This window comes from Physcomitrium patens, chromosome 4, assembly GCF_059467195.1.
Source record: "Physcomitrium patens ecotype Gransden chromosome 4, ASM5946719v1, whole genome shotgun sequence".
Taxonomy (NCBI): domain Eukaryota; kingdom Viridiplantae; phylum Streptophyta; class Bryopsida; order Funariales; family Funariaceae; genus Physcomitrium; species Physcomitrium patens.
The window spans coordinates 17140037-17211798 of NC_143413.1; the positions used below are offsets into that span (position 1 = coordinate 17140037).

Below are 71762 nucleotides of genomic sequence, written 5' to 3' on the forward strand. Positions count from 1 at the left end.
TTTATAAAGTTTAAAAAACTTTGATTTTAAGACAACTTATTCTTTATTCTAAAAAACAAGTAGATATTCTTAAATCTAATAAGATATTTGTTTAAAGTTTTTGTGGGCCAAAAAAGGTATTATAAAATAATAAGTAAATTGGATAGAGAAAGAGGGAACTTGATGAATATGATGTGTTGAAATGTTCAATCATAAAATTCTTACTATAATTGGGCCTCTTTGTTTTTATGAATGATTATACTTTTAATCCTAGTTGTATGTTGTTTCTTTAGAAAATTTTTAGATTTATGGCCTTCTTTACTACAATATAAGGATAGGCCTTGTTTAAATTGATGCTTCTTCTCCTTTATTATAAGAGGTTTGAACTATACTACATAAATTTGCATATCCTTTATATAGAATATGATCTTTAATGTAATGAGCAAATCTTTGTTCTTGCTTATTGGACCTTCTCATATTTTTCAAATGCCTTTATAAATGCTTCTAAAAAAGCTCTAAAATTGCTGAAGATTGAAGATCTCTTTTCAAATAAAAGAAAAAACCAAAATAAGGCTTATCTTGTAAAAAAAGGTTCTAATTAAATAAACTTGTATGCCTATGTTGGATAGCACTTATGTTGTAAAAAAATTACTAATCAAATTTGGTTAATAAAATTTCAAAACTTAAAGCACATGCCATCAAATTTTTCTAAAGGATTAATCTAAGGCTCCTTAAGTTGTATAATAGATAGATTTTTTTATTTAGGTAGAGATGCCATTGCTTCTTTAGATATAAAAACTTGAGAAAGTAATTGCATCATAGGTTGAATTGCTCTAAGTCTTGCATTACCATAAAATCTTGCAAAAAATCTCTCAATTTTAGTAATTCTTCAAGATAAAGTATTTAGCATATTCATAATAATATCTAATTTGGAGTCAAAAGATTCAACCATATTAATATCTTTATTTCTAGCCATCTTGAAGGAAAAAAAGAAAGATTTTAAATAATATTAATTTAGAGGAGAGTATTCTGTAACCTCTAAAGTACTTAAATGATTTTGAAAAGAAAGGTAATCCACTCTCTATTAAGAAGAATCAACCTCTAATATTGATAAGAAAGTAGTCTTGAAAAACTATCATGGATACACTATACAAGAGACTAAACAAGAAGTTGAATAGAAGAATTTCAACAAGAAAGTTAATACAAATTTAATTAAACTAGATGAGTATAAGATCAATATTAAGAAAAGTGAACTAAAACTCCAAAAAATATATTATCAAGACTAAGAATCCCCTTAATCTTGAATCCAATATATACTAGGTATTAAAAAGCTTCACAAGAAATCTTCATGTTGCTTGAAAAGAAAAAAAATTTAAGAAGTTTCTATTTTGCTTGAAAATAAAGCAATCCTAAAAAGCTTCTCAGATAACTTCTTTAATCCTTCTAGAACCTCCTAAAACACTTTAGAATCTTCTAGAATCTTTTAAAATATTCTAAAAACTTTCTAGAATCTTCTATTAATATATTCTAAAAATCTTTTAAAACCTCCTATTAAAATATTCTAATACTTTGATTGAGAAGTCTTTACATTTAGATTTTTAGTGTCAATGTCACAACTTAAAATTCCAAAATATATATATAATTAAAATAAAAAAATAAAAAAATAAAAAATAAAAAACTAAGATGTATAAAGAAGATATATTTAAAAAAGAATACCATAACTAAGTAGTTATTATTAAGAAACAAGATGGCTTTGAAGCCTCAAAAAGAACTAATTCAAGAGATAAATTTACAAGATTAAAGAGGCTTCACTTTTCTTTCTACTTATACTAATTACAAGGCCAAAGACTTATTGCTTAAGACCTCAATACCTCTCCACATAATCTATTTAGAAGACTTATTGAATAAGCTTCTAACAACAATTGTTTTCTAAGATTTTACAGAAATTTTTTAACAAAGTCACCAAATGTAGCTTAATTTCTAAATTAGATTAAAAATAAAAAGAAAAATAACTTCTTTAATGAATCATTTAATATTGTTTGTTTTCTTAATTCTTTGGTAGTTGCTTCTTTGAAGCTTCTAAAAAAATCTTTTCAAATGTAAAAGATTTTTAGAAGGTTTTTAAATCTTTTTTTGATTTTTACATTTGTGACTATTTACTCAATTAATAAGTCAAGTAACAAAACTTTTGTAAGAAGTCTTGTCAATAATTTTGATAGCAATATAATAAAAGCGATTTTAATAAAAAATCAACATTAAAAGAAATCTCATAAAAATAAGATTATTATTAATTTCATTAATATTATGTAGAAATTTTTAAAATATATAAAAGTAAAAATATTACTACTAATTAAATTCTATTATTAAAAAAATGTTAAAATAAAAATATTATTTTTGATTAAAGATAAATTATATCAAACAATAAAAACTAATATATTAGCATAATTATGATAACAATTGCATGTAAAAACAAACTTGTGCACCATAAAAATTTAGAAACACAACTAAGAAAAGTTATCAAATTTAATTATCAATTATTGATGACATATTTAATTTCCAAACATAAAAAGAAAAAAGAAAAAATCTTTAGTAACATTTTAAATTTATATTTTATATTTGTATGCAATAGTTGTTAAGTTAACATGGACTTTAATTTATTAATTAACAACCAATAAATACCATAAAAGCCGTTCTTAACTTTTCATAAGTTTTATTATAATGTTTATTATAACTTTCAATTTATAAACACACAAGCTTAATTTAAATAACTTCTAAAAATAACAATTGATATTAGAATCAAATCTTTAAAAATTAGTACCTTAGTTCATTTATACATTAATTAATTAATGTAATTAACATAGGTATTATATTATAAAACGTGAAAAATAATAAAGCATCCCAATTTTTTATCAAATCGACCCACATGCCCCATTCCTAGCCGCTCCCATGTTCTTAGCTATTACTCCCATTTCCAATGTTCCTAGCTTCCATCCTTTTCCCTAGCAATGGTTGGAAACAAGGAATGACTAAGAATAGGAATGGAGACTTTAAGGGTGCATTGATGCTTAAGATAGAGTAGATTGCTTTAGTAAAAATTTCGATCACTTTATCATTTTTCTAAATTATATATATTTATAAAGATAGTTATAAAGGTAATATTACAATTATATTTATAGATGGTGATTTTCTACAAACATTGTCTACCATTAATAGCTCAAGAAATTCATATACTAACTACAAAACCATAAATTATATATATAAATATATATATATATATGTATATCTATACATTTTTACATGTAATGTATTTTTAAAACATCCATTTTATTTCTTAGAGTATGATTTTGTATTTGACAATTGTAAAGCTTATTATGAAAAGAAGAAACAATGTTACAAACACAACCTTCATAAGCTTTTTTAAGATTTTTTAAGTAATTTTATATTTTTACAATCATTTACAAGTTTTCCAAAAAAAATTAATGACATAATTATGGAGAAAGTTTTCTTCAGAAAATTTTCCAAATACATTGATACATAAATCTAACTGAAAACCTCCTAATAATTCTTATTGTTATAGCTGCCATTTTAGTATTTTCTAAATTAAAACCAATGCTCTAATAATTACAAGTACTATGTAGAAATCAGGTTCTAATTGTACTTGATTTAATTGAGTTGATTCTTAAAATTTGTATTTTCTGTTATTTGTTATCCTTATTAAACACTATCATGACTACATAATTGTTACTCATTTCTCACATAATTATTTATTGATGTATCTTCATGCTATTTTCTATGTGCAATACTGAATGTATGACTTGAGTATTAAGTTTAACATTAATATTTCTTGGCTAAAATACAACAAAAACGCAAATGATCAGTATTCTACAAATCTGAAAATGATAACACATCTACCATAAAGATGTTTTAACTTCCTTGTTTGTATACAAAATACAAATACAATACAATGTTGCAACTAAAACTCTTTGATTTTTCAACAATTAGTGATAAAGTTAAAATTAAAAAATGAGAAATAACAAGGTATACATATATTTCTTGATGCATCTCTATATATAAATGCATATGTAAAGAAAGTTAAATATCAATAAAAGAAACGTGTCAGAGAATACACTCAATGCAGTTGTTAAATTATCACCTCCGTGGTATAGCCTTAAATCTTAATAACAAACTGAGCATCAAAAGTTTCTATGAACCAATTATCAAAGCTGAATATACAATGAATCAGGGAATTCAAGACTGAATGAATATGTTAAATAAACAGTACGGTGACTATAATTTAGTATAAAAACTTAGTTGCTACTTCCATTCTCACTGAGCGAATAGAACAAATAAAACAAAATATATACCACGCAAAAGGACTGTTTCGTTGACATTGGCGGACTATCTATAACGATTCGTATGTGAACCTTAATTCTTATACAAATTCACCCTCGCATCAAATGAAACTAGACTTCCACAAATCTGAACAAAGCCCACCGCAAACGACGACGCAGGCAGTTGTCATTTCTGCAACATGCGTCGACCCAATGGAATGTCCATTATTACAGCAAATCCAAAACCAAATATTACAAACGCAAAACGTACCTGAATCAGAAAGTTGGGATTTCTCAGCGATGACGATTTCTTGCAACATATAGATTCTTTTTGAACTATGGGTGCCATTGTATCCATCTGAAACCTAGTAAGGTGGCACTTAAAACAGTTGGCCAACTTCAAAAGTGACCATGAAGATGGTTATTCCAGAACATCAACCCACAACCACTAAAAGATTGACAAAGCAACCAAGGAGCTCAGATAATACATTTATTTTCAATCAGAAATGCTTGAAGGTGAGGTTCAAAGATATTCAACGCCTCAATGAACAAACAGACGATGAGTGATAAGTATTCAATTAGAATAAAGCCTACCAAAGCCCTCAAGAACTGAATGACTAAAATACCAAAGCCAGAAAAACAGATTTATCTGTACAGAAACGGTGGAATCGAATTCTATGAAGACACAGTATTACCATACTACCCACTACTACTGAATTACGAAACCTCTACCGTGGACCTCGACCTAAACCCTGATTTTTAAAGAACTGAGATGCTAATCAGTGTTTTTAAGACAAACTGAGCCTCAGCACATCGAAATCTGGACATCCAAAAATTGTCGTATTATTCGAATATAGGATACTGGTGCTAAACTAATGAATTCCCGTTTACGACCTACAATAAACTCATTCCAGGAGAATTGTTGGTCCGAGTTTGAATAGCAACTACTAATCAAGCAAAGCCCCGCATGAATTAAGACTTCCGTGTACACAACCATAGGTAAATGCTCATGAGAAATTCAAAATGTGATAAGAACAACCATACAGTACAACCACAGTGTCCATCACTAAACCTCCCCTAAAGACCTCGGCACTGTCACGTAAAAACCCAAAAATGCTGGAATCACAAATATTGCAAATTTCCATGCTTAACGTTTGCCACCGGCACTGGTCTTCGCAGCCTTGGGCTGAGCTGCCCGTGTCGCCTGCTTCCCGACCCCCTTCGTCGTCTTCACCATCTCGGCCTTCTTCGCCTTCTTCTCATCCTTCGTCTTCTTGATCCTCTCCTTGATCTCTCGCAACGCCGCCTCCCGAGCTGCGGCGCGGACCTCGGTCTTCTCGGTCCTCTTCTTCTGGATCACCTCCAACGACGCGCCCACGATGGACCTGGAGTAGGGTTTGTTGGTGGTTCTACGCTTCTTCTTTACGGCGGTGTCGTGCAAATCTTTCTTGTGTTGCTTCCGGAACAAAGCCGTCCACGAAAGCTTCGCGGGCTTCAGCCGGTTGTGGAAGTACCGCTTGCACTTGCTATTCAGGAACAGGAACACCTGACTGTCGCTGCGGATGAACCTGATGCCCCGGCCGGGGTAGATCTTGGCGCCGGAGAACCTGCAGACCTCGGTCTTGAGCACCATGGTGGCCGACTTCGCACTGCCAGACGACGACGCTGCTGCTGGCGTTGTAGTGGACGGAGCACACGGCGAGCGAGAGAGGGCTATCCCGAGGCCACCCGAGCAGTTCAAGACAGAGCAACAAGTGCACAGTCCCCGAAACCCTAATTCCTGCGCTTGCTCCCCTGCTTCTGTTCCCAACCATGTTCACCACAATGTTCCTGAAAGCATGAGGGAGGGGAATTGTTGCTACACTTTGTTCAATGTTTCACCAAACTCACGAAATCGTTACAATGGTTATTTGTAAAAGATAGGTATTAATCTATAATATAATTTAAATAAATCAATGGCATTTTTTTTTTTTTAAATTATGGCATTACAATGTACAAAATCTTCTTGGCTTTATGGTGACATTGGTCCTTGCATTGCATCCAAAATATAAAGAGGTGTAATTTTGTATACTCATCAAAATAACAAAACAAGATAACTATGTAAAAACCAACATCACCAATGTGACGGTTCAAAGAAATGTCCAATTTTTAATTATCTTGAATATATATATATATATATATATATATATTTCACTAATCTCTTTGAAATGTATTTCAAATAATAAAAAATTAAAATAAAATTTATAGCTATTCTAGTTAAATTATATTTATTAAATTTAAAATTATAATTATAATTTTATTTTAGAAAATATTAACTTAAATTAAAATGAAAATTTATTTTTTATTTTATCAGGTTTTGATAGATTTTATTTCTTTATATTCAAAATATGTATTATTAAAATTTCAAAGCAAAAAGTATATTATTCTCAAAAAATATTAAATAAAAAGAAATAATAATTTTATAATATTATTATTAATATTAAGATGTTAATTTTAATCAAAAAAATTCAACCTACTTAATATTTAAAATCAAAACAAGACAATAAGATAGGACTAATGTAAAAGAAATTAAAATAAAACTTCTACAATAAACTTGTAAAGTTGGAAAAAAAAAATAGTTTATTTGACAATCTTTGAGATTGTATTGTCTATTATCAAAAATAAATTAATCAATTATCTTATTCATATATTATAGGGATTAAAATATATTACCAAAATAAATATCTTGACTATCATTTGTATTATTAATAGATTCAAAAATCAAAGATAATTTAAACAATAAAATAGAATGAGATAAAAATAAAATAAATAATTTTTATGACAAATTTTGGTTGCATAAATAAAATTTATCATACACAATAAATCAAGTACAAGAGATCAACATGAAGTATGTAATCTAAACCAAATACAAATACATAAGCAACAAACTTTCAAGGAAAGATAGAAGATTTAAACACCACCAAGTCGAGCTATCTTTCATACTACAAAGAAGGAATTTAAGAATACAAGTTTGTTTATAAAAATTCTGAAAAATTTAGTAAAAGATTAATAACTATAGCCAAGCAAAATCTAATGACAAAAGCTTTATTTCCCTCAAAATCACTCACAAGACTTAACTTGATAAGAATGTCATGTCAAGGGAGTTTTTCCACTTAAGTCTTAAAATCCTAATTGGCACTAATAAGCTCAACTAATGGAAAAAACCAAGTGGATGAAAATCTATTAAATTAAACTAAATTAGATTATATATATCCGATAAGATTTAGCACCTAATATCACATCACATGATAATTATTGTATAAATAAAGATTTTTGTACACAACAAATTGAATGCAAAAAATCAACATAAAATATGAAATCTAAACCACACACATTTAATACACAAATAATACACTTTCAAATAATACACTTTCAAATGCATAAATAATACACTTTCAAGTACTTCTTCTTAATTGATTGGAAGTCCCTCTATTGAGCTAGGACAATAATATAAACATAATTGAAGATGAATGTTACAATGATATTGTTATAAAATTATACACATTAAAGCTAATGTTGTAGAAGTTAAATCATTAAAACATGTTATAAACATGAAAGAAAAAATCTTCAATTCTTGTTAATAGATGAAGTATGGTATCAAAGATATGAATCTCAAAGAATTAAAATGTCAATATATTCTTGTATCACTCGAAAAGACTAGAGAATCATTTAAAGATGATATGATATTAAACTAGAATGGCTATTGTCAAAGATAAGAAGACTTAGAAAGTCTTGAGATAAGACTAAGGACTAGAAAAATATTGATAAGAGTGAAGAAGACTTCACTCTAGCCTCCATATATACTCTTAATTAGGAGCTATGTAATGATGTCTTATAAGACCTCCAAAACATGTTGACTTTATAAGACACATATCTTAACTTGTAAGCCAAGTTTTTGATATGTGCACCACATAATTAGTTTGTTTTGCAAGCTATCAATACGATGTTAATTTGTTGACCAAGTTTCTAAACTACCAATCAATTATAAACACAAGTAAACTCAAAGTAGTATCTATGAAGTTTCTAAGAAGCATTTCTATAAAATATTATAAAATAAATTTATTTTTATCTACTTCTATTTAGTCATATAGATAAATATTAGAGTATATCTATATATATATATATATATATATATATATATATATATATGACATTACCTTCTCTTTTAAGAAGAAGTTCTACAAAGAGTAGTCATCATATGTTGAGAAAATCCAAGATAAGGCAAATTGTATTTGCCACAAATTCTGATCTTTATTCTCTTTGAAGATGGTTGATAGGTCCACTTAGCTATCAATAGTGTTCCATACCAAGGCAAGAAGACAACCTTATTATTTGATCATTGTTGAAGCCTTTGTAATTCCCTTCAAATAAAATATTTGAAACATTGTCAAGAATCATTCATACTTTTAATAAAACCACCAAACATTAAAATTCTCTTTCAAAGTTGTGATATCAAATACAATATATCTTTCCATCTATTTAAGAAAAGACATGTTGTCCTTGAAGATCTTCATCTTGATTATGTTGTCTTGAAGATTGTGACAAATACAATGTCTTATTTAATAAATCAGTAAGTAATAGCTTTTAAATTAAATCTATTAATAGTTAATTTTTTTTATCTCTTTAGCATTATAAATATACAAAAATTATAAATAAAAGTAGAAAGTAGAATATTTTCTTTTTTAGATCTTATTTCTTTTATAGAAAAAATTTATCATTCTTTATCTTAGTTTTCACGGATGTCATCAATAAAAAAGCCTCAACCTTCTTTGTTGCTTTTGCAAGATTTTTTGTTGACTCCCATATGCATTCAATAATATCATATCTGCACCAATGAATAAGTTATTCTATTCTATATTAGCATCCCCTTGAATCTAAGACTTCTTCTACTTCAAACTCTTGATTATTATCCACTTCTATAGGATGAAGTAGCATTTGTCTTTTTTTGAGATATTCATTGTCTTATATGGCTTAAAAAGAGACACATAGAATATAGAATGGATCTTTATAGACTCTAGTAGATGTATTCAATAAGCAACAAAATTGACTTGTTCACAAATAAGAAAAATTTTAAGCCTACAATAGTCCAACTTGTCATAAGGACAAGAAGGCTTGATATTGTGACAAAAAAGATATATCTTGTCATTTACAATAAATTGTGGTTGTTCTTTGCAATAAACATCCGAATTCATCTTTTTTCATTCTTGAACTTCTTTAATTATACCTTCATTATTGCATATAGCTTTGAAAAATAATTTGTTAAATCTTTTGTCATTAGATTATCAATTTTTAAAAAGTCAAAAATATCAAGTTATGGATGATAATTGTAATTGATAAAGTGTTTGTTGAATGAAGAAACATTATCGTATGGCATGATTTGCTATCTAAGAATACACTAGGTATCTAGATGTAGAGAGTTTAGCTTAAACCTTTATATGAATCTTATGTTAGCCTCCCAAAACTCCTTTATTTTGCATAAAACTCAAAATATATCAAAACCTCTTCAAAATATATTTTTCCGGCAAAGGATTTTCTTGTCTTGAACTTTAGAAATTCATAACTCTTCATCTAGCCGTTCAGTTTGTCTCAAATTTATAGAATAAGTAGAATTCACCCTTAAATTTTATCTCAAAAAAAACCAACTGCAAATTCACTTCCAATCTTTTGGCATCTAAGAAATCGTAGTAGATCCTCTAAACCCTAATTTGCAAGCATTTGAGCACTATTTTCTTAATATCTTAAGAATCCAATACCCAAATATCATCAAACTTAAGCACAAAGTTTACTAACATAAAATTACATATTTTCTGAAATTTTGAACCAAAATCTTGTCAAATTGCTTAAGATATAGCTCAAGACACAACCACTAGTAAATCGGATCACTTACTACCCTTAGATTGTATGCATTGACTTCAAAATCCAATAACTCCTTCATTCCAACTTGGAATCCAGCAAGGAACATATCATTAGTGTAGCCGTAAAAGTGTTCTCTTCAATAGCAGTCGCCGATCCTCAATTTTTATCTGTACCCGTGCGTTATGCCAAAAAGAGTGACAGTAGCTTCCAATTCGATACCTTAACTTTGAGCCCTTGTATCTCCTTCATATAAACTCCAAACCATACAAAATTTGTAACAAAACCATAGCCAAAAACCTAAACTTGTTTAACTTAGCCTCCAATTCTCAAAGGACCCCGAAATACTAACCCTAATCTCTAATATGGCCTCAGGTAGCCTCCTCAAAGCCCATTGGTCATGATTTTTGACCAATAGGAATGGAGATTTTCATCATCCAACTCCATTCATCTATATTGGTGCCCTAATTACTCCCTTTGCTACCAAAACCATTCTTCAATCTTTTTTCTTATAAGATTTACATAATTTATACTCTAAACATCATATAAAAGAACCAAAATAAGTTTCCAAAGGTCACCAATGTCTAACAAAGGTGACTCTAAATATTTAGAAGTTACTATCAACCAAAATCAATCTTAAAAGCCACTATCAAAAAGGAAATTAAAGTTATACAAATTCTATAGTAATCTTTTTAATCAACCTCTTCTCAAAGTAATAATCAAATTATATTTTACAACCAACTAAAATCTACTAACATGGCTCTCACTATGTTATTTAATAAATTATATATTAAGTACATAATTACATTATTTTCATATAGTAGCCAAACCACAATATGACAACATACCAAATTATTATATGCAAACTTTGCAAATAGCAAAAGAATTGTTCAATCATCTTGATGATAATTAATGGTATACCTCAAATATTGCTCAAAAACTTGATTCATCTATTCTGTTTATCCATTAATTTTAGGATGAAATGCCAAAGAGAGTTTATATCCACCTTTAAAATCTTAAATAGGATTCTCCAAAATCTAGATATAAATTAAGTCTTTCTATTGAATATAATATCCTTGGACTATCCATAATAGCAATAGATGTTATCAAAAAAAAATTATTTTTTCACTTTTGATAGATTTTGTAAATAATACAAAATGTGCCATATTGGTAAAATAATCTACTATTACAAATATAAAATTATATGAACTTGAGATTAAAAGATCCATAATAAAATCTATAAAAATAGAAGATCATAATTATTTAAAAATAGATAATGGCTAAAAAAGTCTATAAAATCGATAATGAAGAATTATGGATCTTCAAAAAATATTAAATTATTATATAAAGTCTTTAATTGCCTTCTGCATTTGAAGCCACCAAAAATCTCTAAATATTAGCTTCAAAATCTTTTTGTATTCAAAATATTTGATTGCTGGAAAGTCATGACGAGCTTAAAGAATATGTAACTGTGCTTTGTCTTTTGAAATATATAATTGTCCATCAAAGTAGAATAAATTATTCTTAAACTCAAACTTAGAAGTATCATGAGACTTAGAAGAATTATTCTTGATATCTTGAGCAAGAAGATCAAAAGACATTCTTGAGTGAATTTTCTTGATAAAGATTTAATCAACAATGAATGTTGATTTTATTACTCAAAGATGAAAATGCTACAACTTTAAATATATATATATATATATATATATATAGATTGATCAAAAGTTATATTTTATTTTTTTGATACAAGATAAAAATATTTAGAAAGATCATTTAATAAACCTTATTATTTTTTAGATCTATAGTTCATCTTTAAATCAAATCTTAATAAAGATATACTCTAACAAACTAGCAATGATTTAAAACACACGTCAATATGAAGTATTTAAAGTTCTTGTGATCCGTATACACACTAATTAGACTAGAGGCGCCTTTTAGATAATGATGCCATTCTTGGAATGAATCCACAATTACAATAAGCTCTTTATTGTCGATGACATAGTTAATTTTGGCTACTAAAATTTTTCTAGATTAAAAATTTACTAGATGGAGCTTATCATCTACTCCTATTTATAATAAAACAACACCTATAATAAAACCTAATACATTTTTTTTCATGAAGAATGCCTTAAAGAAATCAACGTGATTTAAAATTGGTGCAAAAATAAATGCTATCTTCAAGGCTTCAAAAGATATTTCAGATTCTTTGCTCTACTTAAGTTTGTCTTTATATGTCACGCATAGAAGAAAAGCTATAACTTAAAAAAAGTTCTTAATGAAGATTTGATAATATTTGACAAATTTTAAAAAATATTGTATATATTTGACTATTTTATGAACCTTTCAATTTATGATAATCTAAATCTTTTTAAGATCTATTATTAATCTTTTGCTAAAAATAATATATCTTAAGAAATCAACTTGAATAGTATAAAATACACACTTTTTCATCTTTGCATATAATCTTGCATCTATAAGTTTTTATAATATATGACAAATATAAAGTTCATGAATTTTATATTAGAGTAGATTAGAATATTGTTTAAATAAAAGCCAATAAAATCATCAAAAAACTCACAAAAGACATTATTCATGACATGTTGAAAAACAACTTTAATGTTTATAAATCTAAAAGGCATAATATTATATTTAAAATATCCAAATGTAGTTTGGAAAGTAGACCTTTATTTTTTTATTTATTTTTATATAAATTAGTTTATATGCTCCTCGTAGATTTATTTTTATGTAGATCTTTGCTTAATTGAGTTGGTTAAGAAGTCCTAAAATCAATGATAGGGAATACTTATGCTTAATAGTGATTTTGTTAAATCTTTGATAGTCTTCAAATATTTGCAGAGATCTATCTTTTTTCTTCACAAATAAAATAAAAGCTCTTGCTAGAGATTTCAAATGGTGTATGAAGTTCTTAGCTAAGCTCTTGTCAATGTATTCTTTTAATGTAGCCAACTCATTTTGCGATAAGCTGTAGATTGGTCCAAATGATAGTTGAGCTTCTTCTTATAGATCAATTAAACAATCATAGGATTAATGCTCTAAAAAAATATCTATATTTGTTTTTTCAAAAATGTCCTGAAAATCTTAATATTACTTAGAAATATCATCCTTTGTTATATATGCTATGCCCATTTTTGTAGATTCTTATTGGTAGGTACAAGAATCTTATACCTACCAATAAGAATTTAGATGTATTAAATTTATGTATTTCTATTTCACTTTCAAGATTTTGGATTAAATTAAAAAAATACTTAAAGTTAAAAATAATCTAATCTATTTGAGGATTATTTTTTTTATCCATGATAATCTTAAAATAATTAGATTGAAAAGAGATCTTATCATATTAAATATTACTATTCTATTATAATCTTTAATTGCTATATCTAAAAGAATAGTTTTATGAATAATATCTTCAAAAGATAACAAACGACCATCTATGCTTTCTACATGTATGGATTTAGTATTTTTGACTAAAAATATTTCTTGTTTCTTGAGAAAGTCTTCGTCTATAAAACATGTTGAGGTTCTTAAATCTAATAATATAAAGGCTTTGTAATTTATAGGTCCTAAACATATATCTACTATAAAAAAAAAAGTAAAGGATTTGATGAGAGAATAAGACCTTTATTAGATATTGCATATGATTCCAGCTGAACGGTTCCTATTGTAGTTGGAAAAATTTACTTTTTGACACATTATCTTATTTGACAATTGTACTCCTCATTTTGTGATTGCATTGCTTTTTTGGATAATGTTGAATAGTGTACTTAGCTTTTCCACAATATAAGTACAAATCCTTTTGATAATGTCACGTCTTTTCTTACTTAGTAAAGAATTTAAAACGTATTGTATCAATATGCACTAGTTTTGGCTTTGATAAATGAGTTTCTAAAAACTTCGAAGTTGTCGTCATTATTTGGCTTATTTTTCTTTAGCCAAGTCTTTATTGTTAATGCCTTTCAAATAATCGATTGTTGCATGCAATGGCTTACGCAATAAATTATTCTAAAGATTTTGCTTTCAATATTATCAATAATAAATCATTCACATTATCCTTCAACCTATATTGAAATTGATTGATAATGGTTTTGTCATTCTAATCCACGTCGAAAGCAAGGTTTTGAAATTCAACAGCATATATGGTAGTTGATTGTGATTCTTATCATAAAGATAAGAGTTTGGTCTCTACTACTCTTTTTTGATCACTATCTCCAAATAAAATTGTAAATACTTTTAAAAATGAATTCAAATCATAAAAGAATCATGAATCTTCTTCCATTAATGGTGCAAAGTGAGAGAGAGCACTTCTAGATAGAAGTGTGCCTATGAAGTGAACTTGAGTAAATCCATCAAGATATTGGAAGAGATACAACCTTCGATAGAGCTTGACTTATTGTAAAAATTGTCAAAATTTTGATCTTATTCTAGCAAACTTATTGAGCATACTAATCCATGTCTCTATTATACTTGTAGAAGCAAAATTTCCTAGATTTGGTTGTGAGGTCGATCTACTTGCTTCCTTTAACTGTACAACTTCTTGCCATAAATTTTGAACTTCTTCCATAGGCTTAGGATTGGTATTTCTGTGGTTGGCACTAATGATATGTGAAATTTCTATTCTGAGAGTATTGACAAGTTTGTGAAGATCTTCACAAACTTAACAACACTTTTAGAGTGCAAATATAAGCTAAACTAAAAATATATTTAATATACATTGTGAACTAGTATTAACATTGATTGCTCATTAATAATACTACAAAGTAGTTTTATAACTCTTAATTATAATTGCAATGTAAACAAAAGCAATATAAATTTGCATACTTTATTTGTTGTAATAAATGTTATTAAACTTAAGAAATATACATCACATAAATGTTGTAGGCATGTCTAAAGATTGGCAATAATTATAAAACACAATATATATATATATATATATATATATATATATGATTTTTAGGTAAATTGAGATAATTATAATATACCATACTACATTCAAAATTGTTAATATAATAATTGCTACAAAAATATTTCTAACCTATTTACATATTGCAACACATATATAAAATATATCTTTCTATTTATATAATTAAATTATATTTTCAGAACAATTAATTTTACAATATTATCCAAATGCAAAGCATGAATTTCGAACTCCACCAAAATTACTACTCTTTATAAATCAATAATTTGTTTGTTATATAATTAAAACTAATAAATGATAGCATTTTATCTTAAATAATATTATGTTTACAAATAATGTTGTAAAAGTCTTAATGGTGCAAAAACAAACCAAAATATAAAAATAAAAAATCCAACTACAAGAAAAAAAAATTGTGCAATACATTGATTAGAAGAACAAATAATTGTGACTGCATCCATTATACTCTACCACAGTGATGAAATAACTCCCATATCCATTACATTTTGCCAAGTAAATGCACATCTTCTGCAAGTTAGAATTCACATTCCCACCTCAATCATCTCCAACTACACCCAGTGATGACCTTCCTATTCACTATCAAAATTTATACCCATCAGTTAATCTTTGATAATTCATCACCCTGCTCAATTGCTCGATAACTTTCATGCTTTTCAATACTAAGAAACATGCTCATCAAGTCAAAGTAGCAAGATTCACCATAGAAGTTAATTTCGAGAGGTCCATGATATATCCGATCCATGTGTACTCCAATGTGCGTGTGGAATGGAATTGAATGAGCAAATGCTAAAATTCACCTGATTAAATGAAAAGAAGAAAAAATCTACTCTGTTCATTGATGGTGTGATACCAATCTTATGACGGAATAATTTCCACAGATTCAATATAGACGTAAGAAATCGGATGACAGTTCTAATACCATGAGTTGGTCATTGACATCTTGATACGACATGCGCAAGACCATTAACAACGTAGGGCATTGGTGGGCAGAGTCCGATCCAAATATATTAAGTTTACAAACTCATAAGTACGGAGGGTTGTACATCTTAGGTTCCGAAGCTACTGTAAGCTGTGGAGCAGAAAGAGCGGATGTCTATCCTTAAACCCATTTCGATTCCTCAATACTGCAACAAGAATTGTAGGAGCTCAAATATACATATCAATGAGTTCGATGCATACAAATATCAGAAAAACCGAGAGGCAGCGACGAAAGGTGCAACAAGAGGAGTGAGAAACTACAGATGGGTACCATCACTAAGCCCTCACACCGAAACCAAGATACCAAAGTCGATTGAACACACAACTACAGTTAAGTGGAGCCCGAAAATCAAGCAATCAGTTCATCGCTGCTTAAAAACTGGTTAGAATGTTAGAACGAAGCTCCTACGAGACAAAATACCCTACTAGACCAGATAAGCATGAAAATTCACATCCAATCACAATTCGACAGAAACCCTTCCTGAGTGCCAATATGACATTGGGATATAGGACGTTCATCGAGTACCACACATACAGGTAGAAGACACCTAAGCGAATTGGTTGACATCAAATATCGGAGGAAATAATAGCAAATTCAGCAGAGGGTGAAGTGAAAATAGGTTAAAGAACCGCTTGACATGTATCCTCTAGAGGGTCAATTGGAAATGGTGCCCAAATGAATCCCAAAAGAAATCCTGCTTCCATTGCTACAACTCGTGTACCAGTACAAAATTAACAAGTACAGCGATGAATCACAACATGCACAACATGGTACCATGCTTAACGTTTGCCACCGGCACTGGTCTTCGCAGCCTTGGGCTGAGCTGCCCGTGTCGCCTGCTTCCCGACCCCCTTCGTCGTCTTCACCATCTCGGCCTTCTTCGCCTTCTTCTCATCCTTCGTCTTCTTGATCCTCTCCTTGATCTCTCGCAACGCCGCCTCCCGAGCTGCGGCGCGGACCTCGGTCTTCTCGGTCCTCTTCTTCTGGATCACCTCCAACGACGCGCCCACGATGGACCTGGAGTAGGGTTTGTTGGTGGTTCTACGCTTCTTCTTTACGGCGGTGTCGTGCAAATCTTTCTTGTGTTGCTTCCGGAACAAAGCCGTCCACGAAAGCTTCGCGGGCTTCAGCCGGTTGTGGAAGTACCGCTTGCACTTGCTATTCAGGAACAGGAACACCTGACTGTCGCTGCGGATGAACCTGATGCCCCGGCCGGGGTAGATCTTGGCGCCGGAGAACCTGCAGACCTCGGTCTTGAGCACCATGGTGGCCGACTTCGCACTGCCAGACGACGACGACGACGACGCTGCTGCTGGCGTTGTAGCCGCAAAAGAGAGAGCATGTCCAGCGCTCCTCGCACCTCAAGTCCAGTCCAGACTCCTAACCTCCTAGCCCTAATCCTCGTAGAACGGGTTCCCAGGTTCCCATCTCTGTTCCCATGCCTCTGTTCGCCGATGTTTGAGATCGTTGACCTGTTCAACCATGGGTGCTCCACCTGAAGCTTGACGGCAATTTCCAGAATAGTCATGGATATATTTATTTACTGGGAATTGTGAAATTGACTCAAGTATTTACTAAATCCACCCACTCATTTAAACCATCATCAAAAAAATTCTCCAATGCCAGATTTGGAATGGATATATATCAAGTTTTAAATAGAACGATTAAAACTGAAGTAGATTAGAAAAGCTAGTATTAGTTTCTTGCAAAAAATTAGCTCTAAAAAACCTAATATTTAATAAGATTTGTTATCTTCAACATCAAGTAGTCATCTAAATTTGTACTAGTCTAAATGTCAATCTATTGCTTTGAAATGTTGAAGTATATAAACTTTGGAGATAATAGACATTCTAACATTGTTCCATTAAAGCTAAACAACAATCTTAATGTTTTGTAACTTATTTTATCAGAAACATAAAAAATGTGATACCTTTGACACAACATGTATTGATATAATTTAAAAAAATAAAAAAATACACACACACATCAAAACCACAAGAGTCTTTTTTAATTTATTTCTAATTTAATTTAATTTTTATTTCAAAAATAGTAGATATTTAATGCAATTCAAATAAATATAAATAGTATAAAATTTGTCAATTACATATTTTATTAATTATTATTAATGTGTTTTTTAAGAGAGTTGAATATTATACTCTTTCTTCTTAAATAATACATTAAATAAAATAATAATTTTAATTTATCTTATCATAGGCTTTGACAAAATCTACATATCAAATACAAAAATAGTTAACTTTTCTAAACTTGGGTTATTGTTTCATGTGTTAAAATATAATATTTCAAATATAAATTGTTTAAGAAGAAACTCTAATTGTTTATAACAAATAATTTTAGAAAATAACAATTTTTAGTTATACTCAATGAATTCTAATTTTAAACTTATATTTTTAACTTAAAAAAGTGATTGGTGGTCACATACATGATCATTTATTTATTTATTCATTTTAAGATTAAATTTAATTGATATTATTACAAGAATTTTTGAAAAATTGTCGTGTAATATTTAATCTAGCAAAATAACTATGCATGTTAAGACAATTGGTACTTATTATTGAGAGTATTGTTATCATTATTATTCCTATTTATATCTACATTTGTCTAAAAATATTAAACTAAAATTTAAAATTAAGAAGTAAAATCAGAAACATCCTTACATTATAAAGGAAAAAATGGATGTTATAAAACAAAATCATAAAAATAATTCAATAAATGCAAATTTCTATCAATTTGTGGTTATTGATTGCATGATGTACCATTTGTTTTTTAGAAAGATAGAAAGAAAGAAGAAAATTAGTGGCTAATTTGTATATTTGTAGAATTAATAAAAAATATATATATATTTCTTGATGTTTTGGTTTTGGTTTTGTTTTGTTTTTTTTTTTTTAATTTATTGCACTTCTGGAAAGTAATAAAATGGACTATCTTTATTTTATCATATTTCTAAATCCAAGTTGATATAATATTTCAATTTTCTTCTTAGGAAAGACTTTAGAATCATCTATATATCTTTTATAAATATTGATGATAATATAATAAGTTGGTTATTTTTTAATAAATAGAGCTCATAGATGAAAGTTTTTTAGTAAAAGAATATAGGATTTTTTTTTATCTAATTATTTCAGATATTATCAAAAACTTCAAATTTTATTTTAAAAAATAAAATACATTTGATTTATTAAACTTTGAATAATTTTTTCTTTAAGAAAATAAAGTTTTATTTAGTAAAAAAATGAAAATATTTAATTTATAGAATTTAACATTTATGTACAAAATATATTATAGTTTTAAAGAATTTATTATGTATCATTAATTAATTAATATTTAATTTTTTATTTATTTATTTCACTTTTTAAAACATGCAAAAGCTTTTTCCAAGCCAATTTGGTACTAATATGATCATTTCCTACTACTAAATGTGTGCTATATAAATATAAACAAATGTCAATACCATGTCTTCTTTCTCTAAAAGAATTGTCTCTATTGTTGCAACAAAAAGTTAATGGTATTAATCAATATCCATATAAGAAAACAATAAATGGTCTAAAGTAGTTGATATGTATTTTTTTGTAAAATTATTTTTAATTTATATATATATATATATATATATAATTAGACTTAACATGTATAGGATGAAGTATTTGATATTTTATTTATTTAAAGATCAAATACTATTGCTTTGTAGATTGAATTTTATAAATTATGTAAAAGTAAGATTTTTTTTTAATAATAGATAAGTAAGCATGGTTGAAAAAATCTTTGCAAAGATGTTAACATGGCTTCTTGAGATAACTTACAAGATGATTACTATTAATCATACCATGGTTTTACCAAAAGATGCAAATACCTAGAAGTTAATATATTAAACTGAGACCAATACAAACTTCTTTTTTTTGTTTTTTTCTCTTTTTCATAACTTAGAAACCACTCCTTGCATTGTAGCTAATAGAGAATCAATGTAGAGTTGAAACCATTAAAATATTGTTATTAATAATAATCATTTTACATTGATTTAATATTATTATTATTTATAAAGTCTATTAAAATTTACAATTACTAAGTTTTTGTATGTAATATACAACAATTGGATCTAAGCCTCAAAATAATTCTAATGTAATACAAAATCATGGCAAAAAAGAATCCCTATTATATTTGTTATCAACATATAAGATTCTAATTAAATCTTCCACAACCTACTATACATATTTTAGTAGTAGTGGTAAATTTATATAAAAAAAATCTAAGCCATAATTATTAAATATTTGATTTTTTTAAAGTATATATTAATTTTTTAAGATTAGAATACAATAATGCTTCACTAAGATTTTTACTTAGACAACAATAATGATGTATTGATCTTCAAATAATTTAATTTTAATTTTAATGTCTTAGCTTTGAACAATTCTTTCAAGTGCAAAGAGAAAATATACACAACTCACTAAAAATAAATATCATAATTAAAAACTCATTGTCAAATAAATATTTCTTTAGTTATCTATGTCAATAAATAAACCTTATTAAAAATATTTGCAAAGTTGTGAAGATAAAATTTACACTTAATATTCTAAATCAAATACCTAACAAAGAATAAAAATAAAACCTAAAAAAGATCATATTTTTAACTCTTTGAATCCATATTTGGGTTGGAAATTAAATGAGTCTCCCGCAATATGTTACAGACACAGAAATACAAACTCGAGATCTAACAAGAAGTTCAAGAAGAACTGGCAAGAACTAGATTAATCAGATGAATACAAGAACAACACCAGAGAGGTGAGCTAGAGCTCCAAAAGATGTGTTTTCGAGACTGAAGAACTCTTCAGCCTCGATTCCAATATATACTCCTATTTAGGAAGCTTCTCAAGCAACTTCTACCAACTAAGAAGCTTCTAGAAGGTTCCAGAGACTTGCTTCTAGAAGGTTTTAGAAATTTATCTCTAGAAGGTTCTAAGGACTATGTCCCTAACATCTTCTACCAACTAAGAGGCTTCTAGAAGGTTCTACAGACTTGCTTCTAGAAAGTTTTAGAAACTTGTCTCTAGAAGGTTCTAAGGATTATGTCCCTAACATCATCCCTTTTTTTAGCTTCGAGGTCTCTGAGAAGCAATGTTGTTGTTAATCAGTACCAACGTAAGAAAATAAAGATCTGTCGCATAACATCTGCTATGAACTCCAACTGTTGTTCACGAGGCAAGTGGTTCATCGACCCTTGAAGCCAATGGTAGTGGCCCACTCCTTCAACTTCTGACCAGGTATGAACTTCCGTGTCCTCATTGTGAAATTGTCTTGCAAACACGCCTTCTGGCTGACGATCGTAAGCAGGCTCGGACTCAAATATAATCACCAGTGATTGGTTACTCGATATCCTCCGTCGTCGTCGTGGTGTAGGTGGTTCTTCATCTCGGGGTCGCCTTCGTGAGCTAGTCAGTTGAGATAATCTGACTGGTATAGTATCTATCTCTTGGCTATCCATATCAGAAGACCAAACTATGGCTACTGAAAAAATTCTATTTTATCTTGGAGAAAATAACTACATTAACTACGAATTTTGGTGGTGCTCTATCCCTTTCTTATATTCTTGGGTGAGCAAGCTTCAGAAGGAAGCTATCGTCGAACCGGCTTAGGTTTATAAGGATGTTGTTGATGAAACTCCTGTACCTTTTGTGGCGCATTGGCGAGATTTTTAGCTGGCTCCCACGTTGTCGTATTACGTGCTTTCCTGCTCAAGAACGCACCGGGCGTCTAGCTGTAGAAGGTAGTATGGAGATTCGCTAATATTCAGGCAGTCTATCGGTTTTTGATTGTTAGAATATAAATGATTGCAAGAATATATCGTAAATCTATACGAATGTCCTTCGACTGCTCGTCGAAATCTTTTTTATCCTAGTCGGTAGGTTTCTAGACATTACAGAGAACCTCAAACAACCCAATCTGCTAATCTCCGATACTGCTTTATACTCACAACCTTGTATCTACTGACTGTCTTGTTAGATTAATCCAAAAATTTTCATTCACTCCGCATACTCAATCCTATAGACACCCTTTTAATACTTCAATCACAGACGTAACTTCAATTTTATAAAAAAGTCAAGAGTAATCACATCCACTTCATTAAAACCCCAATTCACCAGTACAACACTAACTTTCAGCAATGATTGCCCCCGTCTTCCCCAAAACCCTATGAAAAAAAAAAAAAAAAAAAAAAAAAAACCTAATTCTCCGTCTTTTTTCGGAAGCATGAAGCTAGCTCTCCGACCCTTAAAACCCTAATTCTTCCCCCTCTTTTTTTCTAAACCTATCCTCCCCTTTAACCTTAATTCTCCCCTCTTTCAAACCCTAGCCTCTGAATTTCTTCAATCTTTCGACTTGGATCCAGAATTGGCTCCGCCGTCAAAGCTTTCTCCTCCGTTTTTTTTTTTTCCGGAAACAATGTTCCCTGAAACGGCATAGAGAACATGACAGCCTGAAACGGAATCGAAACCCTCGTAATTGGGACCACATTGAGTCACCGACCAAATCATGTCTCATATTGGCTAAGAGGCCCGTAGTAAGATCTGGATGTTCCCGTAATTGGATCAAATTGGTCCTTCGTGTCAGGCTCGCTCAGTCATCGATTTAGTCCTTTCGATTCTGTTGACTCCCACTATTGGACTCGAACGGAGCATTTCGTTACTGGTAAGTATGTCATGACCAACTGTGACAGGGTGTCTGAACAAGCCCCTGAATATTGGCACTGGAATTGGTCGTTGCTCCCAATATTCGAGGTAACTGAATATTAATAAAAGTCCCCTTTCTTTATATTTTCACGGTATACTCGTGTTACAACAGAATAACGTTCGTTCATTAATATCGTAGCCGCACCAATGAACAAGATACTCCAACTTGCTCCACCTTCGCCATGAATCCAGTAACTTTTCAACCACATATTCCTCGTGGTTCTCGATCTCAATACTAGGTGGTAGATATTGTACTCTTCCAGGAAAAGACGACTCTCGATAAGGCTCTAACAGAGAAACATGAAAGACTGGATGTATCTTCATAGAAGTCGCTAATTCCAGACGGTATGCTATTGGATTGATTTGTTTCTGGATGATAAATGGTCCCAATCTTTGATAGTCCAACTTATCACATGGTCGCTTGGTCTTGATATTCCGTCAAAGAAGCCATGCTTTATCTCCAATTTTGAAAGTAGGTGCTTGATTCCGAAATCTATCTGCAGATGCATTGTAGGATTCTTGAGCGGATTGTAATTGAAGCTTCAATGTATTTTGAAGCTCTGATAATTGTTTCGCAAATCCTTCAGATGCTGGATTGTTATTTGTTGACAGACTCAATAAATCAAGCTTCGGATGATACCCATAGTTGGAAAAGAATGGTGTGTATTGAGTCGACGCATGGAGGGTGTTGTTATATGCAAACTTGGCTAGTGGCAGATATGTGGTCCAATTGTCTTGCTGATAGTTGATGCTGCATTGTAAGTATTGTTCCAAGACTTGGTTCACCCGTTCCGTTTGGCCGTCAATTTGAGGATGAAAAGCCGAAGAAAGCTTGATATCCACCTTCAATATCTCAAAGAGAGATCTCCAAAACTTTGATACGAACTAGGTTCCTCGATCTAATACGATATCATCTGGTAGTCCATGATATCGATACACATTATCGAGAAAGAGCCTTGCTGTGACTTCACTGGACGATGTCTTCTTGCAAGGAACAAAGTGCACCATCTTTGTAAGTCGATCTACCATGACAAAGATGCTATCATATGAGTTCGATGATGGAAGGTTCGTGATGAAGTCCATAGAAACTGAATACCATGGTCGATGTGGAATTGACAATGGGTGTAGGAGTCCATAAGGGCGATGCCGAGGATTCTTGGATCTTGAACAGATGTCGCAGAAGAGGACAAAATCTTTTATATCCTTCTACATTTGGAGCCACCAAAAATCTCGAGAAATAAGCTCCAAGGTCTTGTTGAATCCAAAATGTCCTGCAGCTGGAAAATCGTGGCGAGATTGAAGAACTTGGAGTCATACTGATCCTTTTGGGATATACAACCATTCCTCAAAGTATAAAAGATCTCCATCCACCTTCAATTTATCGTCATTGGCATGCTGCTTGATATCAATGGCTACTGAATCTTTAATGGTCACGCACGTACCTGATTCAAGAATTCAGCATCAATTGGCACAATAGTAGCGCAAAGTCGAAATTGCTCTGGCTTCAATAACGTTGTACATTATTGATCAAACATTGCTTCTCCAGCCTTTGGTACAAGATACGATCTCTTCGATAAGGCATCAGATAGTCCTTGCTGCTTTCCAGGTTGATAAGTGATGACAAAATCAAATCTAGATAGCGACATACTCCACCGAGCTTGACGTCGATTTAGAACTTGAGTCGACATGAAGTACCCCAAATTCTTATGATCTGTATATACAGTCACTGGGTATGCAGCTCCTTCAAAAAAATGACGCCATTCTTGGAAAGAATCCACTATAGTAAGGAGTTCCTTATCGTAGATCTCATAATTGATTTCAGCAGCAGAGAACTTTCGAGAATAGAATGCAACCAGATGGAGCTTCTTGTCTTCTCTCATTCGTAAAAGTACAGCTCCCAAAGTAAAATCCGAAGCATCAGTTTCTAAATAAAAGGCCTTTGTAAAGTCTGAATGTACCAAGATTGGAGCCGTAGTAAATGCGATCTTCAGGTCTTGAAACGCCTTCTCCGCTAGAGGTCCCCATTCCAGCTTATCCTTGCATGTCAACCGAGTGAGAGGAGTAACAACTTGAGAGTAATTCTTGATGAAGATCCGATAGAATTTAGCAAAACCAAGAAAGCATTGTATGTCTCTCACCGTCTTCGGAACCTCCCAGGACACGATTGCTTCCACCTTCTTAGGGTCCATCTTCAAGCCTTCCGTAGTCACAACGAATCTCAAAAACTCCATCTCTATTTGGTGAAATAAATACTTCTCCAACTTGGCATATAGTCCTCGCTTACGTAGTTTGTGTAAGACCAAACGAACGTGCTTTTCATGCTCTTCTTCGTTTTTGGAGAATATCAGAATATCATCAAAATAGATGACAACAAAATCATCAAGGTGCTCTCGAAAAATGTCATTCATCATATGTTGAAAGACTGTTGGAGCATTGGTAAGACCAAAGGGCATGACATTATACTCAAAATGGCCATACCTTGTACGGAACGCTGTCTTCTACTCATCTCCTTCTTTAATTCGTTCGAGGTTGTAAGCTCCCCTTAGATCAATTTTTGTAAAGATCCTTGCACGTCCAAGTTGTTCTAAGAGACCAGAAATCAAGGGTAACGGGTAACGATTCTTCTTTGTTACCTTGTTGAGGCCTCGATAGTCCACGCACATCTGTAATGAGCCATCTTTCTTCTTCACAAATAAGATGGATGCTCCAGTTGACGATTTTGAATGACGGATGAAGTTCTTGGCTAGATTCTCATCGATGTATTTCCGCAACTCTACCAACTCCATCTGCGATAGATTGTAGATTGGGCCAAAAGGCGGTTGTGCTCCTTCCTGTAAGTCTATGGTGCAATCATATGGTCTGTGTTCCAGTAGCATGTCGGCATTCTTTATTTGAAACACGTCTTTAAAATCCTTATATTGCTCGGGTATACTTGCTGTCGAGATCTTCTCCCCGGTAGTTGGAGCCGCATAAATGATAAATAGTGTGCCTTCCTTGGACAATCTTATAAATGCTCTTGCTCCAATGAATAAGGATTTTTCTATTGGGGGTTTTCTACTAGGCTTGCTCTTGGGTGGTTTTGTGGGAAAGGTCATCTTCTGCAACTTCCAATCTATAGATGGATTATGCTTTTTCAACCAAGAAAGACCAAGAATAACAGGATTTGATGGGGTTCTAATAATATTAAAAATAATATGACTACTATGGCCCTTAAATGTCACTTCTATAGGTTTTGATTTATGGGTGACACTACTAGACAATAAAGGTCGCCCATCTATGACCTCAACGTGAACAGGTTTGGATTTTTGTACTAAAGGGATCTTATGATGCTTTGTAAATTCTTCGTCTAAGAAACAAGTAGATGCTCCTGAATCTAATAATGCTAAGGTTCTCAATTTGTGAGGGCCAATAAGCAAAGGGATTGTAAAACAAAGGACAGGTTGAGCGAAAAGAAAGGAACCTGGTTGTTGTTGCAATATTTCACTGGCCAACCGCACGGTTCCTATTGTGGCTAGGCATCCTCGTTTTCCTGAATAAACGCGCCCCTAGTCTTGACAATACGTCGATTTTGCTTCTTGGGGCAGTTTCCAACTTTGTGGCCTTCTTCACTACAATACAATCATAGACCTTCATCCATACGCCGCTTTTTTTCTTCTAGAGTAAGGGATTTGACACGTACTGCATCAATTTGCATGTCTTCTACCTCTGAATGTAAATTCATACTGCTTGTCGACATAGTTGGGGCGTGGCGAACTATTTCTTGTCTTGAACGTTGATCTTGGCAGCATTGAAATAGGTCGTTATCGCACTTCACAACTTGGCTAATAGCTTCGTTGAGCGTTTGCGGATCAGAAAGAGTTAACAGCAAATCCTTCACATCGTCCCTTAAACTCCAATAGAATTGATTCATCAACGCTTCTTCATCCCAATGAATGTCGCATACTAATTGCCTGAAGTCCGATGCATAGACTGATGTAGAGCGTATTCCTTGTCGTAGTGACCGGATCTTTGTTGTAGCCCATCGAACCTTGTCGTGTTCACCAAATGCTTCCACAAACACCTCCAAAAAGATTTCAAAGTTGTTTAGTATGGACGATCGTTTCTCAAACAAAGGAGCAAACCATGATAGAGCTTATTCTGTAAGTAAGGTTCCAACAAGCCCAACACGTGACTCCTCCGTTGGATAGCATTCGGGCTGTAAAACTGTTATCAATCTGATTTGGTTGACGAATCCTCGAAACTTGGAACGCGTACCATCGAACTTGTCTGGGAGGCTAACTTGGGGCTTCTTATATTGTAGAACCAGCGGTGCTTGTTGAACCTGAGGCAAAGTTGCTTCTCCTAGTGCAGAAGTTTGAGACTGGTGCAACCTAGATTATGCCATCCAAGATGCTCCATCATTATGAAGCCTTACCACGACTCCTTTAATCTCTGCAGTTCTTTGCGATAACGTAGCGAGGGTATTCATGATAGCATCTAACTTGGACTCCAAACTTTTCGTCATACTAATGTCTTGGCCTTCGGCCATTCTAAGAGAAGGACAGAAATGACTCTACAAGAAGATAATATTGGTTTAGAAGAGGGTACTCCGCAACCTCTAAAATGCTAGTACACTTCTAAGCAGAGGGGTAATCCATTCTCTAACAAAGAAGAAACTAGCTCTGATATCTGAGGTGAGTGAAGTCTCGACAAACTGTCATGGATACAAGAATACAGACTCGAGATCTAACAAGAAGTTCAAGAAGAATTGGCAAGAATTAGATTAATCAGATGAAAACAACACTAGAGAGGTGAGCTAGACCTCCAAGAGATGTGTTGTCGAGACTGAAGAACTCTTCAGCCTCGATTCCAATATATACTCCTATTTAGGAAGCTTCTCAAGCAACTTTTATCAATTAGGAAGCTTTTAGAAGGTTCCAGAGACTTGCTTCTAGAAGGTTCTAAAAACTTATCTCTAAAAGGTTCTTTGGACTATGTCCCTAACATCTTCTACCAACTAAGAAGCTTCTAGAAGGTTTCAGAGACTTGCTTCTAAAAGGTTTTAGAAACTTGTCTCTAGAAGGTTCTAGAAACTTGTCTCTAGAAGGTTCTAAGGATTATGTTCCTAACACAATATATCCATTTCCATTGCAACCACGATAAGATGAAAATTGTTTATTATATATTTGTTCATTAAGTGTATGATTGAATCTTAATGTGTTTGTCTATACACATTACAATTTGACCATAAATTATCCTTGCCACGACCACAAATTCATTTGCCTTGTGAAAAAGAAAAAAGAAATGCAACAAACGCACAACATGAAAAAAATTCCACCGCCAATACAATGAACGACACTTTGAGTCGGCACACTTAGGGCGGCGTAAGATCGTCGAATTCCTCAGCCGCGAGATCCGATTGAAAGGTCGAATTCCTCCCCCGCGAGATCCGATTGAAAGTTTTGTGTAGATCAGAAGCTAGCGTTATGGATTTCAGGACCTTATCACCATCGCAGCGTTGAATCCCGCTAAGCTGCCATGGCTACAATGCAACGAAGCTCGACAGAATGCCTCGACGACACCACACTTCTGCAGAATGTCAGAAAACGGCGTGTCTCCATCGAAGCTCAATGCGTCGGATTCGGATTCATCGTTCCAGGTTTCGAGGATTTCATCTTCAAGCTTCTGGCTCAATTGGGGTATTCGCCGTGTCGTGACACTGATGATCAGTTGTTGCGATTGGAAGGAGCGGAGTCGGATTTGTGCTAGCTGCTCCACTAGGTGTTTTTTTTCTTTTCAAGTTGAATTCAAGAGCTGTTGTGAAGATTGGATTCTAGTCAGTATACTGAGCTTCGAAGTGGTTCCAGATGTTGATCGATTTGTATCAGGTGGGATTGGCTTGTTTCAGTTTCATGGGAGTTGAGACCGTCGACTCGTGAGAGTAGGACGCGGTCTGTGAGCTTGGAGACATGTTCTTTCTTCTATGCCCGTGTTTGCCTGATCCGCATGCACGATGGGGTGAGGACTCTGACCAATTGTTTGACGAGCGGCTTACCTGTTTTTTCTGATTACTGTGGAAACTGTGTGCTAAACTTGGAACTCGACATGAACCTAACAACAGTGATCTGACGGCAATTGTTCTGATTCTTAGTCATGGCTCCAGCATTTCGGTTACTCAAATTCGGGGTGTTTGTGACTTCGAGTGGTGGAAACAAAAAGAAAAAGAAAAAGAAAAAAAGATCAAATGTAGAATCAGAATGTCTTTAGCATCTGCAATGCGGGTGGCGGGGTGGGGGCAGGGGCCCTTTTGCGCGTTTCCAATTGGGTAATTTCCCAGCGTGGCCACAGTTATCTTTGATACAGTGTCGATGTCCGCTAGAAGCTACTCCCGATGCCGCACCGGCGTACGTTGCGGGAAGCGCGTTTACCACGTCTTGGAGGCGTGAGATTACCCCCAACGTAATTTGCTGCAAATCACACTTAGCTAGGGTCTCCCAGACCTGTCGAAAGGAACCACTATGGTGAAAACATAAATAATAAATAGAAAAGAAGATAAGAAAAAGCAAACAGGAAATAAAAAAAGAAAAAATGGTCCGTGGTAAGCGCGCTGTCAATTGAAACTGCTACCAGCAACAGCCGCACTTTGGAAAATACTAAATTTGACAGCGCCAATTCTTTTGCCGCAGATGATTCATATCTATCTCACTTGCAAAAGGGCCCTCGTTGTGAGTCTCCACTTGGTCCTTATCCAAAGCCTTTCTGGCGGGGACAGGGCACATGGAAGCCCACTCTCATGTGCTTGGGAGCCATGGAGCTCCAGGTGGTGGCACCTCGCTAGAGAGTGCATTTTCCGCCCTGTGGCGATTTGCCATGGGACCTTCCTCTTACAATCCAACGTGGACCCCAGTCACTTCTTTGTCTTTCCGTCGACCGGAGCTGTTCATGGAAGAGATACTGTGCTGGTCACTGGAATCGAGGGACAGGTTGCGAACACACATACGCACACACACCTTTGCGAGTATACATTTATCTTTCATCGTCATTTACGACACCGCATCCCACTTTCTTCTTCCCCGCACATCCTCGCCTTGTAGAGGAGCCCCCTCCCTGAACAGGGATCCTGCAGACTACTATTCAGTGCAATTTTGACACCAGTTGGTAAGTAGCTTTGGAGGGCGTGATTTGGAGGGTTTACGGGTCTATAATGAGTATGATTTGTCAGGCGCTGTTCACATCATGTAGTTTCCTTGGTCTTCGATTCATCGATTGCTGGTTGTGGTGGTGGATTACTGCGTTTGCGAGAGATGAAGTTGGAGAGCTGTTGCAGTCCAGTGTCTATTCAAGTTGAGCCGCTCGGTACGGAGTAATGTGTGTCGTGCGTGTGACAGCGCATGATGGATTTTGAGCTTTGTGATGGGTTGTTTGGGATTTGGTGGGAAGTGGTATAGCAGAGCTGACTATTGTTCTCTGTTGATTTTATTGTTAATGCAGGTGTGCATCTTGTTTTCAACGAGAAAGATGGGTTCGAAGGTATGGATGTGTTTGTTACTGGCCATTTCAGCAGTAGTTGCTTCTGCAGCTGTGGAGGATAGCCTTGAAACTCCGCAATATACTGTGGTTCATGCGGAATCGGACTTTGAGATCCGGTTGTACCGTCCGTCTACGTGGGTTTCTACCCCCGTGGATGATATTTCATTCGGCAAGGCGACACAGATTGGATTCCACAAGTAATTTCGATGCACCGTCCTATGTTTTCGTTTTTGCTTTTTTGGAATTCCTCTCCTTTTCATGCACTTTTGAGTAAGCAGGGTGAAAAGTGTCTTAGTAAAGGGGGACGATTCATCCCTCAGAAGAGATCCTTGCTTGACATACTGTCAATCATCCCAGTTTATTTCACCTGCAACATATTTGAGTGCAGCATAAATATTTTTTTCTTCTCCTCTTTCGCGGTCGATCGCATCGTACTACTTGTCTAATTTGCACTTGAAAATCGATCCCGAGTGCGTCATGATGGAACGCAAATTTACGATAAGAATACGATTTACATGAGCGTGCAGTCGTGATGTGTACAAGCTGTGTACAGAATAGATTTGCTGAAAGGAGTATACTATGGACCGCCTATCTTGGGCATGAGACTGAATCGATCACATAATTTAGTAGCAGACACATGATGTGTGTGCTAGATCTCGTCCCATCCGTTCTTTCCGAGCCATTAGCTTTTTTTCGTCTTGTCTTGATTGCATTTGATATAGCACCTGAGTCTGCAGTACAGTAGATTTGACTGCCATTGCACAAATGTGTGCTGGCAACAGTTCAGTGATTTGATAGGTCGAGCAATGGTGAATATGATTATCTAACGGGTAGGTGCCGTGTTATGGCGAGCAGGTTGTTTCAATATATACAAGGCGCCAATCTCAACAACACTCGTGTGGAAATGACCACCCCTGTATTGACAGGAATAGTGCCCTCTGCTGGGCCATTCTGCTCCTCTGCATTCTCCATCCGATTTTACGTGCCGAGTAAGTTCCAGGACAACCCACCTCTTCCCCTCCTCGACTCTGACCTCACAGTTGAGAACTGGGACGAGAAATGCATCGCAGTGCGTCCATTCTCGGGCTTTGCCAAGGATAGCAATGTCGCTCAGGAAGCAGCTGCTCTAGAAGCTAGTCTTCAGAAGACGAAGTGGGCTAACGTTACCGACAATGAGCCAAAGGATGGTGAGGATGCTTACACCATTGCTCAGTACAGCAGCCCTTTGAAAATCTTGGGCCGTATTAATGAGGTGTGGGTGAGCTTTCCATCAAGCCATGGCTGCCACGCAGAGCTTCTCCGCACCAAAGCTGGTCGAGTTGCACCATAAATCTCATACCAGGGATTTCTTAACCTGGCTTTGTCACTAAATTTGTAATTACTGTTGGTTGTTCTTAGCGAGGGATTGAGTTCAGGAAAGATGGAATGCTTCTTGAGCATTATCTTGAGTGGATCGATTATCGGACCATGTGTATGTGGAATTTAGAACTTGGAATAGATGAAAACTTTGGACATCTTCAAACCTGCTCATCATGGTAAATAAGACGTGTGTTTTCGTGCTTCGCGTGCTTCCAGTTCTGTGCTTCCAGTAGGTTGGAGATGCTTAGAGAATCGGAAGCCACCTATGTGTCTGCGCCGAGCCCCTTACCAAACTTCACCATGCATATCACTGAATGACGTGTGATGGATACTTTGTGATTGAAAAACCATGTTCGAAAACGGACTGCATTGCCGGGTTATCATAATTTCCTGGATATGTGCACGCGCTTTCAAAGTTGCCATAGAATGTGTGGGCAAGTTGCGAAGCTGGAAATTACTTGGAACGGAACTCTATCTCGAACATGCTTGCAGAATATGCACTCTCATTTGACGGAGTGGTAAGATCCATGCTCTCTGACTAGGCCCTAGCCCAAGGTGTCCGAGCGACTGACTACTTCCCAATTCCCACGAATAACCAGCCCGCCGCCTGATATAACGTGACAACATTATCGATAGGACACAATGCTAGGTGGCAGAAGTGGGCTCTACACGCGATTCATAGCTTGTATCTGACATTTTCATGACGTGTGCGTGGCAGCCCAATATTTCATTTCCAAACTATCAGTAGGTCAGATGTATGCTACTGCTTGGTTGTAGCAAACATCTGAAACTACCACGGGGGAGCTCTATTCGGCCGGTATGGGAGGATGGTTTCCCACGCTCGCCCAATGGCCTGGCTGCGAAACGTGGCAAACATCTATCTATCAATCTGGTAAGTATGGGAGAGGGGCCACGGAATGTACTGGTAGAGCGATAGTGCCTATTTCAATAACCTACAGATACAAAGTACGAGCACGAAAGCAGGTTTCATTGAGGTTTGTGATTTGAACTGACCTGCAATCCTTGTCAACACGACAGGATCGTTTAGAGTGGTGGTACAACGGCCCCCAATTGCCGCACAACCCCCCGTCGAAGCACTGTTCGGGACCCAACATAGGTGAGCGTAGGCTGAAGCGCATGCATGCATTAATGCTCGAACACAAGATTGATGCAGAATTTGAAAGAGGGATAAAGCGTGATGAGTTGGGTTTGCGAGCAGCATCCGTTGAAGAGCTTCGGCAGCAAGCTTCGAGCTCACGAAGCTACAAGCTGGATTCCCTCCCGTTCGAGTAACCGTTGCAGATCCCGCCACGTTCGCAAATGCGACTGCTGCGTGCCGCAATGCTGAAACACAGCAGCTGCGGTATGGCCCAGAATTCCGTAAAGATTCTTCTCGATGTGGGTTTAGCCTACAGAAAGGGCATAAACAATGTTTACCACATCAAATAAGAGCCAAATCTAACCAAGTAAAAACTTTGAGGAACAGGAGAATTCAAACCATAAACTATCAAATGTTGCACTATCTGATCCCCGCCTAACAAATACCGAATGTAAAACTCTTACTCTTAGCGTCGTACAAATCCCCAGACCATCAACTCATGATTATTTTCACATTGAAGATAGAAGATTCAAAAGATACCCACATCTTCAGGGATTGTGAACGCTTGATTTCGGTTCATGTAAGATAATGGAGGGTTTTTAGTTTTTAATTTTCTTTTTATCGATATCACAGTGACTATGTAGTGGAAATAGATTAAGATTACAATTAACCATTCGCAATCTTTCAACATAAACGAAAAGTCGTCTGGTTCAGGGCCTGTAATGCCTTTTTCCACATTCTTCGCACAAGATGTCCTCACAACGACCTCCGCATCCACATCGACCTCGACCTCCCCATGACCAGTTGGGCGGCATTGGATTCCACAGTCAGCCTTCGATGGAATGGGATTGACCTCCACGGGACTGGATGATCGACGTTTCATTCCCTCCGATTGAACCGCCGTGTGAATCCATCGCCGGATGAGACTTCATGGGGTTTAAGCAATTAGGGTTTTCACTTCACTTGCATTTCGTCATGCACTTCTCTCCGCGGATTACCTCGTCGCGCTCTTCTGGCTACAACCGGCGTTGATGCTCATTCTCATCACTGCTGCAACCCCCTTCCTGAAGGTTTAATGCTGCATTTGTGGTGCTGGATCTCGGTTGGACACGCTCCTGGAGGATCCGATGTAGAGTAATCTGTGTAAGTATTTGAGTTTGTGGAGAACTTACACCTAGATCAAGCACATTTCAGCTGCAGCTCGGGTTGTTTGATCGTTGGAAGGGCGTGAACTACATGGTGTGCATTTTCGGAGATTATGGGATTTGAACAAGTGATTTGTCCTTCCAGGGCATGAATTAGGTTTTTGGTAATTTTTTAGTAGACATTTCTGTCGAGAATTGGCTTTCTTGAAATGGTGCCACATTCGAGGGAATTGGTTTTATAGCTTTGATTTTTCTTTTTGCAAGGTAAGATAGGGCTTTGGCATGTAGTCTTTTACCATCTAGTCCTCATTGTCTTCCAGTGTGGCCGTTGCGTCTACGTTGAGGGGGCGTAAGAAGCTCACATTTGATTTTTTAGAAGAGTAGGAGGTGATTGCAATGGGAGGTAAATGTTTCCTAGCAGCGTATTGAAGAAGCACTTGATAATGGATACATTAAGATGTTTTCATAATAGAGAAGGTGCATCGTATCGTTGATTCAATTGCGGGAGTCGAGGATTGAAAATCAGCAGTTTAAATATGAATCGAGTCTTGTCTTGAGAAAATGGTGGAAATCTTACATTATTGTTCATGGTGATCACTTGAGCAGGATCGGTGGGAAGGTTTTCGAGTGGCCTGCATAGAACAGGACTTGTTGTATGAAATTTAACGACACAAACGCAGGACTGAACCTAGTCACTCTGACCAAGGAAGGACGTCCGCCAGACTTCGAATGAGAAAAGGAAGGGGATGAGAACCTGGTAGGGATGGTAGGGGAGTCTCAGTCGCAAATTGAGTACGATGAAGAGTGGGAGAATTTACTTGACAGTGGGATTCTTGAGGACCTATTACAGAAGGCAGAGCATGAAAATGCTGTTAGGCGAGCATCTCAAGTGGTGTCCACTTTCTCTACTCCTCAACCAGTGCAGCCTCTCGGACCCCCGCCAAACCTTCTTCTCGACTCACAGACACACCCTCCCCAGCCTACTATTGGGCCCGTCTCAAACGCAGTGCAAGTCTCTGGTAGAGCTCAATTGCACACTGAGAATGCATTTAATACACGGTCCCAAACCTTGCATGGCTCGAGAAAGCCACCTTTGCCTTTTGAGCTGAGGGGGAGTCAGGGCTATTACTACCAGGATAGACATGAGGGAGCTCACCTTCCCATCAACCTTTCCCAACTACCCTCGCAAGGACCAGGATCTTTTAGGTGTGGGACTCCTGCAAATGGTGCTGTGAATATTCAAAACCAACCATCAAATGGTGTTCCTGGTTCACTTAGGGATGATGGGCTACATGTCAATGAGTTGCTGGCTGAAAAGAATGGGACGATTTCACTCCTTCGATCTAAGCTCATGCAGGTAACCAGTGAAAAAAAAGGCTAGCTAAATTATGCATGGGATGCTCGTCTTGAGCAAGATCACAATGTGTAGGCGATGATGTTCGTAACATATGGGGCTTCCTTCTACCTCGTGATGCTCATCTGGCAAGAATTAGTTTTGGCCTTGAAATGCTGAGTGATAAGAACTTTACTTTCATTGGTACCTTAGGACTGAGAGTTTCTGATTGTTTTGCAGACCTAGAAATCCTTGTTTTGCCTACTCGTTCTGTCGGGTTTGATTTCACCTAGTCCAGCGCGTTCATTCCTGTTTTGGGTTGAATCCTTTAATGCCAAATCAAAACTGATCAACACATGCTCGTCTTGGTATCGTCGTCATATTGATCAGGCGGACTCAGAGCTGTATGACCTCAGAAAAAGAGTCGCGTCTCAGACTTCCTCACAGCATGTCCCGCAATTTCAGGTTCGACGTGAATTGTCTTGCCTTAGTCACATAAGCCCAAGTATCAGACGAATTTCAATGGTTGAAGCATGAAAACATAGCGGTTGCAAGCAAATGAGTTGTTCTTTTCAGTCTTTAGGGATTCGGAATTGTTAAGTGTACTCCAGGCGTTTATCTAGTGAGAAGTTCTTGGATATACCTTGTTAGACGAATTGGGCTTCGGTTTGTTAGTAGTTTAGTTATGTTAGATTTATTTTTACAACCCTTAAACAATTGTGGATTTATCTTTAATGTGACTCAACATAGAAGTTTTGGTGTTGAGCCATAGACAAGCTACGTTGATGCATTTGATGGGTGATTTTGCACTCTAATCCTGGATGCATCGAATGAAGATGTATATAAATGGGTTTGTTTTGAATCCTTTTCGTTTACTCCTGAAATACTGACTCGTGCAGCAAAGGGAGCTGGAGCGCCTGTCTTTGGAGCTGACTTTGAAGGTCTGTTTTTATTTTATATACATATAATTTCAAATTTTCAAAATATTTTGTTGAGAATAAAACGAAAATATACATTTCAAAAATAATTGCTTATAAATATACATGGAGAGAGAGAGAGAGAGAGAGAGAGAGAGAGAGAGAGAGAGAGAGAGAGAGAGAGAGAGAGCTCCTTGTTTATCATGCCAAGTTAACTTTAGTTCCCTCCGGTTGACGGTTTTTGCTATTTATGCTCACTACATGCAGGATCAAGAGGTATTGGAAGCAAGAAGGGCACGTGATGAGAAAAATGATCGTCTTAGAGAAGCCTTATCCACAGCTGCAGCACTTGAAAAAGAATTGGAAAACCTCAAAAGGCTAAGGTTCTTAAGTCTGCCTCACCAGATTCACTGCAAATTTAGCTGATGATGCCTCTGATACCAAAGCATGTATTATTGCTGATACTTAGTTCTTGTATGGTGATAGGAAAATAGATGCAGGTGGGTCAAAACGATGTCATGAGGAAGGAGAGTATGAAGCTGTTAACAGGGCTGGTCCATCTTATTCTCAAGGAGATGAACCTGAAGAAGAAAACACAGCTTGCAGCGGTCGGCCGTCGGAGGGGACTTATGCACATGTGAAAGATCAGTCTAAGAGACTAGATCAAGCACAGGAAGTATGGGCAGCACCCTGGGAAACCGAAAAAGCTGAAAACGTGGCTGCACATAAAGCTGTAGCCTCCAAGGAGTCCTCCGATGCTGCAGTGCTGAAGGCTCGCACAGTCGATGACGGTATTCGCTCCTATTATCACCTTTTGCCAGCCTGGATCTGTTTTAATACAGTAATTCTTGTATGGTTGGGGTTCAGAACTGTGATTACAATTTTTTCACATTCTCTGTTTGGCTTTACCTTCGTTTTGCTTCTATTTTCTGGGAAAACCTTCTTCTTGTCTTAACTTTGGTTATTCTCTACGTGCAAGCAACATTATATGGTCGCTTTAGAATGCAATTAACACACTTACACGGAGTTGAGTTGATATGCATTTTTTTTAATATTCTGGTCGCAATTAGGATATAGTGACTTTTACAAACATTCAAGTATTACTAAAAGGGTGTGACAGTTTGCAGATTAAACAGAGCTGAAGTCTTTCATGTATGTTGTTCTTATAAAGAATCTTGTGCATTCTCTCCCTCCAGGTTGTGTTACTTCAAATCAGAAGAAAACAAGAGTGGTACCTCCCCAGGTACTGCGGTAACTCCTGGGTGCTGAATTTTTTCGTTGAAATCTCTGTAGCCGATGGCCTTGTTCTGTCAGTTTCTTGCGGCATGTGAGCTTTGACACTACTTTATCTCTATGTTAGGCATCTGAGCTACCCTGCAGAGGACATATATCTGGCAGGGACGGTGCTTCTGCTCCACTTCCTCAGCAAGAAGCATCTGGCAGAGGTTTGGGGTTGGAGAATGGGGCTATTCAGAGGGAACTCACGCATGTCTTGCAACAAATATGGAATCCAAACGGCTCTCAAAGCGAGAGCGTGTCCCTTGTCTCGGAACTTTTTGCTGTCTGTCGCCAAGATCTGTACATTCTGTCAACATATGAAGGAACTTTGAAGAAGTCGTTGAAGAGTCAGACAGGCTCAAAGAGCATAACTGGTTTGAAGCGGAAGCAGACTCTTCACAATGAACCAAAGAAGGAGATTCAGGAAAGTGTGGGTTCAAATTTTCACAGCGCACTTGCAAAGGTAATGCGTGCCTCCCTTCGCAACTTTATCACGCATGGGCGGGTGCTCCTATTTAAACATCTTGACATATAGCACCTTTCTTAGGCTGTTTTAACCCCAAGGATTTCTGCAGATCGGCTGTTTCAAATTTGTCTAGGTGGAAGGTTGATATTATCTGTATGCGTCATCATTCCTGACTGGATTTGGAATAATGATGTTACTGTGTTCCAATTTTATTTGGGGCTTGTGATATCATAAAATGCTTAACGTGAGCCAAAATAGAGTTATTCATTCTGTTTTTCCTTGATATAATTGATATTCCGGGAATAAGTTTTGAAACTTGAGAGCATGATGCTATTTTGAATCTTCAGTAGTCTTTAATAGTCCTGTCTGTACTGACCTCAAGGCAAGGGCTTCAGAAACTGATTGTTGTAGCTCTCATTGTTTAAGCATGGTTGCAGGTTGCAAATAAGCTTATGCCGTCGGCAACACTTCTTGGACCCTTACTAGAGTACTGCGATTGCGACAATGTACGTGAAATGTACCTTTTAGCTGTATTTCCCCAAGATATTATATTAGTTCCCCATTCCCTCAGTCACTTTCTAGGATTTACGTTGTTCAAACATAAATGCATCAGTCCGTTCGATAAGCCTTCAAACCCACGACAGTATGCAAGAATGAACCGGGTATAAGAGAGTGGAATCTATCTCTAAAAGGGATAGCAATACTTCGATAAGAATCCGTCTACAATCCAGGGTTTAAAACATCAGTCTTCAGATTTTTTATTGACTTAGGCCGGTTGCACAATCGGAAGTTCCCTTTCTTTGCTGTTAGGACTGCTTTGTGATCCTTCTTCCCTAGTCCCATGGGAATTTAATCATCTAGGTTTCAGTGCTGGCTCTGTTGTGTGGGTGAAGGTGATCCAATGATGGTCTGTTTTTTATGCCATGCAGGTGGATCTTGTTCAGAGCGCTCTTCGTGTTATGCACTGTATTCTACGCCATGAGTCTTTTTGCAGAGATAAAGTACTTGCAAGGTAGGTTAACATGCATCCCTGCAATTTTTGGATGGCGCTTGAATTAAGAAAGAGACTATACTTTCTGCATACTCCTTTGTTAATTCCAGATTAGAAATGCTGTTTAAGCTATATCTTTCTGTGTTTTCTAACTGTTTAATATTTACATGGTAATTGTAATGACAGAAACAATTCTGGAAATATTTTCAGTTCAAAACATGTAGGTATTTCCGACAGCTTCAGTAGATTAAACTTGTCGTTCGAAGGGAGAGGATGGTCTATGTGTAGTGGTGACATGAGGCAAGAACAAACTTCTGTTCCTGTCTTTTCTTCTCCGCGGGTGTTTTGTGGACTTCCGAAGCCGCAAAATGAAACTTCTGTAGGTTCATCACGGCCAGAACAAGCAGAGATTCGAAGGAATATCACTGGAGTAGAAGATGGAGCTGACATGGTAGCCTCGGATCTCAATCCTTTTGTTGACTGGTTACTGTATATGGCTGCCCATTCTTCCAACACTGGCGTCAGATTTGGAGCAAGTGCCATAATGGGCCTGTTAGTGGCACATAGTGAACCCGTTTCGCAAAGGGCACAGTAAGTTCCTCACCTACTGTGTTCGTTGTGGTTTTGTATATGTATTTATTTAATGTCGAAAGCTTGTTGTTGAGTATGATGATGTGCCCGTATTTACATGCTGTTTCCTGCTTCTGCAGATTTGGACCTTTGTTATGGGGGAAAAAAACTTGCAAATTTGGCTTCTCTACAAGTGGGGAACAGCAAGTTGCAAGTTTGGCTTCTCTGCTCAAAGGGACTGCTGGGGTAGCAGTACAATTACAAGCTATCCGCCTGGTGCACCTTCTATTACATTGTAGGTCTGCACTTAACCAATTATTTTGTTCACTAAAATTTCCACGTTCTTAGGATTTCGTTTTCTTACATTGTTTTCATTTATTGACATGTTGATAGAATTGGATGCTTGGTGAAGCACTTATACTTCAGGTTTGATGCTGGTCTTCGTGTTCATGCACTTTGAGAGTATCATGTTTTTGCTGTTTATTCCTAAAACTCAAATGTTTTCAACTTCATTTCTCATACTTCTATACATTTATCACATAGTTTCTTCATGCTATGCTTGCATTTACTGGTGAAGTTCGTGCTCTGACGATAACCATCACTGTGTTTGCATGTATACCTGTAGGTCCTGCTCTTCTTCAGATGTTCTGTTCTGCTCTCGATACATCACTTGGCGACCCTGAATGCATTTCCAAGCCAGGTGATCCTGGTGTTGGGGAGTCAGTAACACACATCCAAGGCCTTGATATGCAAGGGCGGGGAGAATGCAAGCTTGTGCTGGATGGGATATCTTCTTGTCTAGAATACCCTGGCAGCAGTTTACAGGTGCGTATTCCTTCAATTATGTTAATCAACTTTAGAAATGAAAAGTATTGCAGATTGTGGAAGGGTTTCCCATCACAGTTGTTTTTAGAAACTTTAGGAACCATTCACTGCTGAAATTTTGTACTCGCACGAGGTAGTTTCTATTAAGAAGTTCAATTTTACACTTGACATCCTTGGAATTTTGCATTGTATTTTCTTGGCCTCTTCGTATCTTTACCTTGAGTTTGACTCGTAGATATTTAACTACATGTAGCTGCAAGGGTATTTGCAGGTTTGAACATCTATCTTATCTCTGCCGCACTTGAAAGCTTTGTTTGGAAGATTTCTGGAGCTCTGTGAAATGCGACACTGACAAGACTTGTCTAAATCCTTGGCAGGAGTATGTTATAAGACGGGATGCCATACGTGTGTTGGCCTATTTGGCAAGTTCTGGGGATTCTGCTGTCCGAATTCTTTTGTGTGCTCAAATCAAATTGGAGCAATGTGGAACATTCAAGGAGTCTTACAGTGCGGATGGTGGAAATGGGCTGCAAAGCGAAAATCCTCGAGCGGGCTCCCGCATGAATGCGAGCACCGGTGATGTCGTTGCTGCTGCGCATAATCCACACGCGGGTGTAAATATGAGGCCTGTTACCTCCGAGGATGGGGAGAAACTCTTCGACATACCTTGCAGGCTTATCTCACTTCTAGCTCGCGAGCTCAAGTCAGAGGCGGATGAATCCCCAAATCTCATCGAGAGGCTGGGTTTTGAGGAGCATAGGTATCTACTTCTCCTTGAGATATACGTCTCAGCTCTTGGTTAAGCTGATTACTTCTATTAGTGTGAATCTAACCTGTTGCATCTTTGACTGCAGGACGTGTTTGATACGTGAGACGGTTTCACTTTTTTCCAAGCTACTATCAAATCAGCAACATTCACGCGAATTGCTGGACTCGATCATTTCCAGCCAGGAAACCACCAGGTTGATTTTGAGTGTCATTGATCAGCTCATCAGCCGAGGGTCTCAATCACGTCCAGGAGCAAGCTCATCCACGGATTTAGTGGAGCTTGCTAGAGGCCTGCAGAATCGTATAGTTCCGGAACTCTGACATCATTGAAGCACATCAAATGTACTTAGGAAGCATTCAGTGAAAGAGGAGTAGAAGAGCAGTGGTAGCTTGAATTGAATGCTATTTTTTACAGTGAACCTCCACCAGCATTTTTCATTTAATCAGTTTCCCGTGGGAGATAAGGTTGATTGTCTCTAGTAGCATCGACTCTCTAGCTCTTCGAAACCTCTTTGCATGGTGCTATGTCCATTGTCTAGCAAGCACTTGCTTCTACGGGGATTTTTGAACCGAGAGAGACTTAACATGATGGGCCCTTTTTGGCCAGTCCTCTCACTTGTGTCCATAGATGACACATGAATGGAATCCTATATGGCATTCAATGAAAGTTTTTAACTGTGCTCTTAACTTCCGTAATTTTAATATTGCAAAAGAAAACAACACATGCACCATCAGAGCAGTACTAAATGTAAATGAAAGAGTTGAACTTCCAGTGAAGGTGGGATTTTGGGTTAAAATCGATAGTGAGCTGAAGCTAATGTAAATCGAACTCAAGGTGAAGATTTGTGCGGTACTAGTTGGATAGTGAGTTACGTCTGACACTTGAGACCTGGAGTTTTGAAGAAAGGAGAACCAAGGAGAGCAGAACATAGGAGTGAATGGTCTTCCGGCTCAAGCTTTCTGCCCAACAACAGTAAGTCAATTGTTGGTGATTGATTCAGGTATCAGAAGTAACTTGAGTTTTAGTCTGATCTCGATTTCATTCAAATCACGTAGGAAAAGATTGCCAAATCATTTCCGCCCCTGGGGGCTGGAAGTTGGAACGTTGAAATGCTCTTTGTCCTTCAGTGGTTAAGGTAACAACTTGTGCTACCGTACATTGAAGCATAGGAATAAGGAAGCTGCATTTGACAGGAGCGATAAGTGTGCCACAAAGGTTTATATCATTGTACCCACATCACCAGGTGGCAGTGTTGTTGAGTAAAAATCAGGGATACAGGAAATGATCAGAGCCTTAGCACAGTGACTGACCTACACGACTTTAATTACACACACTCAGTACACGGACTAGCTCAAGGTGAGGAGGCGCGCAGTAAATGAACATCAATGTTTGAAATTATGCTGTCGTGTAGCCACAATGATCACACACCACCTGGGGCTGCTCGTCTCAGGCTGAAGTCCTCTTTGTACCAGAGACCTGAGTAATATCACCAAGAGTTCATTACCAGCTTGACACCTAAAGCAAAGTGGGAGCAAATGGGACCATGGAAAAAGAAAATAGGTAGAGAGAAAGTAGGATATTTTATGGGCACCTACGTTAGCCATTAGGGGCAGCATGGTCTCCACACACAATACGTAAACTACAACTGGTGGTGAAAAAGCACCATCACAATCCATTACAACCAATTTTACTCCTCAGGGGTACTGCAGATTAAAAAATGAAATTTAGACTCGAGGCAATTGCACTCGGCTCCTAACGTTCTCATCTCAACCATGTGAAGGAAAACTCCCGAAACCAATGATAGATGCTCAATGGAGAAGTTCGCTTACTTCCAGTTCTTAGACAGTGCTTAGTGTATCCTCTCAAATGAAGTAGCACTCGGAGACAAAACGCTCTGGTGAACTGGATTGCAGAGGTTTCTAGCTCGTCGAAAGTGGTGGAGATTTCTTGAGCGAAGTTGCCTTGCGCACCATTCCCTCGATAGTCAAGTCAAACGCGTCAATATACGGGAAGTTTACGTCTGACGGGTTCCTGTACAAAACATTGGGTATCATGGAGATGAGCTTCTCACGCATCTTAATCACTTCGGCCGGTTTGATCTTCTTCAATATATCCCTAACGATGCACGTTCCATTTGTGACGCAATCTTCATGTATGAAGACAGAGAACGTCCTGTAGTCCTCAGGAAAGTGCCACATGTATTGTTTTTGAGCCGAATCCTCGTGGAAAAGGACGGGGATGCAGCCCGAGACTATGGAATCGATCGTTGATCGACGTGTTGCTGTATCACCACGCGGTTGCAAACAGAAATTCGCTCGGAGAAGACTCTCGTAAATTGGCACGGGGTTGTGACTACAACTAACCTTTGCGCAATCCAATCTTGAACACTCAGTGGCAGCGTTTTCGCACTCATTTGACAGCATCCTCCGAATGGACAAAGTTGGCCTCAATGCACCTGTAAATGAAAATAAGTGGGTGCGAGCAGACTTTCTTACCCTCTCGATCCAAGAGTTTAAGCTTGCTGCATTGGATGGATGGAAACCCACCGGGTAAGGTATGGCTTGCTCGAGAGACCGCCATGGCCGGCGTTCCAACACCATAAATGTCACATTCTGCATCTCCTCTAGATCTAACAAGCAAGTGCCCCAATCATCCATAGTGGGAATGCCAAAGTCAAAGGCTGTCCGTCCTGCAATCATGAAATGGTCCTGACCACCATAACGCGCCCAAGACTCTGCCGCATTAGCACGCAACCAGGAAATAACCTCGTGCCCCTGCTTGTCCATCTTTCTCGTATCGTTGTAAAGATATGGCAGAGCATCCAGCCCCGCGAAGAAGGGGATATAAAAGATGTCTGCATTAGCGGGCTTGTCTGCCAAGCATGGGTAAGATCTCATTCTCTCGAAGATAATAACCTCTAACATGTATGCGTCAGTACCATACCAGTCGTCTCGGAACATACTATTAGTCGTGTTCACGATCTCTCCAAATCCGTAATTCTTGTAATGATTGCAAAAATGTATCCAATGCACCAATTTACCGTCGCAGAACTCCAGGATTTTGGTATTGAAGACCTCTGGCATGTCGTACATGTGTACCCTTCTTCCATAACAAGCATCTGAGGAGTGTCCAACATCCTGGACTGACTGAATACTAGTTTCCTCCTGCTGAAATATAGAATCAGGGCTGGGGCAGAACCATGTCGTGAAAAGGATGATAAAGACCACAATCGAGACCTTGGAGATAGATCTCCTTTTTGAGACAGACTGTGCCCGATGCTTCTTCGCTGTCTTGGAGAAATCCATGAAATTCACGGAAGCCAAGGCTGAACTGCCAACTCTCCACAACGACAAATTTTTGGTAGAACTATTTCAGTGCCGTCACTCACCGCAGACACTTCAATTGCCACTGAAGTATGTATCAGTACCCTGAGGTTCCACAGAACGATCACTCAGTCCCCTGAAGAGTAATTGTAGCCAGGGCTGAAACGTGCACACTAAGTCGGTCACTCTTAACATGCCCAGTAACGTGTCTCTGCGACACAACATGCAATACCAGCAAAGAGAGGATACGATGTGATGTACGGACAAGCCCACCCTAAAAGAAAAAAAGGGATTGACACTGCCTCATATCCGTAGGAAGCGGCCAGTCCCGCAGTGTGACTCACAAGAACGGCAAACGAAGTTTCAAATCTGGTGATCGACTCGACTAAAAATGGCTACGTGAGACATCAGCTATTTTCTCCTCACAGCCTAAAATGGCAAAAACACCAACAAAAGACGTTAGCAGTTTACCCGGTCCTTAACAAACCTCCAGTTGCTGAAACATACAGAGCGGCAGCAGAAGAGGAGCTTCGTAGCTGAAACCTCAGCTAACATATTCCCTGTCGCAACTCCTCATTGGCAATCGACAGCACCACTATCCAAATAACCTCTCTCCCTCTGCCTACACTCCAACTAAACCTCTCGCGCCTCGAATGCGATTACAACCAGCCAGATGATCAAGCCTCCGCCACCTCAAAAACACCATGAATCTATCAAGTCCTTGCCGTGCAAACAACCAATGATCAGAGCATCCTCGTGGAACCTTGAACGAAGCCAACGCACTACTACTACCACAGTGACAACCACCACCACCAATACGACGATGAAGATGAGGACTACCACCAATACGACCACGGCGACGTTGCAATGACTTGCAGCTCGGAGTCTGCAGCAGCAAATCAAGCGCGCTAACCCGCGTCCTGCACCGGCCTCTCCCGAGACATATCAGACTAAGCCCGCACGGTGCTCACATTGTTTATAAATTTTGCGTGTCCTGTCCTTGCCGGTGACGAAGCAATCTCTCGTGGCGGCGATTGCTTTCTCTTCATCCATCGCCGTCACCATAAAAAACCAAAGCCCAAAGCCAAACAGCTACAGAAACAACCCGCTCCTCCTCCGCCTTCCGATCACAGCACCGAACCAGGGCGCCGTTTAGATTGATCGCCATGCACTCCTCCACTACGCGTGAGATTATATGGTGAACAGTGTGTAATGCTGCAATCTCACTCGACCCACGGAATAGCACCCCAACTTCGGACATCGCTCTTGCCCGGCGCGACTGACGCGCTGCACAGCCTGGATTTAGCACAGTGCGAAGTGGCTGACGTATCCCCCGTCGACGCCGAACGTTGCTTGCGCCGATACTTGCTTCCTTGCTTGCTCGCTTGCTTGTGCTTTGATCTAGTGCCTCTCTCCGTCCCGCATTGATTGCGGTGCGCTGGGTGCGGGGCGCGGGCCGGGCCGGGCGGGCGTTGGCGGGACTATTCGCTCTCATTCCGCCACCATTGTACGCCACGTGGCCATCGGTCACAGTCTACTTGCCATGTCATCACGGCTCCCATTGGCTCGTGGATCTGGTCCGTGCTTTGTGGGATCGAGGTAAATTTGGGCAACTTTACGGTGTACTTTTTTCTCGGAAAAAGTTAGACATGCTTTTCCGTCGCTCTTCACACTAGCCACCAAAGAGCATTGATTGCGTGTACATGTGTGTTTGTGAGTGTGGTGTGTGTGTGTGTCAGTGTTATGACGAAACTAAATTCTGAAGAGATTGTTTGAAAGGTACTGCTATTATTGTTTTGTGAGGAATATAGATAATGTATATTTTTAGGTAATTGTGTATATATATATATATATATATATATATAAAGTTAGAGAGAGAGGGGAATGTGAAATAAACCCAAGTTTTTACTAAATCTACCCATCCTAACCAACATGAAAAAAAAAAAGTGACTTTTAGATTCATTTCTCCACTACTGGATATGCAACCAATAAGGACCAACCACATTCATCATGATTACTACATTTTTTTTTATCAAGAGTGGGTCTATTTATTAAAAGCATGCATCTATTTAACATTCCTCCTATCTAAATGTATATATATATATATATATATATACATATTAATAGCAATTGTATTAAAAATAATCATAAAACTTGTTTTGTACCATTATTTTGGATTTTTTTTTTTTTTAATTGTCCGAAAGATTAGTAGTAAAAACATGATATTATTGTGTAAAAGGTATATCATTTGATGTTCCTATTGGGTGAACTAATACATGTGTGATTTTGTAATTGGATTATTTATGTAATGTATCTTGCTTGGATGTTAGATATTGGGATTTTCGACATAAAGCCAAATTAAAGCCACATTGTTGTTGGGTATGTGGTTTGTGAAAATAGTGTTTTAATATAAATATTTGTAATAAGTGAGTTAGGTATTGTGTATGTATTTTTGGCATTTATAATCCTGCAAAGGAATGGTATGTCTATGTCTATGTCTTCATTATTGGTATGTTCTTTGCATTGTTCAAAATTCAATGCAATATCACGTTTTGGAATTTATATGACAAATTATCTACAATTGATGGCAATTATTTTTTATAGTGTGGTAATTCAGATTAAGCTATATTGATGCAAAAATAAAACTATATTCATCAAGTGAAATATTAAAAACATAATTAAAAATATGTTAATACTGGACAAAGTATAAATTTTAAATCAACTTTGTAGATAAGTAAAAATTTAAACCGTAAACTAAAACGTTAATCTCTGACAAAACTTTCCATTCATAAATGATGAAAGCAAATAAAATCGTACCTTCTAAACATAAAAATTTAAATATTCATGTCCTACAAATATTTAATATATGATATACATGCATGATTGTCCTAAGGAAAAGATTACTGTGATTTTAAGATAGTTTCATTATGAAAAATGATTGCAAAAGATATTTGCAAGCAAAAAGATAATGTTTTGCAGTATTATGTTATTTTTATTTTATTTTAAATAATTAGTAGACACATAAGTAGTAAATAAAATAATGGGATTTGTACCATTTTTATTTTTATTTTGTTACTACTCTAGATAGACTCAAAATCAAGGCATAGAATGATCAAAACTTGGATTCAATATTGAAGGTATTAATAAAAAACAACGGCAAGGTTAGAAACCAATTGCTTCCAATTCACTAGGTTAGCTTTGAAACACAGCTACGACTAAAATAGAAATAAGTAGCTCCAAGGACCGCAAAATGTCTGTTTTTAATTAACAAATGGATCCAAGTAAAGCAAAAAATCACACACACCCCATGAACAAATGATCCACCTAACCCACATCCCAAATTATCTCCAAACAACATGATCATTTCTAATAGTTAGAATTTTTTTTTAATATATTAGCAATAGTAACACAATAATCTGACCTGTCTAACCAGTTACAAAACTGACAAGTATTACATTTGATCGAATCTAGAAGCCAGAGTCTATTTCTAACCCGAGTTCGAGTTAGCAAGCGATCTGGAGAGTGGGCCATGAGGTTCTTAATCCTGCGGGTTTCGAGGATTACACTGTTTTCGAGCAACGGCGGCTAGTGTTGCGACGACAACAACAACAACAACAAGGTAGTGCAGAAGAAGAAGGTGGAAGAGAGGAAGAGGCTGTCGGTAGCATTCGTCAACTAAGGCGGTTGAAGCGCGATGTCGCAGTGCGCATGGATTCATCGTCAGTGAGGCGGGGAGTTCGGGGTAAAGATCACGATCTAGAGAGCTTGGCTATGCTGACGCACATCCTTACACAACATTCCTCGCGCACCGTAAGGGGAACACATACCCCTTCCAAGAGACACGCTACCGACACTGGGTGCTGGGACCGGGTGGGGCGATCACGGCACTAGGGCTGTGGTCAGGACTGGTGACGGGGTCGTCGGGGAGGTCCATCCCACTTTGAATCTGAGAGAGAATGGACCAGGTAAAGTCGAGCAGGGGCAGGCGGGGTCCAATCTGCGGGTGGACTGGAGGTGAACCGCAGGCTACAAATTTCTCCTGGTGGCTTGTCAAAGTCTGCCAGCGCCATGTGGCTGAAAAGCTGCAGCAGGGTGCGGAAGTAACGCCAGTGCAAGCAGTTGTTGTCCAGCTGCTCACCTCGACCCATGTTATTACTTGCTAATTTTATTCTATCATTTCATCTATAAAATGAGCCTTTAACACAGATCAACATATAAATATATTTTTAAATATAAAAATTTAATTTCGTTGCTCATTAAATGATTATTGTTTTTAAATATTTATTCAAAATTCAAAATATAATCTCTTAAATGATGATTATTATTTTTTGCTTTATTATTCTTTTATTTTAAATTACTTTAAGATTTATATTTATATTTTACTATAGACTCATATGTGTATCTAAGTGAATTATCCATGTGCCCTTGCCTTGCTCAATCATGTATAGCCGCATGGCCCTACTGTGTATGTGGATTTTGTTTATTACCTTTTTTTAATTAATAAAAATCAATAAAAAAATATTATTATTAAAAATTTAGATGTTATTAATCATGCATTTTAGAATGGAGTCAGTTCCCAAAATTTTGATTAATTATTGAAAGTTATTAGTTTTAGGGAGATTATGTTTTGCAAAGAACATTGTACTGTAAAATATAAAAAATGACCAAAACATGCACTAGGTCATTTTTTATTATAGAATTTTAAAAAATAAAAATAAAAAATTCCAACTTATACACTTGTAAAAACTACTTCTTCAAGTGGTTTTTATACAATTTCTAAGAGACAACATTGTTTTTGTTATGTGTTAAAAAAAAATAGATTTTTCTTTATTTTGCAACAAATGATATTAATCAGTAAGATAAATACTGAATCTCCAATAATTGAGACTTCTAAAAGTCAAATTTTCTTTAACAAGCAAGTGAGTATTGTAAGACTTGTGGACCATGGCCTTTTAAAGTAGGCTTTAAGTTTTGTAGATCCTTTATATCTTGTTGATAAATCACTTATTTTCTAATATTTTTTCTAAAGTTTCTATTATCTTTGCAAAAGAATCAATATTTTAGTTTTATTTTTCTTATATATACATGGTTTAGGGTTTGTATAATCTGTGTTTCTTTGGCAGTAATTGGGTCTAGATGCAATTTTGTGCATTGACAACACCTGCCCAGAGCTTGAGATTGAGCCATTCAGGTCTAGTATTCAACCTGATCGACAAAACTGGGGCATGACAAAATGGGTAGTTTTGTGTAGTTCCATGAATATCTTATCTTGTTTTAGAATATAATACCTATTTACCAGAATAAATTTTTAATTATATATATAAATCATAGTATTTATTTTTATAATAATAAATATATGTATTAGACTGAATGCTAAATATGTGTAATTATAATATTTGAAACAAAAATTACAACTAATTCTATACTTGTCAAATACATTCATATCTATAAAATGTAATAAATTTACCAATTGTTAATGTTACACATCAATTAATTTATTACAATTTGAACACCTAATATCATTTTTTTCTTTTTATCTATTTTTAATTTTGACTCATTGGTTTGTGCTTTTAATTTTTATTTAATTTTTTGAATCTTAGAAAATTTACATATCTTTTGAAGTATATATATATATATATATATATATATATATATATATATTCATCAATTATAATTACCATAAAACGCTTTACATAATTTTTTTTATATACTATAAACTAATTAATTTTCTTTGTATTAGTACAATTTATATCATTAATCACAATATATAAGTACAGAAATATAGTTAATTTCATAAAACGTACGTAAACTTTAGCTCCTATCTAATTTTTTTAACACTATTTGATGCATAAAATTAGCCTTTTAACATATATTGACTTCAAATCCTTTTTAAGTATACATATTTTTTTTGGCTTATATGTATATAAATATATATTTACATATGTGCTTTTAAATTTCTTAATATAAAATATTATATATTTTTTCATTTTTCATTTTTTTTTTCATTTTTTTTTTTTTTTATCAATATAAGAAAAGAGTAAACTATTAATCTTTTAAAATATACTTAAAAAAAAAATGTGTCTGGTTTGAAGTACTGAAATATTTAATGGATAATAAATATTAATAAAATATATAATATATTAAAAATATAACTACATATTATAATTTAAGATAATAGTCTTTAGTACAATAATATAATTATTCTTAATAATAATTTAAAAATAGAGTGGCTGAGTATTAAAGTTAACTATTAATTTTTATCTTACATTAAATACAGTATAATCAAAAAAATTAAATTAAAATATTTCAATTATATAAAAATAATAAGTAATAATTAAGGAACATCTTTTGGAATTTTTTTGTACAACTATTAAGCTACTACGAGTATTTAATAATTTGAAAATCTAATTATGGAGTAGACTAAAATAAATCGTTATATTTAAGTAAAAATTTATGCTTATTTTAAAGATGCAAAAAAACGTTTATTTACTATTTTATTAAATTATTATAATAATTTGGTCAGAAACTTTTACTTCATTCTATACATCTTAGAATCTTGTAGTATAATTTTGAAACTTTTTAAAGACATGTAGTTGCAAGCTTTAGTAGTATACATCATGTTAAAAATATATTTTAAAAATATATTTTATGCAATATTAATAAATATTTCTAAGAATATTCTAAAGAAGGTTCTTATATATTAATAATAACATTTTATTAGAAAAAAACTTAAAATATGTTGTTGGCCTTGTAAGTAGTATTATTAGAACCAAGATAAAAAATTATCATTATTCTTACAAAGACCTTTGTCAAATCTAATCTATTATGTGACTTTTTAGATAATTTTTTACCTTAGTGTAGCTATTTAGCTTTCAACTTATGTTTTCATATATTTTAATCTATTTTTTTATTTTTTAATTCTTTGGAAATGAATACTTATATTTTAATATAATATATATATATTTTTTAAATATTTAAATTCTTGAAATGTATCAAATAATTGTTGAAGAAATTGAACTATTAATTAAATACTATAAAGATAGTAGATAGTATGTATAAAATTGGTAATTAAAAAAATTAATTAGAATATAAAGATAGATTTAGTATATATAAGATGAATTATTTTAAGATATTTTATTTAAATAATTAGTAAGATTTGTGATAGAATCAATAATAAATACTTAAAAATTAAAAAAATAATATTACAAATACTACCATTTGTAACTTTTGAATAAATATACAAGTAAGAAAATTTTACAAGAAGAGATTTTTAATATTACTTTAATTAGTTTTCTTAAATAAATATATAGATTATTTTGGTAAATTATAACTAAAATATCTCAAATTTATGCTTTGAGATTAATCTTTGATAATAGTTTTAATACAGATTTACTTGATCCTATGGATTTAACTAACTAATATTTATATTTCAAAGAAAGAAAAGTTATGTATTATTTAAGAAATTTAATCATCTTTTTTTCTTTAAAAATAAAATTTTTAATTTATAAAAAATACTATTAGGATTAGTATTTTGAATATATTCAAAGTCTTTAGAAAGACCAAAAATTAAAATATTTTATGAATAAGAACTTGAAATAAAATAAATAAGAAAAGGTTCAATTTGGAATCTAATTAGAGTTTGTTCTTCAAAAATTAAGTGAATAAATAAAAACGTAAGTAAGTAAATTAATATATAAGTTTAGTTTTAAAAAATATCAATATTTTTTATTTTGGAATTTTTTATAAAATGATAAAAAAATATAGAAAATTGATAGTTTAATATAATAATTTATAGAAATGAGTTTAAGAATAATACATACAAACTTTTGTGTTCAAATAAATTTCATACATAAGGTGTATAAATAATTTAGCAAAATTATAAAATATTTAGCAAAATATGAAAGTTGGATTATCCATGTGTTTTTCAAACTTTTGAAACTACTTAAAAATGATTTATATCTTTATAGAATTAAAAATTATCATTTTGATAATAGAATTTAAATAGCATTATTTTTTTGACTTTTATATATTCAGTAAAATACTTCAGTAGTTAAATATAATAAAAATTTAAATCCTTTAATTTAATATGAAGAAAAATAATAAAAAATTAATATTCATAAAAAAATGTAACATAATAAAAAATTCTTATCAAAAAATATTGCAAAGAATTGGCTATATCATATATGAAATATGTACAAGTATTCTATTTTGGCTATTGTAAAAGTATATTTATAATAATAAATTTTAATATATTATTTAAAATTATTTTTAAATATTTATTCTTTAAAGACTTTGATTATAGTAGGTTGCTAGTAGTTTATGGTTTGTTTCAAATAAAGTTAAATATATAATGTAGTAGCTTAGATTGAGTGGTTGATAGAACTATTGATCTCTAGAATGCTAAAAAGTTAAAATACATCTTATTGTGGTGGGTAGACTTAGTGGTTTTGAAAATTACTAAAAAATATTTTATGAAGATCAATTTCAAGATAATATAGTTATTTAGATATAATCTTGTAAGAACCAATTAAATAATATTTTTATTATGTCTCATACTTATAATTTTTGAAAGTAAAAAGTAAGAATTAGCTTATTTCACATATTTCCTTATATATGTATCTTCATATCTTGGTTTTATATATGCTACTTTCTATTCTATCTCTTGTATATTAACAAATTAAGATTATTATTATTATTATTTTTAATTTTTAAAAATATATTTTTATCTATTCTATTTAATTATGGATACTTTCTATTTAGTTTTTTTAATTTTTATAATATAATAATATAATTTTATTATATTTTCTTAAATAAGAAATTAGATCTAAAATCTTTGGATTTATAGCATTTAACTACTCATTTTTATATATCATTTCATTTTAAAATGATATTACTATTGATCACTTTGAAATATTAAAGATAGTTAAAAATGTGACATTGTTTATTTCATTTAGCAATAATGTCATGCTTAAGTACTTTGACATATTTAAGGTAGTCAAAGATTTAAGGCTGCCCAATTTGTTAAATATTGAAATTAGCTTGTAGTAACTACAATCACCAAGATCATGAAAGGAACTAAAAATTCTTATAGATTTTTTAAATTTTTTAAATTTTAAATTTTTTAAATCTTTCTAATTAAGTTTTTTCTTTGATATCAATTATTTTGGTTTTTTTGGTAATAAAATAAAATTTAAATATCTTTTTAAATCAAGTTTCAATAATACATCTATTTCAAAGAGTAATCCTTAAAATTCATATATTAAAGTTTTTTTTTTTTTTTTTTTTTTTTTTTTTTTTTTTTTTAATTGTAATAAATGTTTCCTTTTTAACTTCTTACAAACATCCTTATCATTAAGCATGTGCTATGATTTATCTAATACTTCTTAAATTTTAGCTTCATAAGATGGATCTAAAAGAATACATTTTAAGTAGAGTAAATGTCTTCTCAACCTTAAAAATGTGTCCAATTTTCTTAAGTCATTTCTTGATATAAGATCACCATCATTATAATTTAATAAACTAAATGTTGATAAAAATGCACTTTTCATTTCACCAAATTTTTTATTTAGACTATTGTACCATAATCTCTCTAATTGTAAAACAACATGATTCAAACAAACCAAAAGTTTAGAATCTTTACATAAAAATTCAACCTGATATATACAAAAGTTCTATATTAATATTAATTAATTAAATAAATAGACAAATTTATATTAGTATATACTTCTAATACAAAATAAATATCTAAATAATACAAATATATTATATCTCTAACTTTTAAATCTTATTTATATTTTATCATTAGCTATTCTATATACCATTTGGATAATAGTCAAATATATTATCTTATCACAAATTCTATGCAATGGCTCCATATTTGTGTCTTGTATCATATTTCTATTTTAGTGATATTTCTACTTGTATCATTTTTTATCATACACTTTTATTATTACATCTTTATTTATTTTTATCAAAGACTAATTCACCAATGTATTTAGTGTTATTTCTACATCATCTTGAAATATCTTTCTTTCAACATGCCTTACAAATACACATCATTCCAAAAGATCTAACATATGTCCAAGAACATATTTTCAATATATTCCAAATCTTGTGGTCACTATTCTTGTCATCTCTATCTAATTTTGTTCTCTTCTTTAATCTTTGAGAATCTTGCTTCTAATATTTCAACCTCTTTTTTCTCTCTTGAATATACATCCATGACTTTTAAACTCAATAGTAGTACATTAATTATTATAATTTAAGATTAAAAATCTATAAAATATATTTTGTATTATAAATAAATAAATATATGTAAAATAAATATTGAAGAAATTTATGAAAAAAAATGATATTTATTTTAGTAATAACCTACTAATTGAGACTTACACTCTTTGATGAGCTTAATTAATGCATCACAATTTGAAGGTAAGTATGGTTTTCAAATCTTTCCAAACTTTGTAATATCTCACACTTCTTACAATTCTTAAATAGATCTATTTTAGAAAGAGTCTTAAAATATGCCATTGCATACAAACACACGTTTTTTTTAAAGGAGAATATTTTTATTGTTTGATATATATTCTTCAATACTTTAGGAGCAATATAAGATGTACTACCATGAATATATATATATATATATATATATATATATATATATTTAAAATTTTTGATTGCTACTAATTTCAATCTTAGATATTTCAAAATGAATCACTTTTACAATAGTATATTAAATAATCTCATTCATGACTTTATTTTCAATAACATTGAATAAAATATTTTCTAGATTCAATTTATAATATGCAATGTGTATGTCATGCAAGTAACACATCCTTTTTTGGAATTTGATACATAATATTAATAAAAAGTATATAAAATATCTCTCTATTTATTTCTAACATGTTCCTTAATGTTGCTTGTATCTATTCCATCTCCAAATATACATAATCATTCTTTCTTTTAGGTACCCAATATCTACCACTTTCATTTGCAATACCTTTCATTGTATTATTATTACATTTACAAGTTGGAATGTCTTAAACTTGCTAAGATTTTCACTTCTTTGATGAAAGACTTATCATAAATAATTATACATTTTTAGTTGTACAAAAGTCCAAACCTTCTTGATTTATATACTTCTCTATAAGATTCTTTGCCTAAGAATTTTATAAATTCAACACTTCTTATATATAATGATAATTCTAACTTTTTTACATTAGTTCTAAAAGTTTCAACTTTGGAGAGAAAAAGCAAATACATACCAACACTATAGCTTATTGATGTAATTGGGTCCAAATTCAAAAAATTTCATTCATCCAATAACAATATGCGATTTTTATTAAAAAATGACTAAATCTCACACCTTAAATGATTTATTGCTTTTGTGTTATTTTATTCATAAAATAAAAGAAGTTATAAATTTAAAAATAATAATTTAATTGGCATATTTAGAATATTTGAAATCATCATTCAAATTTATATTTAAAAAACCTTATATAAATATTCTTAAATATGCTAATTAATTTTATATGAAGAAAGTGTTTAAAGAAATTTCTTCAACCCTACAATACTTGCTATATAGTAAATATTATTCAACATCCATCTTATAGACTTTTTCAACCACTATTTTTATTTTTATTTAAAATGGTTTTGATTTTTAAATTTTTTTTATAGAATTTATTCCAATCCTTAGAAATGGTTTCCTAAAAATTAATTATTCATGGTTATCTAGCTAGTTATTATTCTATTTTTTTGCAAAGTAACTTAGTATTATTTAAAATCAGTTGATTTTTGATTGTAAATCAATTTATCATGCAAAATTTGTACTTATTTCATTATAGATTTCAAATTTAAAACTCTACATTAAATTAATGTAATCAATTTTTTTTTTTCAAATCATGTCTACTTTTACATTTGAAAGTATTCTTTTGTATTATAAGAAAGATTTTTTTTTTTATTTAAGTGTAATTAAGAAATAATATAGGTATTATATTATTTTATTTTAACAACTAAAAAAACTTATTTTTAGATTTAAAACGTTATAGTACGTTTTTTATATAATAAACTAAACCAAACTATTATAAAATTTTGGATTTTTATATTATATATATTTTAAAAATAAATAATAAAATAAGAAAATAATATAATTTAATATTTTAAATTACAAAGCATGAATATCTTTAATTTTATCTTTGATATTTGAAATGATAAAAAATCATCACATTTAAAAAATTTACTTTATAAAAAATATGTTTTTTTAGAAAATTACAGTAATTACTCTTTGTATTTGGTCAAATCAAATTAATTTTGGACTATCTCAGTAGAGTGAATAAAGTTCTATGAAAATCATGTTTGAATGAAACTCAAATTCTTTAAATTAGCTGTAAAATAATTTTTAATATAATGGAATATTGAGACTTGAAATTTTGTTGCATCATCAGCAAACTAATCTTTGTACTTTAAATAAAATCAAAATCTTCATGTCACTGAAAATTGCAACATAAGTAAATTTTTTAGAGAAGTCAAAATTTAGAAATTTAATGCATTTGTTTTTCAAATATACAAATATATATTATATAGTATGATAAATCATAATAGATAGATATATATAAATATGTATCAGTTTTCCTCAAAAAAAGTACGCTGTGCCACTTGTATTATTTTTAATAAAATTTTAAGTTTTTTTTTATTTTTATTTTTTTATTTCATTGTAAATTCTATACTTAAATCACTGAATTTTACTGTAAAACAATCAGAACTCATGCCATTGCAATATATGACTTTCCCAAGGGCTATGTGTAAGATTTTGAGGCTTTTTAATGCAACCAGTAAAATAAAGTTCGACACAGCTAATTTTTTTATTTTTTATTTTGTTGTCATTATAAAGAATTTGAGGGATTAAATTTTGTATCTAACCAATATAATATATAAAATGTTATCAATTGAAATTGGACAATGAAAAACGAACACAAAAAATCCTAACAAGTTGGACAACATATCCAAATGATATTGCAAATAAAATAATAATAATAATAATAATAATAAAATGGGCATTTTAAAAAAATTGGCCACATCAAATTAGCCTAGTGCTTATGTGCAAGTAGATATTAGTCATTGTTAAAAAAAATCATGTAGACGCCGCTCATTCATGTTCAAATCTTGTTGAGCATGTTAAATTTTTGTATGAAAAATGCAAGTCTTACAATTTTTTGTTTATTTGAACTTAAATTGGCTTCTTGGAAAGGAGTTTACTATAAAGACAAAATTGAAATAAATCATATACTTAAAGTATGTAGATGGTTAATAATTAAGAACCTAGATTGGTCTTAGAGTATTCATATTTGAATTGATGTAAAGTTTTGATTATTTTTAATTACTAGTTCTACAATTGGAAATCAAGACTGGTTTACTTAGTATACAATTGTTTGTTCCTTTAATTGTATGATTTACTTATAATTCAAATAAATCTAAGTCCAAGGAACATACAATTCAATGGCAAATATAGGATAATTTTTTTAAAATTAGAATAATAAAAAATTTGGTAAATTGAATATGGACAATTTTATTAATATTTAAAGCAAAGATTTATCATAAATACTAGAACCATATTCTATCTAAGCTATGATTTTTCAGTTAGTTTTTATTTATTATTTATTAATAAAAGTTCAATACTAGGCTTACCCATCCAAAAACAAGGAAAATAATTTAATTTCTCACTGATTCTCAATGGTTAGTCAAACTTTGTCATCATAAATGTAATTATTATCTAGTTTTGAATGAAGATTCATTCTCAATTAGTTTTCATGCATCCATGTAGTTGAAATCCTACAATAAATATAAAAGCAATCAAAGTGGTAATTATTTTCATCATGTATTATTCATTAGCTTTAATTCCAATATTTTTCCAAAAATGCTTCCAAGGATGTTTTAAACATTAATATTATCTTTGATAGAAAATAGATAGCTAACATTATTTGTGCATTAACTTTTAACTAATTAGAATTAAATGCTTCAATTGAAATTGTAAGATTAAATTTGAAAAGATTCAAGATATTTACAAAATTAAGCTTTTTTAAGCTCATCTTTACTTTGATAACAATTTTACCATGAGATATTTTGATTTCTTGTATTTCTCATACAATAAGCTAAATTTCTATTTAGCCATCAAATTAAAATTTTAATTATTTTATTTAATAAGATAAATTTGACATTTAAATTAATAAAATGTAAAGCGTTTAAATGAATATAAAATTACATTCTATCACAATTTAGAAGATATTTTAAAATTAGTAAATAGAATAATCATAAATAAAATATAGATTGACAAAATATTGCACATTGGTGAAAAATAAACCATGGCATATGTTTATATATATCTACTACATCATTGTTAAAACTATTATGTTTTAAAAAAACATTTCTAAATGTAATGTATACATGCATAAACACACATGCAACTCTACAACTGCACTCACTAACACCACGAATTAGGAGTAATGCAGTATATGCATAGGATGGTCATGTGTGTTGCAGGAACGTTGATAGTCACTTAATTTATTCAAGTTAATTCTAGTTATAAATACAGGTTACGTATCAGTAAGTTACTGAATCCATGATCGTGTAATTTTAGTTTAGTTTATATGGCTCTTTGATATCTTATGCATTATACGTGTTCGAGCAAATACTCTTTCATTATTCATGCTCTACGCATCCTGCCTTAGTTTAGCTTCCTTTGGATTACCAATTGTTCTGTCCACGTATGAAAAATTCTGAAAGCGTTATGCCGTATTTAATCCTAAAGAACCTCGAGACTCGGCGCTTGCAGTAGAGAAACATCCATGCCAAAGCCACAGAATCTTCTTCTGCAACTGACAACTCTGGTTGGAAAAATAGGCACCGTACTATAAGACACTCTCATTGCTCACATGTTTTTTAAAAACCCTCCTAAGAGACCTATTTCATGCCCCAGGCAACGTTCCACTGTGTTTCGCTATAACCTCATGATTGTAGAGACGAGGTTGACAAACATTACACCTACAAAAGAGTGCCTGCCTATATTAAGCTGCACAACATGGAAATATCATACTGGCAGTGACCTAGCACTGTTTGCGTCTCGAGTAAACCCTCTATGTCAGCGCTGCTCTACTAAACCCAGTGGCTGGTGAGAAAGGATCACTTAACAGCCCAAGGGAAAACCCTAAAGATTCATCTACAAACTGAAGCAATTGTTAAATGTACTTGCCGAGCATGCATGGCCACATAACATGGCCCAAGGGCTTGCTTGTCCAGCCAAGTACTGGAATACACTGTAAGAGAAAGACAACCCCGTCATCTTAAGATAATGCGAAGCATGCCAGCTTGGGGCTCTGTGAATTGTAGATGCTCCTCCTCGAGCAAATATTTTTGCACAGCTGCTGGTAACCGAGATGGTGTTCGCGAGCCCTTTGTGTGGTGCCCAGTACCCACACAGATGAATACAGTTTCTCGTTGCCTGGTATTTCTTGTGTTATACCTCAACTGCGCAATCTCACGTTTCAGGAATGGAATTGCTTCACTCACATGCAGGCCGTGTAAGTCAATCAGACGTTGCCCTGGGGAGTTGGCATAAGTATTTGAATTCCTGTGCCCACAAGCCAATACCATAATTATGAGCCTTGACCACAGGAGACGCACCCTCCTCTAAAAAGAGCGCATAAAATGCAAAATGATTAGGTGTGAAATAGTTTCCCTTTCAATGCTTCATGATGTGCTAAAATAACGAGAAGAAGAACACACAATCCAAAAAGCATCAAGGCAATATCCAGAACCTTTGCCAGAAGATAGCCTCCCCAGCTTTACTGTGGGCAGCTTTCATTTGCTCATTGTGCCACTGTCCTTTAGCACCCAAATCCTTCGCCAAAGCTTTGTTTCCTGTGAGATAAGCCTGCCTTGCCTGTTTGAAACAATCATATTCCACAACCTTAGGGCACCGATTCCCAAGACGTTACCGAAGACGACGAAAAACTCTGACTACACGAGAGTTGCGAATGGGTTTTAGTGGACTTGATAACTTGTGATGCTTACAAGAGAAGAATGAAAAGGATAGAAAACCAGTGCTGCACACAACTGGTTCGTAGAATCTACCACTACGCATGATATGAAGGACAAGCAATGTAAATTAGAAGATATTTGTCCATAATTAGCTGCAAAAGTGAGGATGCAGAAGGACTTGTCTATTTAACAACTATGGAAGTTTGCATATGCAATGACATGCGTAATCGCGAAATAACCTTCTGAGCGGCAAAATTCAACACGATACAAATATCTCAGCAACATTCTGAAAAACGCAACTAACAACCTCAAATTGAAGTATCAAACGATGGTTGAGCTGGTCTGTACGTCTCAAACGATGGAACCTGACTGCACTAACTTACAAGGTAGTAATCGAACACCAGATTTCTCCTACAAACCCTCATTAATCCCTCTTTAAGGTACAAAGTACACACCTGATCAAAATAAGCATTTCGAACACGTGCGTGATCCCGAGCTTCTTCCCTCATGTCTGAGTACATATTCGCTGCAACACACTCAAGGGATTAGTAATAGAACTTTTAAAACACTTAACACGTGAAGTACAAGGATAACAAACTCTTAAGAATTATTAGAAAATAAGATTTCTAAGAAAACTCACCAACAGAGTCTCCTGTCTCCAGCCAAGCTACGGGAGAGTGTACTTCATGCCCATGCATGTGAAAAGCCTCCAATCTTTCATTGTGAGAAACTCTTGGTTCCCTCGAATATCTACCAACTCCTGGACCTTGAGATAGACCCCGTTGAGCACCCATGGATAGATCCACTCCGCCATTCCTCTCAAACTGTAACTGAACAGCTTGTTGCGCTGCTTGCTTTCTCACAGCTGCAGCAAAATCGGGGACAGACCTAGACTCTCCCAGAGATGCTCTTCCAGAAATCTTCTCATGTCCTGCTAAAGCTGGAAAATCTCGTGGTGAAGGAGGTGTAGGTGCAGGTGTAGGTGAAGGCTGGAATTGCTTTGTCGAGGCACCTTCGTTTTGCAACTGCAGAATGCATGAGTTTAACACAGATCAGTGAAGTCAAGGCATAAACTGTAAGAAAATTCCAAGCACAAAGTTTGCCGAGGCCATATCAGCAGGACACAACACACGAGTAAGAACCAGAATAAAACAGGCATACCATAATTTTTCTCAGACCCACCACGATATCCGCTATCCTTGTCATTTAGAAACAGATCAAGCTCATCAGAGTAAATAAGTATGTTCCGTACCTCAAGCTCCGTAAGCATGTCCACTGTAAGAGCTAAATCCCCCCCATTGGCATAGTAAATCTCGGCAAGACTATCAGAGGCAAACCCAGGAAACTCGGTAGCAAGAACAGTAACTGGATCGATAACCTGAGTTAAGTCTTCTGGAAACGTAAGATCTGAACCACCCCACTCAGTGAATGCGCTTACGGTTTCGTTGTTATCAGTCCAAGCAGGCTGCCTATCACGACTCACCTGCTGAACCGGAGACCGTAGCTCTGGCATGTATGGCCTCACAAAGCCAGGTCCCATGGAAGAGGTTGAGCCCTCCGCACCATTGTAACGAGCGGTGCCTGCTCCAGAAGAGCTGGAGCTGTAGGTAGGCACTCTGGCCAAATTCTGATTAACTCTACTATCGAAAGTAAAATGCTCTCCTTGAGCTACACTCCCAACACCACCAGCCCAGCTAGTGGGAAGGACACTCCGACCAGGGACCTCGAGAGAAACAGGCTCTTCATAGTCTGTACTCTCCACGTAATCCCCAAAATCAAAATCAGGCATGAGATCGTCTGGAAGCTGTGCACGACATAATCTCCTATACTCATCGTCTGAAGCATTTGAATTGGTTGAATTTGTTCTATCCAGTCTTGAACCTACAGTCTCTCTCTCCCCACTAACTGCTAAAGTAGAAGATTTCTGTGCGTCCCACGCTTGTCCCGTGCTTCCAGGTGAGGTAGCGTTGTATGCCTTGGGTACAAACTCTGCAGCATGGGGATTGAGATTCGTCCGTGCTGGGGTAAGAGAAGAAGTAGATGTCGACTGTGGTGGATTGGACTGGCTTTGTGAGGATGACAAAGTGAGACTCTGATTGCTAGAATATCCAGGCGCATCATTGATCCCAGATGTACTCTGATCTCCCACAGCAATAGATAGGCTTGACATACTGGCAGCGATACCTTCGCCACCAGACGGTCCTAACCCATTGCTTGTCGATTCCATTTTATGAGGCTCACGAAACTCTCTTCCATTATACCCCATAGCGAAAAGCCTTGCAGATCTTCCCTTAGAACGTTAGCACCTTAAACGTGCTGAAGGTTCAAGTTAACTGTCTGCAAGCCCAGAATTGCGTTTCTCAGCCACGAAGAGAGTAATGAATTGGTGCTACACAAAAAAATTCCCGCCAAAAAGCCGTGGGATGTTAGCAGCTCCTCGGAAGAACAGTCCTACAAGAACACAAAGTGAAGAGGACATTTAAAGGATTCGCTCAAAAAACTAGAAACAATCGAAGGATCTAACCTGAAAGAACAGCAAGTTGAGAACTAGGACTCTAAGGACGTATTCAAAAAACGGTTAAGAGCTTTGGCATTCAAAGTTGCAACATACAAATACCAAATCGAACACAAGAGTTCTACGAGCAAGAAGATTCGCCACTGTTTTGCTATGAAAAACAATCAAACTAGGAAAAACTTCGAGAACGCGAAGTTAATGCGGGTTCTAGTGCGTCGGAGCACACACTGATCAAAGTTCATCCGAAACGCACAAAAAGTCGAAAATTGAAGACGACGATTCATAAACTTTTGGATTAGAACCGGAAATGCTCAAAAAGTTCAGCTTATGACTAATCTCTTCCCAAATAGATCTCCGAAACCATCAGAAACCCTAACTAAGACAATATGCTCCTTTCGAGTTCAGAAGTCAACTTTAAAGTAGCAAGCCCGCAGATTAGCAGCTTGATACTACAAGCCCCGAAACAAGGGTAAGAGTCATTCTCTGACCCTAAAAGGAAGCTCAAATTTCTGTCCTTAAGCACATCCACACCTCGCAGAAACCGAAATACAGCTAGCACACTACCGGCAACCCCGAGGAATATCACCGCCATTTTACCCTCATATTAATCCTTAGCCTCCAATTCCACTCTCAACATACACACGTAAGCACAAACCACACTACTGCGGCAGAAACATTTCACACACTCGAATACACCAAGATGTGACAACAACAACAACAACAACAACAGAAAAAATACAGCATCCAAAAACAAAAAAAAAAAAAAAAAAAAAAAAAAAAAAAAAAACCAGGAAACCTCAGTGCCGTCCCACAACAAAAGCGAGAAACACCGCCACAATTAACTCCGCACACACAGGCACAAACACACACACAAGGGAGTCTTCAAGCAACGCATTGCCAGCGATGCAAGCACCGAAAGATCGAATGCGAAGAAACGGGCCATAAAGGAAGAATCCCTAGTACCGAAGGGAAGGGGGGGAAAAAATTCCTGTTCTAGTACGGTTTACCTTATCTGCAAGGCGGCCCTTCATGTGAATGTGAGCGTAAAAATATTGCCCCGCTGCGAAAAACAAGTAGCGTTATCGCAATCAATCTAAACTTATCTTAAGCGAGAAGAAGTCCGTTGCCACAACCTGAACACAATCACAACACAGACACTCTCACACACACACACACACACAATCTCTCTCTCACTTCCTTTGCTTATGCTTCCCCCTTTCCCCTGCGACGAGGAGGAGTCTTGCTTCTCTGGCCCGAAACGGGGAACATGGCCCAGTCGTCGGAGGCTTGGCCTTTATGCCCGGGAACGGAGCCGGGAACGCGCCAGGGAACCGAGATCCCGGTTCCCTCGGGCGTGCGCCGGGTCCGCTGCTTTATGTCGCAGGAGTGGAGTATCTTGAGGGCCACATGACGGAAGGGTGGGGCCCACCCCTCCCACCCGCGCTGCTGGCCCTCGCACCCACTCCCACCCCACTCCCCCCGTCCCGTCTTGTACACATGTCGTCATTCCACGACCTCTGGGAAAAGTCTCTCTCTACTCGTGGCTTACTAGTGAATTTTCTGGTGCTTGCTTCCCTTGGTGGTGTCCATTTCATCACCCCTTATTCCCTGCGTATTCTCTGTGTGTATTCGTATGTGTATTCGTGTATATTTTTTGTAGGACGTCACGTATAATTGGGCCTTTGGAACTAAGCCTGCTCTTGTAATGACCTAATTTCATGGACTTTACTTCAACTTCAACTCCAGTCAATGTCTTTTGACCTCTTGCAAACTGCAGTAGATAAATCATACCATTTTCTTTGTGTTTTATCTTTTTTATTGTGTGATTATTTCCTTTGTTTATTTTTCTCTACTTTGTAAGTGCCTTCTTTGGTCCTACATAGTGAACCTTTTATAGCAAAATCCAATACTCAAATAGATAAGAAATCAATTTGGATATAATAATTTTTGAATATCATTCTTTGAATATATATATATATATATATATTCATACATATAAAATCATATCATTTATTTATTTCAAATTATAAATACATTGAAAAAAATCTATATTTTGGATTCATCTATTATATAAGATAGTTTGCATATAAAATAAAGAAACAAAAAAGCCATTTGATAGCTTTTGAGAAAGAAACTTTAGGAAGTTGGAGAACTTAGAGAATGCAAAGTAGTTGGAACTCTAAGTATCTCCAAGAACCAAGTTGTTAGGACCCAATAACAATTTTTTTCACTTGCTAGATTGATCAAGGCCCAAATGCAAGGTATTGTGCTTGCCACTTTTTGCATCCACCATTCCTGTCTATTTTGAATTGGAATCCATCAATTTTTCTTTCTTGCAAGATCTAAAGCCAACTTTGCATTGTATTTGGAAATATAATAAAGTTATAGGAATTGAAGAGCCAAAGATGATTTGTAAAAAAGAAAGAAGTATAGGATTTAAAGCAATTGGTGTAGATCAAACAATAAATGTTGTCAATTGAAGGTTGGGTGGTTACAATGTATTGGTGGTTCAATAAAGAAGAGGTTGATTATGGATGTAAAGTAGAGGTTGTGAATTTTTGGTGCATGTATTATTTTATTTTAAATTTTAAATTTAGTAGTGGTAGTATAGTAATGGTGGTGGTGGTGGTAATATATATATATTTTTTTATTTTATTTTTATCTATTTTATTGATACATATGAATATTATCAATTTTTATGAGATTTATCTTCATTGAGACTTATTCTATTGTTTTGTGGCTTAAAATTGGTTTTGGTGGATAGATTGGTAATCAAATTGTTTTAAAGCTGATACTTGTAGAGTTCTTCTCTTTGAGTTATTAGCATTGCAAGCTTGAATCTTTCAAGTGTAAAATACTTACTTTATATGTATATTCCTTGAGATAATCTAAGAGCCATCTATGAGTTGCTACTACTATTGATAAGATATGGTTCTATGATCTAGTTTTTTTTTTTTTTTTTTTTATTATATGTTATTTACTTCTTTTGGTATCTATTTTAGACTCTCTCTTGCAGTTGTTGTAAATCAATGTATCTTTCAAATTATCAATGTTAGCAAAAACTTAATTTCTATTATAATTGATATCAATTGTGTATTTATACAAAGTAGTTAATCAATAAAGTAGTATGCTTCATTGACTAATAGTCCATATTATAATGCTTTGATTTTTGATTTCAAAAGATCTAGCTTATATTTTATACTATTTTGATAGAAAAATTAATAATCACAATGATTTTAGAAATGATATTTGCAAAGTTCCTTCCTTCAAGTCTTTTATATAATAAGCTCTAATTTTTGCAAATAGTTATGTATGTTGCTTGATAATTTTTTTTATAAAGATAAGTTTCTTAATAACACATGTTTCATGGATATACATATATATTTTAATAAATACCTATATGATTAAGTAGAAGTAGATAAAAATAAATAAAAATAGGTTAATTTCATAATACCTTCTAGAAAAGCTTCCTAGAAGCTTCATAGATATTACTTTGACTTTACATATGTTTGTAGTTGATTATTAGGTAAGAAACTTGATCAACTACTTAACCACATGTTGATAGTTTTTTAAAAAAGCTAACTTTGTGGCATACATTTAAAAAACTTACTTTACAAGTTCAGATATGTATCTTGCAAATTTAACATGTTTTGGAAGTCGTACATGGTATTGCCACATAGCTCTTAGTTAAGAGTATATATAGAAGCAAGAGTGAAGCCTTCTTCACTCTTATCAATGCTTTTTTAGTTTTTAGTCTTATTTCAAGATTTTTTAGTCTTCTTATTTTTAGCAATAGCCATTTTAATTCAATACTATATCATCTTTGAGTGACTTTCTAGTTCTTTTTAGTGATACAAGAATGTATTGAAGATTTCTTTCTTCAAGATTTGTATCCTTGATAGTTTGACAAAATTACTAATTTATTGTTTCTATCTTATTTTAAAAGTGAGTAGATTATTTTACTTCTATTATTATATTTTGAAGGTCACAAATTCTTCACTTTTAAATAAAAAATCTTATTTTTTTAACACAATTTTTTTCTTAAAGAAAGTAGATTATCCCTCTTTATGGAAATTTTTATTTGATATTAGAGGTTATAAATTATCTTCTTTTAATTTAATTTTTTGAATTTTTTTGAATTATCTATGGAAGAAAAATTATGGATGCTACTCTCAAAAGAAGTAAGAGTAGATTTGTAACTATTGCAAATCTTCATGAGCTTGTCAATATTCTAAGAGTAGAAATTTCATGTATTTCCAACATGAATCATAGAGATACTATTCCTGTGCCTAGAAAAAAAGTTCAGAGTTTGTATTAAGAAGTTGTTTACTTGAAGAAAGTAAATAGATTAATCTCACAACCAAATCTAGGGAGTTTTCTTTCGATAAGTATGGTAGAGACAAGGATTAGTATGCTTGAGAAGTTTGATAGAATAAGATCAAAATTTTGAAGATTTCTACAACAAATCAAATTCTATTTAAAATTACATTCCTTCCAATATCCTGATGGATTTACTCAAGTCAGATTCATAAGTGCACTTCTATCAAGAGGAGTTCTTTTTTTTTATTTTCACTTTTAATAGAAAAGGATTTTTAACTCTTTCATGATTTGAATTCATTCTTAGAAGTGTTTATGGCCATATTTGGAGAAAGTGATCGAGAATGAGTAGCAAAGACCAAGCTCTTATCTTTATGGCAAAGATAATGGTCAACCACTATACATGTTGCTAAATTCCAAAACCTAGCTTATAACATGGACTAGATTGACAAAGTCCTTATCAATCAATTTCAATATCGATTGAAGAATAATGTCAAAGATTTGTTATTGACAATATCGAAGGGAGAATCTTTAAAATAATTTATTGCTTAAGCCATTGCATATAATAATCAATTACTTGAAAGACATTTAGAATAAAGACTTGTTTGATGAAGAATTAGTTAGATAATGACAAAAATTTGTAAATTTTCAAAAACTTATTCATCAAGACAAGAACCAATGTAAATTAAAAGGATGAGCTTTAAATTCTTCATGGAGCAGGAAAAGTCTTAACAATGTTAAGAGAGCTTATGCTTATATTATAGAGAATCTAAACATACTACTCAATATTATCCAAAAAACAACACAACTACAAAATGAGAAGCATGGTTACTAAAAAAGACGATGTATCAAAAAATGAGTTTTTCCAACTACTATAGGGACCCTATGGCTAGAATCTTGCATAATTTTTAATAAAGATCTTATTTTCTTCTTAAATCCCTCACATTACTTTATAATAGAAGTTTATTTTAGGACCAAAAAATCACAAAATCTTAACTTTGTTAGATTTAGGAGCTTTAGTCTATTTTATAGACAAAGATTTTATCAAAAAATAAAAAATATTGTTAATTAAGAAAATTAAATACATACATGTAGAAGTCATAGACAATCATTTGTTATCTTCTAGAAATATTACACATGAGATTCTTTCTTTAGATGTAGCAATTAAAGATCATAATAGCATAGTAATATTTAATATAATAAGATCTTTGTCCAATTCGATTATTTTAGGATTATCTTGGTTAAAAAAGTATAATCCTCAAATAGATTAAATTTCTTGTAATTTTAATTTTTTTGATAGTTTAATCCAAAATCTCATTAATCAAATAAAAATTTATAAGTCTAGTACATTCAAATCCTTATTAGTAGATGCAAGAGCTTTCATGTGTGTCACAAAAAAAGATTTTTTTTTTTTTTATATATATATGCCACACCTATCTCTGATGGTGGAAAGATGTTAAGTAGTATTCCTAGCCAATATTAAGATTTCTAGGATGTTTTTGAAAAGAAGAATGGAAATATTCTTCCAAAACATTGTCCTTGTGATTGTTCCATTGATCTTCAGAACGGAACTCAATTACCATTTGGATCAATTTATAGACTATTACAAAATGAGTTGGTTACATTCAAAGAATACATTTGTAATAGGATATAGATTAGATATTTGTATAAGGATAGATAGTTAGAATCATGGAAGTTTTTAGAATTGAGGTTAGGTTAGTGGATCAGATAGAACCCATTGTGAAACATTCTAAAAAGAATTTAGGGTAGTTATTTAGATAAGGACCTACCATGAAATCTTGTAAAAAAAGCTTATGGTGGTTATGTGTATAGAATCTACTATAGAGCTTTTTAGAAAAGATTTAAGGCAATTATCTAGGTGAGGCCTACCATAGAACCTTCTAGAAGGAGTTTAAGGTAGTTATCTAAGTGGAATCTATCACCTAAGAACATTTTAGAAAGTCTAGGATGATAGAATAAAATATAAATAGGATTGACCAAGGCTTTTTGAGGCATTTGGTTACATATGGCTTTAGACCCTTTCTCTTAATACAATTAGATGTTGTATCTTTTTGTTTTGTTTTATTTTTTTAATTTTGGTTACTTAATTTGTCTTCTATGTTCCATTCTGTTTTCTTCTGTTCAATTTTGTTATCATCCAATTTGTCCTATCTTGTGATGAGATTTTATATTGCTGTGGATTAGAAGGGTCTTGAATTCTTAAAATAGACCGGTTATTTTTATTGGTATCAAAGCAAGTGTTATACTCTTTACTTTTGGTAAAATATTAGTAGTCAACATTTACTCTAAGGTCAATTATTGTAGTGACATTGGATACTATATTGAGGCTACCACGAGCTACTCTTAAAAAACACCTCCTAATCAAGGTGTCTCCTTTCATATAGAACTATTGTCTAGAGCCAAACCAACAAGTCAATCAATTTATTGCCTAGCACTAAAAGAACTTGAAGAGCTATAAAAGACATTAGACAAACTCTTGGAAAAAGATCTCATTCAAGAAAATACATCACTATAGGGGCACCTATACTCTTTGAATCCAAGAAAGATGGTAGACTTTGCTTATGCATTGACTATCAAGGCCTCTATAAAGAGACTATTAAGAATGCATATCCATTTCTATGTGTGGATGATCTTCTTGACCAACTTCAAGGTGTAACCATCTTTAGTAAATTGGATCTTTGAAGCAGCTATTAGCAATCACTTATTGCAAGAAAGGATGTAAAAAAGATGGTATTTTGTATGCACTATGGACATTTTGAATGGATGATTTTACCTTTTGTCGTTACCAATGCTCCAACTTCTTTCATGGATCACATGAATAGAATGTTTCAGGATCTTTTCAGGAAGTAAGTAGTTGTCTTCATTGATGATATCCTTGTATATAATAAAATCTTGAAAAACATAAGCAACACTTATAAGAAGTACTGCACCGGCTATAAGATAGTTGCTTCTATTACAAGCCATCAAAATATGAACTTTAGAAATTGAAAGTTATCTTTTTGGAGCATGTGGTCTTGTCTAAAGGTGTGCGTATGGAAGGAAGAAGATAAGGTGAAAGCAATAGAAGATTAGCCAACTCCTAAAAATGCTTTTAAGGTTTGCTCATTTTTAGGCCTTGTTGAATATTATCACCATTTTGTTTGAGGATTTGTTCACATTGGTGCCTCATTAACAAACCTATTGGAAAAAGGTGCCTCATTTGAATAGAAATTAGAGCAACAAAGCACCTTTGATAAGTTAAAAGAGGTACTTATTACTACTCCAATATTGCAACCATATGATCTCAACCTTCTTTGTACAATTGACATTAATGCTTCCAACTTTAATATTAGAGCAATCCTTCAATAAGACTTCAATAGGGACCTTCAATTTGTAGCATATGAATCATGTAAGCTCAAAAGGATAGAGTGTAATTATTCTACATGTAATTGAGAGTAATTCGTAATTATATACATGACAAAGGTGTCGCTACACTATCTATTGGAGAAGCTAGTGATTATCCAAACTAACCATCAACCTTTATTACATGATTTGCATCTGAAAAATATGAAATCACAAGATCATTATTGAAAAAAATAATTGCAGCTTTTTGATATTTAACTTGAGTACAAACAAGGACAACAACATACTATACCAGATAACTTATCCCAAAGACCAAACTTGAAGGACAAATTGGGAGACAAGGAGAAAATCACTACTATTAGTAGTATCATTTCAGATCTAATCAAAGAGGCAGAATAGAAGGAAGCTACGCATCAAGATGCTTATTTCAAAATAGTTAGTAATCGGCTAAAGATGAACAATATATAATATCAAGATTATATTTTTAGTGATGGTTTATTCTATTTTAAAAAAAAAATTATATATCCAATAATACTATATTCTAAATACGCATACTTCAAGAGGGATATGATATCCTAATATCTCGACATTTAGGGTGAGCTTTATTGAAGCTACTAGATACATAACACGTCCACAGCCTTCCATTGCCAAACAAATGGACAAATAGAGCGTACAAATTGGACGTTTGAGGATATGCTATAGGGATTTGTAGTGGCTCATCATAATAATTGAGATGAATATTTTATATCCTTGCAATTTGCTTATAATAATAGTATTCAAATAAGTATTTATCATTTATCATTTTTTCTTAATATTTGTCAATATTCAATTATGCTAATAACTCTCCATCATCCTATCAACACCAACAATTTTGACAATGGAGGAATTTATATAACATCTTATAATAGCCTTACAAGAGGCATGATATCAGCTTCTTATTGCACAAAATCAATAGAAGCCATATGTGGAAAACCACTGACAACATAGGATCTTCTAGAAAGGTGATCAGGTCTTACTTTCCAATGCCAATTTGCCACTTACTACATCAACCCAAATCTGTAAACTAACATCTTGATGGCTTGGAT

General features: G+C 34.1%; 6 protein-coding genes and 1 pseudogene across 14 annotated transcripts; 3 read left to right on the forward strand and 4 right to left on the reverse strand.

Moving 5' to 3' along the window:
• Nucleotides 1-5306: 5306 nt before the first annotated feature.
• LOC112281875 (large ribosomal subunit protein eL24) lies at nucleotides 5307-6194 on the reverse strand. Its single transcript, XM_024518848.3, has one exon. The coding sequence runs from the start codon at nucleotides 5941-5943 to the stop codon at nucleotides 5458-5460; it is 486 nt and encodes a 161-aa protein (XP_024374616.1). The 5' UTR covers nucleotides 5944-6194; the 3' UTR covers nucleotides 5307-5457.
• A 10514-nt stretch (nucleotides 6195-16708) lies between these two features.
• LOC112281874 (large ribosomal subunit protein eL24 pseudogene) lies at nucleotides 16709-17518 on the reverse strand (annotated as a pseudogene). Its single transcript, XR_016502698.1, has one exon. The product of XR_016502698.1 is annotated as a large ribosomal subunit protein eL24 pseudogene (transcript).
• A 12396-nt stretch (nucleotides 17519-29914) lies between these two features.
• On the forward strand, nucleotides 29915-31900 carry LOC112281960 (uncharacterized). 2 transcript variants are annotated; one of them, XM_024519041.3, is made up of 3 exons: nucleotides 29915-30204; nucleotides 30340-30575; nucleotides 31234-31900. In XM_024519041.3, exons 2-3 carry the CDS (start codon nucleotides 30367-30369, stop codon nucleotides 31706-31708), a joined length of 684 nt encoding a protein of 227 aa, XP_024374809.1. In that variant the 5' UTR covers nucleotides 29915-30204; nucleotides 30340-30366; the 3' UTR covers nucleotides 31709-31900. The 2 variants fall into 2 exon arrangements, with proteins under 2 accessions (XP_024374809.1, XP_024374808.1); XM_024519040.2 differs by having other exon boundaries at nucleotides 29915-30006.
• A 216-nt stretch (nucleotides 31901-32116) lies between these two features.
• On the forward strand, nucleotides 32117-33443 carry LOC149989426 (uncharacterized). Of its 2 annotated transcripts, XM_090250021.1 has the most exons (3): nucleotides 32117-32255; nucleotides 32456-32629; nucleotides 32776-33443. In XM_090250021.1, exons 2-3 carry the CDS (start codon nucleotides 32495-32497, stop codon nucleotides 33028-33030), a joined length of 390 nt encoding a protein of 129 aa, XP_090106147.1. In that variant the 5' UTR covers nucleotides 32117-32255; nucleotides 32456-32494; the 3' UTR covers nucleotides 33031-33443. The 2 variants fall into 2 exon arrangements, with proteins under 2 accessions (XP_090106147.1, XP_090106148.1); XM_090250022.1 differs by lacking the exon at nucleotides 32117-32255 and having other exon boundaries at nucleotides 32349-32629.
• Nucleotides 33444-33629: 186 nt separating this feature from the next.
• Nucleotides 33630-41825, forward strand: LOC112281958 (uncharacterized). 2 transcript variants are annotated; one of them, XM_024519035.3, is made up of 15 exons: nucleotides 33630-33979; nucleotides 34588-35338; nucleotides 35705-35779; nucleotides 36214-36255; nucleotides 36499-36614; nucleotides 36718-37022; nucleotides 37428-37474; nucleotides 37592-37972; nucleotides 38413-38481; nucleotides 38905-38987; nucleotides 39153-39557; nucleotides 39677-39831; nucleotides 40162-40361; nucleotides 40739-41121; nucleotides 41216-41825. In XM_024519035.3, the coding sequence occupies exons 2-15, from the start codon at nucleotides 34745-34747 to the stop codon at nucleotides 41448-41450; spliced, it is 3090 nt and encodes a 1029-aa protein (XP_024374803.1). In that variant the 5' UTR covers nucleotides 33630-33979; nucleotides 34588-34744; the 3' UTR covers nucleotides 41451-41825. The 2 variants fall into 2 exon arrangements, with proteins under 2 accessions (XP_024374803.1, XP_073389433.1); XM_073533332.2 differs by having other exon boundaries at nucleotides 33838-33979; nucleotides 39177-39557.
• A 490-nt stretch (nucleotides 41826-42315) lies between these two features.
• LOC112281959 (putative xyloglucan galactosyltransferase GT19) lies at nucleotides 42316-45384 on the reverse strand. 2 transcript variants are annotated; one of them, XR_016502699.1, is made up of 3 exons: nucleotides 44925-45384; nucleotides 42960-44558; nucleotides 42316-42606 (listed from the first exon to the last, which is right to left on the reverse strand). XR_016502699.1 is itself a non-coding variant. In XM_024519039.3 (2 exons), exon 2 carries the CDS (start codon nucleotides 44433-44435, stop codon nucleotides 43050-43052), a length of 1386 nt encoding a protein of 461 aa, XP_024374807.1. In that variant the 5' UTR covers nucleotides 44436-44558; nucleotides 44925-45349; the 3' UTR covers nucleotides 42316-43049. The 2 variants fall into 2 exon arrangements, 1 of the variants encoding a protein (XP_024374807.1); XM_024519039.3 differs by having other exon boundaries at nucleotides 42316-44558; nucleotides 44925-45349.
• A 13893-nt stretch (nucleotides 45385-59277) lies between these two features.
• On the reverse strand, nucleotides 59278-64326 carry LOC112281444 (polyadenylate-binding protein-interacting protein 7). 4 transcript variants are annotated; one of them, XM_090250019.1, is made up of 6 exons: nucleotides 64005-64326; nucleotides 61735-62933; nucleotides 61123-61507; nucleotides 60938-61008; nucleotides 60260-60384; nucleotides 59278-60072 (listed from the first exon to the last, which is right to left on the reverse strand). In XM_090250019.1, the coding sequence occupies exons 2-6, from the start codon at nucleotides 62746-62748 to the stop codon at nucleotides 59781-59783; spliced, it is 1887 nt and encodes a 628-aa protein (XP_090106145.1). In that variant the 5' UTR covers nucleotides 62749-62933; nucleotides 64005-64326; the 3' UTR covers nucleotides 59278-59780. The 4 variants fall into 4 exon arrangements, with proteins under 4 accessions (XP_090106145.1, XP_024373731.1, XP_024373730.1 ...); XM_024517963.3 differs by having other exon boundaries at nucleotides 61735-62819; nucleotides 64005-64254; XM_024517962.3 differs by having other exon boundaries at nucleotides 61735-62871; nucleotides 64005-64228.
• Nucleotides 64327-71762: the final 7436 nt, after the last annotated feature.

Excerpts from the sequence above, each read along its gene's own strand:
- LOC112281875 (XM_024518848.3), bottom strand. The coding sequence starts at position 5,943 with ATGGTGCTCAAGACCGAGGTCTGCAGGTTCTCCGGCGCCAAGATCTAC.
- LOC112281960 (XM_024519041.3), top strand. The coding sequence starts at position 30,367 with ATGGGTTCGAAGGTATGGATGTGTTTGTTACTGGCCATTTCAGCAGTA. Across the intron at positions 30,576-31,233 it reads ACACAGATTGGATTCCACAA|GTTGTTTCAATATATACAAG; the intron begins GTAATTTCGATG and ends TATGGCGAGCAG.
- LOC149989426 (XM_090250021.1), top strand. The coding sequence starts at position 32,495 with ATGCTACTGCTTGGTTGTAGCAAACATCTGAAACTACCACGGGGGAGC. Across the intron at positions 32,630-32,775 it reads AACATCTATCTATCAATCTG|GATCGTTTAGAGTGGTGGTA; the intron begins GTAAGTATGGGA and ends TCAACACGACAG.
- LOC112281958 (XM_024519035.3), top strand. The coding sequence starts at position 34,745 with ATGGTAGGGGAGTCTCAGTCGCAAATTGAGTACGATGAAGAGTGGGAG. Across the intron at positions 36,256-36,498 it reads CTTTGGAGCTGACTTTGAAG|GATCAAGAGGTATTGGAAGC; the intron begins GTCTGTTTTTAT and ends CACTACATGCAG. Across the intron at positions 38,988-39,152 it reads AGAGATAAAGTACTTGCAAG|AAACAATTCTGGAAATATTT; the intron begins GTAGGTTAACAT and ends TTGTAATGACAG.
- LOC112281959 (XM_024519039.3), bottom strand. The coding sequence starts at position 44,435 with ATGGATTTCTCCAAGACAGCGAAGAAGCATCGGGCACAGTCTGTCTCA.
- LOC112281444 (XM_090250019.1), bottom strand. The coding sequence starts at position 62,748 with ATGGGGTATAATGGAAGAGAGTTTCGTGAGCCTCATAAAATGGAATCG. Across the intron at positions 61,508-61,734 it reads ACATGCTTACGGAGCTTGAG|TTGCAAAACGAAGGTGCCTC; the intron begins GTACGGAACATA and ends TGCATTCTGCAG. Across the intron at positions 60,073-60,259 it reads GAGGCTATCTTCTGGCAAAG|GAATTCAAATACTTATGCCA; the intron begins GTTCTGGATATT and ends TTGTGGGCACAG.